Here is a 71,819-nt window from a genome sequence, read left to right as displayed (position 1 = left end):
AATAATAATCAGTCCTCCCTTTGCCTATAAATATGAGGGTTCCTGACATGATAGAGAGATATAACCATATAAAGCCAGACATACCACAAGACTGTCATTTCCTCACTAGAATTCCTTTTCGCGCATTTAGAAGATCTTCTGATATCATCCCTATCTCATCCTTAATGCTACATTTCTTAGCTTCTTTGTGGCACTTTTCACCCTTGCATCCTACTCACTATCTACAGACCTAACACCATCTCTACAGTGTCTAGCCTACAATAGTTGTTCAAATTATATTTTTAGTCCTCATTTAAAAATAAAGTTATTTTAGTCATAAAGAAAAGTCCAACAAGCTCATTCATAATTTTGGTAGTAGTATAGATATAGTTACAAAATAAAGTTCTCTTGAATTCTAATTTAAGAAAACCTTAGATTGGTGTAGTATTTTAAACCTCCATAAATACTTTAAATATAGGCTTTAATGAGAGAAAATGAGAGTTAATATCTTACATAAGACATTAAGACTTAATGGGAGGTAACTGAGTGAATTGAAAAAATACTAGTTTGAATTACATTTTATCCCTTGCAATTTGATAGGGACCAAATGTAAAAATAAAGGTATTTTAATCAAAAAGAAAAGCTCAACAAACTTATTCATACTTTTGATAGTAGTATAGATAAAAATGGATATAGTCACACAATCAAAATTCTCTTGAATTCTACTTTGAGAAAACCTTAGATTGGTGTAGTACTTGCATTTTTTTAAAGATAGTTGTTTTATTAATTGATGCCCATTCATTTTTTATAAGGCATTTATCTGTATTATTTTGATCAAGAGTATTTCCTAACAATTAACCTTTCTATCCATAAAAATTCATTATTATAAGGGGCAATTTTGTTACATAATGTTTTAGCAACTTTCCCTTTATGTGGGAAAGTTACTTACACTCTTGGGAGATGGAATATACCCATGGGATAAGCAATTTGCCATGAGACTCATAGTTACTAAAAAGCAAACACAGGATTGTTGATCAATGGGAACAATCACCCCCCTCCATTGACCCAAAAGAGGGGGGAGGGGCTAAAATGATTTTAAACTTGACTTAGAACTAGCTACTAGAAACTCCTAGAAGTAATTTGGAAACCATATCTTAGCTAGTCATAGCATTTCTGAAACAGTTAGTCGTTCTAAAAAAGGCCGGTATAGTTAAACGACAATTTTTTAGAGCAACAAAATGCAAACGAGACTGTTTTGTTCATGGTTTGTTTTTTGAATGTGTGCTTTGATTATATGATTCTTGTGTGCATGCATCTTCACTATCTTTTCTTTTCTTTTGTATACATATTGGGCATTCATGGGGATTAAGAGGTGGAGACAAAGTAGGGTGCACATGAGGTCCATAGATCATATTATGGAGAGCCCACAATCACACAACCTTGATCTTGTGCCTCCATATTCACATAGACACACTGAGTGGCCATCTCAGCTACTGGGTCATCAGATCACCATCTACTTCCTATCATATCACCATCATCAAATAAATATATTATGAATGGAGCCATGTTACTGTGTGAGACACATCATATAACTATTATGTCATGTTTACATAAGTGAATCATGTTTCTTAGTTGAAAAAAGCTATAAAAAGTTGTATTGAAAAAAAAAATGTCATTTTGGTGGTATTTGGCATCAATGTCGTTTTCTAAGAAAATCATACATCAGAAAAAGTAGTGCTTCGGAAAACGACCTCTTGTTTGGTATCATTTTTCTAGAAAAAAGTGTTACTCCAAACCATGCTTTGGAAATTGGGAAAGTGTGGTATGAAGAAATGTCAAATTCAATGTTTTCTCAAAAAAATTGAAGAAAAAAACATAAATTACAAAAGACAAAGAAAAACTACAAATTACAAAAAGATAAATAAAAATTGTAGAATAAAATAAAAATTCATATCTACTACCATATATAAAAGATGAGAATGATTTACTTAGTGTGGTCAAAAGACCGTAATTTTTCCTACCATTTTTACCCCTTAAAAATTAATGGGCTGAGAAGGTTGGGTTGGGTTAGAATGTATGCAAACACCTTCAAGGCACATTAAGCACCTCCACACATTTGTTTAAGAATAAAACAATCGAATGATTCATAATGTGTTACAATGTTGCATACAACTGAGGACATGAGTTGCAAGTCCTACTTAACAGCCGCACACATGATAACATATAGGCCCTACATCAACCTAAGCCCACCATAACCCAACCCAACCTTGGACCCATTAATTTTTAAGGGGTAGAAATTGTAGGAAAAATTAAGGTCTTTTGACCACATTAACTAAATCATTCTCATTTTTTATATATGGTAGTAGATATGAATTTTTATTTTATTCTACAATTTTTATTCATTGTTTTTTGTAATTTATGTTTTTTTTCCTTCAATTTTTTGAGAAAATATTGAATTTGACATTTCTTCATACCACACTTTCCCAATTTCCAAGGCATGGTCTGGAGCAACACTTTTTTTTTTTGGAAAAATGATACCAAACAAAAATTACAATTTTTGTAATTTGTAGCTCTCCTTGTCGTCGTTGATGGAGGGAAGTTCGGTGGAAGGAGGAAAACTTGCAGGTGAAAAATCTAGCAATATGAGGTTTGGGAGACATTTGATGCACGAATGGGTCATGTTATGGCCGATTCATGCTCGGTTGAACCACCAAACCATATTAACGTGAATTTGACCATTAACATTTGGATGAACGACGTGATCGAAGATGATTGGCGGATTCATACATGCAATGCACCCATGGGTGCACAGAACGCGGATTCAAACTATAAATTGCTAGTTCCAGAACCAACAATAGATTATAAATAATGCCAATTTTCTTCATACACCAAATGAAACACGAATATAACCATTAAATGAACACCTACGAAAGAATTCAATTAGCAACATAGATATTTATTCACTTGGTTTTGTCTTTTTCTGAAATGAAATATGGTTTCCTAGAAAAATCTCCTTTAATATTAAAATAATTTGTTAATTTACAATTTATAGATAAACATGCTTTCTAGGATAAAAAGATAAGGAAATGGATATGGCATTTTTTATTGTCTAAAAGAGACAACAAAAAAAGTATGCATGGACCACCCCTAATAAGTTAAGGCTAATACTCAGACAAAGGAAACCTCTCTGAGGAGGAGGAAAATCGTGGCTACATATGATAAGAGACAATCTTGCCTGTTTTTATTATAAAATATAAAGGGGAAAAAAAGATTCTGGTCCTTTATTCATGGTTCATAATAGCCACATAAAGAAGATTAGAAGAATAGGAAATTTGGAATTGAGAAACGTTTGGATACATGGTCCGCTCTCCATACTTCATCAATCACATGTGGAAATTTTGTGGATCAACATCCAACAACAAAATTTGTACCCAACAATGAGACAATTTGCCTTTTTGAATCCATGGGCCACTTACAATCTTACATTATTAGGGTTTTCTTTGTAAGCTACTTATAATGACTTCCTTGGTTGGCCCGCGTTATGAATGAGAAAGCTGAGGGCAAGATATTGATCAACTTCAAGAAGATGACCCTGTAGGAGTATATTTTTTTACAGGTGTTGACAACATGGGTCTTTCACAGATAGCAGAAATGCTAGTAAACAAACAGTAGGGCCCATAATTTAATGTCTTCTGGTGTGTGTTTTCATATACATCTCACCATGTTCATATGGCAAAGTTTTTCAGAAGTTGAAATTATATACTATATAGTCACACAGATGCATTGAAATAAAAAAAAAGATAGTTTAAAAATAGCTATCACATCTGTTTCCTTGCCTTCTTTTTTATTTTTTATTTTGGCACACAGGGAGAGACACCAAAGAGAGACAAAATTGTGTAGTCATAATCTCTAATCTCTGTTTAGGAAGATTGCAAATATAAATATGTTCAGTGTAAAATCTTGTATACAGATAAAATTTGTATTTCTAAACATTGTATTTGTACTCTTCCCAAATGGAACCTAAATCTATTGTCTCGCATCACTGTTATGTAACCAATTACAAGTTAACACACCAGTATTCTATACACGTAGGGCCTATATGTCACTGTATGGAGCACTGGTGTGCTCACTTTGTGATTGATTACATAGGGGATGTTTGGAATCGTGGCCGTTTTTCAAAAAAAATGGTGCTACATTGAATCCACATAGGCGTTTCAACAAATATTCATGTATCTCATTGTTTAGTTCAGCTGATTATTAAAAATTCGGGTATGCCTCAAAAATCGAGACCCACTGATGCATGAAACACCAAATTTCGTGTTTCATGCATCGATGAACCATTTCCCCCAATGGTTGACTAATGTATATCCTATGTGGTGTTTACCTATCAACACATACGTGAAAAAACGGTGATGAAAATCACCTTACCAAACAGCATAGTATTGTTCACTGCCTAAGTGGCAGAAATGTTTTTTTGTGAAAAATGGGTCTTGAAAGCATAAACGTTTTTTCTTAAAAATAGTTTCAAAAAACGCCCACACTTCCAAACACTATGATAAGTAATACACACAGTGGTGTAAGCAGCAAACCAAGATGCTAATAATACTTTCTTTTTGAAGTTCTCTTCTCAAGGGACACTAGGCTTCCTTCTCTATGCTAAAATAGCAATAAATCTGAAATACTGGATACAAATTAGTGTGGAATCCTGAAATTAACCAAGAGCACTTTATTAAAAAGTAAAAAAGAAAAAAAAAAAAAGGTAGGGGGCTATCGGAGTTGGAATCTCTTACTCACAAATTCTTCCAACATCCCTATACACAGGACACTACACTACATGAGAAAAGTTTGTAGGTAGGAGGTCCTGAGTGGGTTTATCTGCAACTCTCTCTCCCTCATTGTGAACTGCTAATGTGTTGTGAATCAAGTGAAAACCATAAAATAGGGGAAATAAATGACGCAAAGGTATTTTTATTATGGAAAAAAGATATATAGTTGGTTGGGTTTGACTATGATACCAGAAAGATATGATATCCAAAAAACTTTTGACCAATCAATTGATATCATAAACATGGTAGTCAATCAAGTGTCATATATCAAAATTCATGTGTGAGTTTTGATTGGTTAAAACTCTTCTGATACCATATCTTTCTAGCATCATAGATTTTCACTAGTTAGTAAGATTGATTGGTTGATAATTTTGTCCTTAAGGTTGTGTTTGGTTGCAATGCAAATAAATTTGCAATGATGCAAAACTATGGCATCGCAAATGATGTGAGTATAAATTCTGACATATTCTAGTTTAAAATTTTAGCTTATTTTGTTTGATTGTAAAACAAATGAAGTAAATTAAGACATGAAACAGAATAAAGTAAAACACAATACAAAATTAAACTAGAATTTGCATTTTTTTCATTTGTACTTCCATGCATTTGTATTAGTGCAAATAAAATTGCATTGCAACCAAACACAGCCTAAGGATCAGTTTGAAAGGAATACAAATACATAGAAAATAATACAAAATATAAGACTTTGCTCTTTACATATTTGTATTTGTACTCCTTCCAAACAGAGCCTATATACATATCAATGTTGCAATCCTCTTTGTGACCTTTCGCCCTTAAATCCACTTGGTGCCAAATTGGTCGTAAGGCATCCTTTGTATTGATGAGGCATGAGTTCATATCGTAAAAGGCAAGCAGCTCTTCATGTTGTGTGCGAGTGGGCCTCATGTGCAGCTGCATTATTGATACCTAAAAAAACATAACAGTATGAATAAAATTTTGTAATAGGGGGATCTCTAGAGGTGTCAAAAGATCAGTAAATTTAAGAGAATATAAGAAAAATGAGAGGAAGTTGTAGATAAAAAAACAAAAAAGAAAAAAACTCTCATATCTCAACAAATTTCAGCTGGTAGAAGGCCAAAAACATTCCAAAAAATATGATTGCACAAATACCATTTTTTGGAAATAAAAAAGTAACAAAAAAATTACATTAACTTTCAAATTATTAGGAAATAATTTAAAGATTTCATGGTTGTGAATCGAATTTAGGATCCATTTAGTTTGTAGTCGGGATCAGAATCGAAATGGTCCATTCCCATAGTATGTTTGATTCAGACAGGAATGAGAATGAGAATTAGAATCAACATGAATGATATTTCATTCCCAAGGGAAGGGTAAGGAATGGTCATTTCCTCAAATGTGAGAATGTCATTCCAGCAGGAATAGGAATAGGATTCTGATTCTATCCAACCAAATAGTTGAAATTGAAATAATTCTGATTCTAGACTCCTAATCCTGTGAACCAAACGGGGCCTTTAAGGCAATAAAGACTCCATGATTGTGATTCGACCATGCTATATATTGTGCAAAAGTCTTAGGTTTGATTTACAACCATTCTACCTTGGTTTTGCTATTCCCTAATGGCCATGAATAAAATTCAACGAAATTTTTGGTTGAATGATAAAAGTCAGAAGTCTAAGTTTGATTTAAATGGTGCTCTTGGGAGATGATGTTTAATCCTAAGAAAGAAGGGGCCTTGATCTTTGGTCTTAGGAGGAGGCTAAAGAAGTAAAGATGTAAATAAGGCGCTCTTCATGGAAATTCATGAATTTTTCCGAGGCTATCTTGCTTAAATTGCTAAAATGTATAGATCATCATGGATTCCAAATAAAATTTCAGAGACTGTCTTTTCTCTACGGAACTCACTTGGTTCGGCTATTTTTGGTATTGGAAGTCTATAGGATTTAGCTTCTCGAAGCAAGATGAGTTAAATATTCGGAATGTGGCTTTCAAAGAAATATTTGGAATTAGCCTTTATGCCTTATGGTCCTGCTAATAGAGATCAATATATATATTTTTTAGATTTTTTAGGGGTTTTTATGATTCAGTCCACCCCTAGGTGGAGGTAGGATTTCCTAGGGCTGGAATGAATGCTGCCCATAGATTGATGCTAAATTCATGGGTAGGATGTGGTTTATAGAAGGGGGCTACTAATAGACTAGGAGGGGGTTGCAAAAAATATTTCTAAGGGGGATTGCAGTCCAAAAATCCCGTTTTTTTTTATTCTTTTGAAGTCACCCTGAATTTGACTAATGGAGGCCTTGTTTAATGCTGATGTTTTTTTTTTTTTTTTTTTTTTTTTCCGGAGTTGTTATGAATGCTCATATCTTTCAAAACAATGGGGTAATACAATTATGTAGACAGTAGACTCGTTCAAAAAAAAAAAAAGGAAAGTTTATAGTGAAGGAGTTTTGTCAAATGGAATGGTATAAGAGAAATAATCTTGGAAATTGGAATGATCCTGTCATGGTCTTAAAGTTGATATGTTCATTCCATCAGTCTTAAGCCCCATTCGCTTTTGGGTAAGTTATTTATCCAGGTAAATACAATTACCTGAGTAAGTGCATTTACCCATGTTCTATTATTTTTCATATAAATAAGGCAATGACCATTTTAGCCATAAAAATCTATTTAAAAGGGGCATTTTTATCCCATTTAAGTGTTGGCAACTTCCCCCTAGGTGGGAAAGTTATTTACCCACTTAGGAGATGGGTATCAGTTACCCGGGGTAAGTGATACCCAGGAAAATAAACTTTCCCTGGTCCCCACATACATCTGAAAAAAGAACATGGGATTCTTGGTTAATGAGAACCAAAATCCCATTAACCAACTTCCCACCCCCCCCCCCCCTCAAAATCTGAAAAAAGAACACCCCCTTAAGGTTTCTGAAATATTGGTCAAGCATACAACATTTGGTATTGGAGTAGCCTATCACCATGTCACATGTTCGAATCACAAAGAGGACATCTACTTAGGAGAAGCACTACCCAGATTAGAGTGAAAGATGCCATGGAAAGGTCTACCTAGAATAGAATGGAAGTCATTACGGAAAAAGGCTACTTAGAGTAGAGTGAAAGCTGCCAAAGAGAAAGGGCTACTTATTGTGAGAGTGTGAGCCATCATAAAAAGGGCTACCTACTGCTAGAGTGAAGCCGTTGAGACATCGGTTACAAAAGCGTGGAGGTATATTGTGGTCCTAAATGGTTAAAGTACTTGATGCATTCCATCAGTCTTAAGGCTTTTGGCGTATTGGTCAAGCAAACATCAGATCCCCTCCCAATGGAGAGTGGAGACATTGTGAAAGTTATAAAACCCTATTCTTGGTTCATTTGGTGTTGTGGCTAAACCTAAGTCAGGCTATTTTTCTTGTTAATGCAGGTGGTCTTGTACTCATGTTGTAATCTTCTAGAACTTTGCCTTCAAATCAACAACTACCACCCCATTCTCTATCGATGACGTAAGATCCATTTGTTGTTGCTTTGCAAATTTATGACACTAAGATTGTGATGACCAGCAAACAAAACATACTTCAGTTCTTGCTCATCTTCATCTTTATTTAGATAGGGTTTCTAAGGTGTTTGGGATGGATGATGATGTTTTTTATTAAATTTCTCATAAACCATTGATTTATGAGATTATTGGTTTCTTAGAAATTTGAGAAATTATTTGTTTGGTGGCATTGCTTTCATATCAACCAATTTCTTGACTATGAATTTGTTTGTTAGTTATTATTAAGGATGATTTTTCTTTTATAGAAACTATCTCCCTAATCCACTACATGTCGAGGTGGAAAAGAATTGAGCTTTTCATAAGTTATTTGAGCTCGGCTCATGAAGAGTTCAATTCAGCTCAATTTAAACCAAGCTTCAAGCTGAGTTTGAGCCCAATATAATGGCTTCTTTGCTAATTGAGCCGAGCTCAAACTCGAACCTGACAAAGCTTGGCTCATGAGGCTCATAAGCCTAATGTACATACATACATATACATATACATATACATATATATATATATATACTTACACACATATAATTGTTTATTTTTTTAAATCCCCAAACTACCCTTTTCTTATTTATTTCCACAGTGAGAAGACATCACCAACCAAATGGCCATGAATTTTGGTAACCACAATGACAATTGATTGCCAAAAAAGAAAGAAAGAACAAAAAAGAAGATTGAATATTGAAGGAATTCCTAACCAAGAAATGATAAACTTCTTGGTTTTCTAGCTAAGATAGATTAACATTTTCCGACAAGAGAAGCGAGGGACTATGGGGAGGAAAGAAAATAAAGAAAAAAAATGAAAAAAGAAGACTAAAATGTGGGTTTAATTCCCTCAGTGGAAATCAATAGTCACTGTGGCCGATTTTGGTAATTTAACGCATGAAAGTATGTTAGATTATGATTTAAGAGAAAAGGGCAATAAAACGAAAATAAAGAAAGTTCAAATGGGTATTTTAGTAATTTAATGCATTCCATAATGACTTAACGGCTAGGGGGTCTTTGGCTCACAACTAAAGTTTAGGGGGTCTTTGTCACTGACCCATAGTATGGGGGGGGGGGTCTTTGTAATTTATCTAATTTTATTATATGTATAATAATAATAATTATTTTTTATAATTCTTATTTTTTGTATGTAAAACAAAAAATAATTATATGTATTATTTTTTTTATATTCTATATGTATAATAATTTTTCTATATGTATGATAATAAATAATTTTTATGATTCTTAATTTTTGTATGTAAAATAAAAAATAATTTTATTATATGTATAGATTTTACATTTTATGGGAAGATTGGCTTACAATCTAGCTCAAACTGCACTGAACTCAAACGTATAAGCTTTTGAACATAATCTAATTCAAGCTCAAGTCTTTAGCTTGAATCAAGCTTGAACCTAACATTTTTTTAGTGAACCAAACTGGAATAGCAAGATATTTGGCTCAAGTCAGTTGGAATCCACCCCTAACCACAGGTATCAAAATCAACCTGATTTTAATAATCAATTTCTCAGAAATCAAACTAAGAAACAACAAAATAATCATCAATTTTTTAATCGCTGATGTGACTCTGATGTAACATCGATCCAAAACACCACCTAAAATTTTGTCTTGGATCCGTTTAGGAGGGCTGAGCCATTCAACCACGTTGCTTTAAGGCGCTTCAGATAAATTATCAAGAGGCTGAAGCGGAATTGAATTTTCACCGCACGTGGCGTAGAGGCTGTTCTTATAAGGCCCACCTTGGAAAAGCTGGAAGCCATTGCAGTCGAAAAAACTTTGGCTATTGGAGTCCAGGAGCGTATGTTCTTAAGAACAGTTATGGGAATGCCATGTTACCATAGAGTAGGGTATAATAGTAATTGTACCTATTTTTTAACCTGAGCGTGAATTTATGAAAGTGTTCAACCTAAAAATGTTCTCAACAACATAGCCTTGGCTCTCAACAACTAAAATTAACTTGTTACAATATGCATTTGATGTTCTCTTCTCTTGCTTTGAACTAGTTAGAAGTGTCTATCAAGAACAAGCAACTTGTTACTTGGGCTGTCAATGGTATCGGGTCTGGTTCAGGACAGGGTAAAACCATCCCAAACCGACTGTTAAACCAATAGTACTGAAACCAAATCAGACCTGATCGGTTCTATTATTTTAAAACCGATATCAAATGGATGGATAACCGGGACAATTGAGTCTACTCCATTGGACCTGATTAAATAATAAACCATACTTAACCAAAAACGAAGAATTGGCATATCTCTCGTGTCTACAGACCAAACCCCATCTGAAGTGAAGTGTTGGCCGGAGAAAAACCAGAAGATAAGTTTCAGACTTCACCTTCCTTTTCCGAACAAACAAAATGATAATTTGAAGAACAAAAACTGAACAGCTGAAGTGAAGTGTTGGCCGGAATAGAGAGTTTGGAGGTGAACGCCAATCGTCGAACGGTGATTTCTGAGAAAGAAACTTTCTCAGAATGAAAAGAACAAAAGTAACACCGAATATGTGAACTGTGAACACCGAATAGGTGATTTCTGATAAACTTTTGAGAAACTGAGAAAGTGACGAACAAAATGACAAAAGGGTTTGGGGGTTTTAGGTTTTAAACCAAAATTCCGATTTTAGACATGTAAAACTTTTAAATTACCTATATATAAAATACCAAAATTCAAAACCGTAAAATATCTAAAAATAAAATACTAAAATATAAATATAATAGTATATAGATAGATAGATAGATATATAAAATCTGTTCGGGTCTAGTCAGTTCAAGACACCCAAAAACGGTTCTGAACCAATAATTATCGGACACAAAAATTAACACCAGAATCGACCCATCGATTTGAATCACTATTTTCAACCTGGTTGGTCGAATCATTCGAACTATCACCCGGCTAGGATTTCGAGTCCAGTTCAATCAACACCCTCCAGATGGTCAAAAAACGTTGACTTGGTAAATAACCATTTGACCCGATCGGTTCGACCGTTGACTTGTTCGACCTCGTGACGAGGTTGCAGGTTCTACACTCAACGCACACAAACTTTTAGAGGCCATAACTGCACCCCGATGTCCGATTGGCATGATTTTTTTTGGTAACTTTTCGAGATTTATGTGTCACAAGGTGTCATAGGCGCCTTACCCCACTATTTTCATGAAAAAACCCATTTTTATCTTCAATTTATAATTTTTAATATTTTATATAAATAAAAAATTACAAATTGAATTAAAAAGTATAAATTAAATATAAAATAATACATATAATACATCCAAAACATATTTATACATTATATATATAATATATAAAAGTATATAAATATATGTATATATACTTGTATACTTATATTTATATATATACATATATACATATATAAATATATATTTAATACATATATGCACCGATATGGCATGGTCTCAATCGTTCAATCTCACCAATCGCACCGGTGACTCATGAACCGTTGGCAAAAACGGACCGGCCTTCAAATCGTTTTTTAAAATATGAATTCAAATCACAGGACCAAAACTGTTATAAATGGTTAGAATGACTCGAATCTATCGAGTGAACCCAGATTTAGTGGATAGGAAAAGTGAATAGGAAATCGCGTTTGCTATTTTGTAGACCCGACCCATTGACATTGCCCAAACGATTCTTTATATTTGCTTCTATTGGATTATGGTACGGACTACGGGATAAGATGAGTAGGAAAGCCGTTAGATCAAAACCTAATGGTGGCAACGTTGACAACAAATCTAACGGCATAGCGTACGTGTTTTATTTGTGAATGAAGGAAGACCTTTCACATCTGCTTTCATAATTCTCAGGCGTATTCTAAAATCAACCGCTTCGATTTGATTCGAACGTGGACAACTTGTTCTGTTGATGATTCGACTTTGGTGATACTACCACTCTATAAATTACACCATAAATTAAAGACAGAACAAAAAATAAGTAATTCTCCATCAATATCATTCCTCTCTTCTGATTTTGCCGCCTGCATATATTTCCTCGGGGGTCCTTTAGCTGAAGTTCAGAAAATCACCACGCACTGAATTTCCTTAGGTGGACGGCTTTATACAATGGACAGATAGCACATCTAAACAGGCGTTTCGCTGGTAATGGTCACTCGATTCTTCATTCATGATGTTCTTTGCTGTTAATGAATTACTTTTCGTTTCTTTTATTTCTTCTGTTATAAAGCGTTTGAGGACAGATTATCTGGGTATGCGTAATAGATGAGATTTCAACAACCCAGATTTGGTTTTCCTTTCTATTGAAGACTACCTTATTTTTTTCGGGACTCCCCAACTTTCTTTAACCAAAAGAATTTTTTAGTTTTTGTATCCAATTCGAAATTTTTGCAAATTTTGCTGCAATCTAGAGTTGTTCCCTCTGGAATCCGGACGGAAAAGCATTTTTTTTTCCCTTTCACAATTGATGAAAAAAGTCTGGCCTTCTCACTTGCTAGTCCCCCAAAACAAAAAGAACACAGTTTTGGTTTGTAATTTTGTATGAAATTAAGATCTTATGCTGCATGAATTTTCTAATTGTTGTTGGTTTTGGAAATTGACAAAAACCCAACATTTTAAATGATAAGATTTGGTGTTGCATGCAGAAATTGGGGGTTCCAGCAAAGGGCAGTCTTCCGATCCAATGGGGGGATTAAATGCTGCGCAGTATGTCTCTATTGATGAGGAAGCTTCTCCAAGGTTGGAGAAGTTCAGGAAGGTTTCAGTCTTACCTCTTATATTCCTGATCTTCTATGAGGTGTCAGGGGGGCCGTTTGGCGTTGAGGACAGTGTCCAGGCGGCTGGCCCTCTTATAGCCCTGCTTGGATTTCTTGTCTTCCCATTCATATGGAGTATCCCTGAGGCCCTGATAACGGCAGAAATGGGTACCATGTTTCCGGAGAATGGGGGCTACGTTGTCTGGGTTTCATCGGCACTGGGGCCCTTCTGGGGTTTTCAACAAGGTTGGATGAAGTGGCTAAGTGGAGTTATTGACAATGCTTTGTACCCAGTTCTGTTTCTGGACTACCTTAAATCAGCTGTGCCGGTGTTAGGTGGAGGTTGGCCTAGGATTTTAGCCGTGCTGGTCTTGACTATGGTTCTTACATATATGAACTACAGGGGTTTAACGATAGTGGGCTGGATGGCTGTGTTCTTGGGGGTTTTTTCACTCCTCCCTTTTGTGGTTATGGGACTCATTGCAATTCCAAAACTGGAGCCCTCAAGATGGCTAGTGGTAAATGTGGACAAAGTGAATTGGCGTTTGTACTTGAATACTCTGTTTTGGAATTTAAACTACTGGGATTCAATAAGTACTCTTGCAGGAGAAGTTGACAACCCGAAGAGAACCCTCCCTAAGGCCCTTTTTTATGCTGTCTTCTTGGTTGTTCTTGGATATTTTTTCCCTCTTCTGACTGGAACTGGAGCTGTTCCACTTAATCGTGACTTGTGGAGCGATGGTTATTTCTCAGATATTGCAAAAATCGTAGGTGGGGTTTGGCTGAGATCTTGGATCCAAGGGGCTTCTGCATTATCAAATATGGGGATGTTTGTGGCTGAGATGAGCAGTGACTCTTTCCAACTCTTAGGGATGGCTGAGCGTGGGATGCTTCCTGAGTTCTTTAGCAAGAGGTCTCGCTATGGAACCCCTCTAGTTGGGATCTTGTTCTCTGCCTCAGGTGTGATTTTACTATCATGGCTGAGTTTTGAAGAGATTGTAGCTGCAGAGAACTTCCTATACTGTTTTGGAATGATTCTGGAGTTCATAGCATTTGTGAAATTAAGGGTACAAAACCCAACAGCTTCAAGGCCATATAAGATACCTGTTGGAACAGTTGGAGCCATTTTAATGTGTATTCCTCCAACTATATTGATCTGTGTCGTTTTGGCTATTGCTTCTATGAAGGTCATGGGTATAAGCCTTCTTGCTGTGTTGATTGGGTTTTTACTGCATCCTGGTCTCAAGTATGTTGAGAAAAAGAGATGGGTCAAATTCTCCATAAGTTCTGACCTTCCAGATCTTTATACAGCAACTGATCATGAAAATACAGAATCCTTCATGAATTGAACAAGTGGTTGGATTAGCATGTGAAGTTACAGTACCACTTACAATGGTGCAATGAAAAAGATTTTCAATGGTCTACTTTATGTAGAGGGTTCCAAGCCACATCAGTCTGCTAGCTTGGAGTGGCCTCCTGGGGAAATATGGCCAAATCAGTCTGTTCACTTGATGATAACTTTTGTTTCTCCAAACTTTGTTATTAGAAGCTAGGTTATTTTGCCTTGATTCTGAACTTGTAATTAAGCAAAACATCTTTAAGATGTTTATCAATATGCAATTGAGAGCCATATATCTTTCCTTGATCTGGATTAAGGTCAAAAGACAAATTAGATTGGTATTTGAAATTTGAAAAATGCTTCTCAATGGCCACATCAGTCTGCTCACTTGGTGGTAACTTATTAGAAAGAAACTAGGTTGTCTTTCCTTGTTTCTAAAATCTAAACTTTTAACTTAGCAAAAACATCTTGAATGTTTGTCTATATGCAATCCAAGAGCCATATATCTTTTCTTGATTTTGAGTAAGGCCAGAAGGAAAAGAGCATGGTGTTTGGAACTTGAAACATGATTAGGGTTTACTACATAATATATTTGTGTTACTGAATGATCATTTCTGCTGCTTGTATGATTTATTTTTTCATGTCTCACTTATGAGCCTGCAAAAGATGTCACATTGACCTTCTGAACTGAGTAAAAAGAGATGCCTTATTATGGCTTGGCTGTAACTGACAGATAATATAGAAATATCGTCTACCAAGTGAAATTGAATGTTTAGGCATCATTGTGTTTGCCTTTCAAATCTTAGGGCAGAACATAATACAGTTGACAGCAAAAAAAGTAAGATGTATCTATGGCAGATATGGAAATAGCTTCTATAAGTTATTTGGATTCATCAAATGCTATTGAAACTACTGAGAAGTGAGAACCAAGTCAAAAGGTTTTACAGAGCTTGTCGTGCTTATTTGTATCAAGTCTTTGGTACAGGCTATAATAGTTCATCCCAATGTACCTTCAAACTAAGAATTTGTGTATGAGGCATATGAATCATCTATCTACAGATACTTAAAATGGGTGTATTACTGGCATGTTATGTGCAATTTTTTTGTATATTGAAACTTTAAAGACCATTTTAATGTGTTTTATTTATTTATTTATTGTTTTGGAAATATCTGAAACATATATATCTAGACTTCTTGACTTTTAGAGACTGAAAGCTTCAAGAACATTGTCACATTGATGGGAAATTTCAGAAGATTGTTGCTAGGATTGCAAAAATATTTTTTTTTACGACAAATTGCAAAATATAATTGCTCATGCCAAGAAATATTAAATCATCAAGTATCTTCTTGGATGTTTGAAAATGGATGAATCTCTTTTAGGGTCATACCTTAGTTCTTCCCAAAGGGTAAAGAGAAATTTTGGGTTGAGTTCTGAGGACAAAATTGCTCATGCCAAGAATTGTTCATCAGGGATGTTCTTTTGTTGGATTGATGACTTTACATATACAAGCTGTATTTTACATGCAGTCAACAAGATAAAAGGCTAAAAGAAGGTTTTCATGGTTTTCATTTTAGATCTTATCTCCATGTTATGGTTCCAGAAAAAAAAATTGCCTTCAAGGCAAATATCTCTTCACTAAAGAATAATTAATGAAATCAAGTCCTAGATTTGGACATCTTTACTTGGTCAAGACCTAATGTAGTTTTGAGCATTGAACCATCATATATTCATATTTCATGCCTTTCAGTCCTTTCCTCTGTTTCTACATTGTTGCATCATATGCCTATATGCTAATTTTCCTCTTTGCATTTTCAGTATTTTCTAGACAACTCCCAGCTCTCTCATTTCCAAAAAAAAAAAAAAAAAAAATTGTCTTCAAGGCAAATATCTCTTCACTAAAGAATAATTAATGAAATCAAGTCCTAGATTTGGACATCTTTACTTGGTCAAGACCTAATGTAGTTTTGAGCATTGAACCATCATATATTCATATTTCATACCTTTCGGTCCTTTCCTCTGTTTCTACATTGTTACATCATATGCCTATATGCTAATTTTCCTTTTTGCATTTTCAGTATTTTCTAGACAATTCCCAGCTCTCTCATTCTCTTTTTTCCATTTAGAGAAAAAAAAGGTTCTCCCAAGGACTTCATACTCATATTACTTTTTATGGGTAAATGAACTAAGGATGTTTTGACTACTGACTGCAGGGGTTTTACTTATGTAGAAAATTACTTTTTCTAAAATTGGTTTACATGAAAAGTTTCTCCATGAATCATTTTGTTTGAATGCTGGATTTAGAGAAGTGTGTAATAAGAAAATTGAATTGTTGAATATTGTTTACAACATAAAATTCTCCTTGGGAAGAATATTACTTAAAAGACGGTTTCCAAAACCTCATACCTTCCAACCCTAGTGAAGGCAGGATTAAATCCCTGGCCTCTGATACAATCAACATGAGACTTTACCAGTGCTAGCTGGCACCTTCACTTCCAGGACTGTCCAAGTGGTAATGTGGTATTACTATTACAAGACCACAAACTGTTCTGATGGCATTGCCAATGTCACTTGTTTATTTGTTATTGGCAGATTTAACATCTGCCTTATTTATATTATTATGCTATAAATATCTTAATTCGTTATATTTTTCCAATTATCACGGAAAAAATAACTACATGATGAATAATTTTTTTTGACCAATTTATATGACGAATAATGTTTATGCTAAAGAATCCTTATTGTCATTCCTTGGTTGGATTTAGATCGACCTTTGACCTTTCAGAAAATGACTGTTACGCTTTATTTATTCACTCGCTCACTAAGTCACTATATTCTCTTTGAACATACATTTTGTGCAGGAATTACAACAGTAAATTATTAACTACTCTGCAATTCCACACAACACCCTCCCCCACACCTTAACCCCTTAAAAGTCCATCATCTATTGGTTGTTGAGATGATACAATATGCCATGATCGCCTGATTGGACTCTTTGATTTCCTTTCACACTAGGACATAGGTTCTTCATTGACTGGGTGAGTTGGGGGGCTGGCCATTCCACTGTATGTCTCATAGAAATTCTTCAGATTGGTTGGGTAGACAGATCCCTTCCCATGTAGTAGGAGGTCCACATGGAGAGGTTAATCTAAAGGGTGTTCTTTTTGTGGTTAAAAAAAAAAAAAAACAAGGGTGGTTGTGTTTCAGAACCATACCACCTTTTCTTGAAAATGAAAATATTAGTTTTGATCCATCATAGGCATTCTGCTATGTATGGTTGTGGTTGTGTTCTGAATCACATAGAACCACAACCACTGTTCTGTTCGTGGTTTGATAACTGTAGAACAACCAACCTCTAGAAAAGTAATGCAAGGACTAATTCCATGTAGATTATTCTAGTTAGTTTCACTGAAAAGTTGGAGATTGTTGTTAATGTCCTTTGCATTTCTTGTGGGGGGACTGGTAAGGTGGTCCCATAGTGGGTCATGCTCGTTCAATCAGATGACGAATTGGAGAACCCAAAACCCAATCTCTTATAAGAACCCTGAATGCACGGCTTATAGACCGTTGTCATATGGTCTGGACAAAGTGTGAAGGGATTCAATCATCCAAATAAATTGCCAGCCAGTTTGACATAGATATCTCCATTTGGATGACCATGAGATCAGAGAATAGGTGCATATTGAGGATCTTTGGAGGAATGTACAAGTGTATTTGTGCTGGTGAGACAGTGACCACTGACCAATTGATCCACTGATGCAAGATATATTCCTGAATTGTGGGTTGGGAATCTCTGCGTAGTGCGTACACCATGTGTTTTGGTAATTAGGGAACCAAGTCATTGAAACTTGAAAGGTCGCACAAATAGAAAGAGGAGAGTTGGGAGAAAAACTAATATCAAAAGCACACAAGGACTTACAGATAACAAAGAAAAATTGTTTTTCTACTTGTAGTAGATGAGACTCATGGCAAGAATGCATCTATGGGTGCAAAGCAAAGTTGATTGATAAGATATATATTAGATGTTTCTTGCTCCAAGACCAGGTACAACCGAGAGAGAGAGAGAGAGAGAGAGAAAATTCCAATTTCAAAGTGGTAAAGAAAACATGTGGGCAAGGTTCAAAGTATCGAACATATCGACCCGTATTGGCTGATACATATTGTTTTGTGACCCCTCTGATATGCCCCTATAGTGGGTGTATCAGGGTTTTGACCGGTTCAGGGGGTGGAGGAATCCTAAACCGCCCCCCTTGAACTGATTTTGAAATAAAATAAAAAAAAAAAGTAAAAAAAAGGTATCAAAACACCCGACATGCCCCTACCGGCGTATCAGGCGTATCGATATTTTGAACCTTGCATGTGAGTAGCATTTTGGTTGTTATAAAAATGATCTCTTGTGATTATTATAAGTAATAGAGGAATGGCCCATGCGTTGCATGTGTATTTGATATTGATGGTGATGTTTGACTATGCTTTTACATCTCACGAATAGATGAAAGTTATATTGTTGGTTGACTATGGTGATGGTGATGTTTGACTATGCTTTTACATGCGCCTACCGGCCTAAGACGATTATATAATACATAAAAAAGACTATTCTCACAAAATGCCAATATCTGAATTTTATAATATGCATATAATGTTGGTTGCAAATGCATCAAATTGAAACATTAGTATACTAAATCAAATGATAAAATTACATTCAACAACATTATATTCAGATACAGTTCATCCCAATGAAACACAAAATTTATGGGGAATTGGAGATGCCACTCGAAAATAATTACTATTAATGGTTAGAAGTAAATTAAGTTATTATGTTAATTTATTCTAGTAACTACATAGCAGCAGTCATTATCTAAGATGACTATTAAATAATTTACATTTAAACCTAACAACATATTTTTAGGCCTCGTTCGCTTTTCGGTAAATTATTTACCCAGGTAAATGTAATTACCTAGGTAAGTTTTTTCCTGGGAAACACTTACCTAGGTAAGTTTATTTAGCCATGTTCTTTCATTTTTCAGATAAATAAGGCATTGACCATTTTAGCCATAGAAATCCATTATTAAAAGGGGTATTTTTGTCCCATTCAAGTGTTGGCAACTTTCCCCTTATGTGGGAAAGTTATTTACCCACCTAGGAGATGAGTATCACTTTCCTAGGTAAGTGATACCCAAGAAAATAAACTTTTCCTAATGCCCATAATAAGCTGGAAAAAAAAAACATGGGATTCTTGGTCAATGGGAACCAAAATCCCATTGACCAACTTTCCCCCCTCTTCAATTCCAAAAAAAAGAATGCCCCCTTAATTTTTAACTAAGAGGAAATAAAGAAATTAGTTGGAAGCAAAATTTATCAACCAACCACTAAAGTAATATGTATGCAAACACCTTCAAGGCACGCTGAACACCTCCACACATTTGTCTAAAAATAAAACAATCGAATAATTCATAATGTGTTACAGTGTTGCATACAACTGAAGACATGAGTTGCATGTCCTACTTAACAACTGCACACATGATAGCATATAGGCCCTACATCAACCCAAGCCCACCCTAACCCAACCCAAGCTTCCCAACCCATTAATTTTTAAGGGGTAGAAATGGTAGGAAAAATTAAGGTCTTTTGACCACACTAACTAAATCTTTCTCATCTTTTATATATGGTAGTAGATATGAATTTTTATTTTATTCTACAATTTTTGTTCATTTTTTTGTAATTTGTAGTTTTTCTTTGTCTTTTGTAATTTATGTTTTTTTCTTCAATTTTTATGATTTTCTATATTTTTTGTAAATTTTCTCAACGTTTCTTTGTTTTTTTTTTTGTAATTTATATATATATATATTTTTTCATTTTATGTGTTTTTTCACAATTATTTTGCAATGACAATATATGCAATTGGAAAAAAATAGAAAGTTAAGGGTAAAGTTGGAAAGTAAAATCAAGGTCTTTCGACTAAACCAATTGCAACATTCTTAATTTTCAATATGGTATAGATATAGATATAGATTTGTAATTTAAGTTATTTTTCTTCAATTTTTGTGATTTTCTATATTTTTTTGGAAATTTTCTTTGTATTTCTTTATTTTTTTTGTAATTTATATTATTTTCTTCATTTTATGTTTTTAACAATTATTTTGCAATGACATATGTACAATGGGAAGAATAGAAAGTTAAGGGTAAAGTTAGAAAGTAAAATCAGGGTGTTTTGACCAAACCAATTGCAATGACATATGTACAATGGTATAGAATGTTTTATGATTTTCTATATTTTTTTTTTGTAAATTTTCTGTGTATTTCTTTGTTTTTTTTTTTTGTAATTTATATTATTTTTTCATAATTATTTTGCAATGACAATATATACAATGGGAAAAATAGAAAGTTGAAGGTAAAGTTGGAAAATAAAAATAGGGTGTTTGGACCAAACCAATTGTTCATTTCTTTAGTATGGTATAGAAATTTATATGGAAGGAACCAATGAGGTGGATTTTCATCAAATTCCTGTAGGGTTGTGATAGGTCAAAACCTTTTAGGTATCATTTCTTTCTAGCATCATGGATTTTCCCTTTTATCCTGATTGGTTATTATTATGATGTTGGTTGATTGGTTGTTTCCCATATCCTAGTCAAACCCAAAGGTAGAGGGAAGTTTTAATAAGTGTTAGATAGTTGTGAGGTAGTTCAAAAGTAAATTTATATTTATGTTTCTTTTCTTCATCATCACTATCTAAACCTTATTCCAAAATTTACATTTATGTTTCTTTCTTTCATCATCACCATCTAAACCTTATTCCAACTACATGAGATTAGCTACATGAAGTCTATTTTGATGTTTCGTTCTCTAAATGACATATCCATTTTTAAATTATGAACACTTAAATAATTTTTTATTACTTAAACCTATGTCATTTTTTTTTTCTGTTCTAAGCTCTTTTAGCCCCTTTCAACTTGTAATAGGTTAGTTCTTATGGGTGTTGTTAATGATTTTTTATGCATGTGATGTGATGCAATTTGATACGAGGTGTTTCAAAACAAGAACGTAGTTAAATAATCCTACCAATTAAACGAAGTCGTGCACTAGAATCTATAATCAAGAAGAATGGTCAGATGCCTAAGGAGTTATTCCCTAAGTAGGCACTCTGACGCTCAAATCACTTGAACGGAGTGATAGGTGGTCGGGCCGAGCAGGTAAGGATAGTGTTGGTCCGAACAAAAGAAGTAGAGCAGAGGTATTCAAAGTCCAAATGTCCTTTACTTTGAGTGGAGGTTACTTATTTATAGTCAGACGTTTGTGTTCTGATTGGATAAGGCTTTTAGAGTTGTCGAGATGAGGTTATTCGTCGAGATCTTCAAAATGCCTTCTTTCCAACAAAGTTAACTTTCTCATCCGTGCAGGGCACTCCCTCTTTCGGATGTGGCTATCCATCATACTGGTACCAACATGGTTAGAGAGAGAGAGGATGGCCGTAGAGGCTGCCATGTGACACTCTTGGCCAGTTCAACCATGACCCAATCATGATAAAATCATAATAGCTAATTTTGAAATTTATTGGAGCTGCTTTCTTTTATATATTTCCATTTATTGCTCTGAGCTGCTAGCTTTTGATTTTAAAATTTTACCCCCACAATAAGAACTGCACATAATCCCAGCTGCGGGAGAGAGGAAAACAAACGGATAAAAATTCTGGAATGATGGTTATTTTGACGTGAGAACATCAATCTGAAGATAAAAACACCAGAGCCACCAGGTTCAAAAACTGTTAACCCGTTTTTTCAACAAAAGAAAGAGAAGTCATAACGGAGGTAGGTCATTTGTCGAATGGGAAGTTTGACGGTCCACAATATGCTGCGGGGGCGGATTAGAAGGAGACAAAAACATATAACCGTGATAGGTAATTCAGCCGGTGTTGGTGAATACTAGACCCCACAGCCATACATCGGTGGGTTTTCTTTGAGAGACAGAAACTTTATGGGCAAGGAACAGCTTTATTGAGGTTGGAATTGTCAGTATTTCAAATTTCGTATTTTGGTTTTATGTTCAAAGCCAACACGCAAGACCAAAAAGTCTGGGATGATTCTTATTTAAACAATAATGATAAAGGTCATATTTGGGAGTGTTTATGTTAAAAATAAGCGTTTATTTGTATAAGCATTCATTTGTATTAGGTATTCAGCTTTTTCAAGTATTTATTTTAAATATTTTATATTGGGTGTTTGGTGGTTTTTTTTCTTCAATAAGCAATTGTGATTCTTTTGTCATTTCATTTTTTTTTCACATTTTCAAAATATCCAATCCAAAGTGAATGAATGAAAGTACTTTGATATAAGTGCTTTCTAAAAAGTGATTGTATAAATGTATTTTCGTAAAAGTTCTTTCATAAAAGTATTTTAATAACAAAGTACTTTTCTTAAGTGTTTTTATAATAGCACTTTTGTAAAAGTACTTCTATGAAAGTGTTTTTGTAAAAGTAATTTTATAAAAGTGCTTTCGTAAAAGTGCTCTTATAAAAGTATTTCTGTAAATAAAAATGTTTTCATGAAAGTGCTTTCGTAAAAGTACTTTCATAAGAGTGTTTTCATAAAAGTACTTTCATAAAAGTGCTTTCATAGAAGTACTTTGTTTACATAAAAGTATTTTATTTTCCTAAAAGTAACAATATTGAAAGGGTATAATTGGTATTCTAAAAATTTAATGGGGACACTTCTAAGAGAAAAAAAAATTGAATAAGTGCTTATTGTATGAGCACTTAAAAAAGAACTAGAATTATGATCTTAAAAAATAAGCCCTTATTTTTAAAATAAGTATTTATTTCAAGCGTATTTCCCAAACACCAATAAGTGCTTAATGGTGTGGTCTCAGTCCAAGTAAGCAACTGGAGTAATTGAAGCCAACACATTAACCAGTTCTCTAAAATCTCCATTTATCTCAAAATACTATTATCAACATGTTAGTGAAATATCAGACCAATTAGTTAGTTAAGGGCATACTGATTACATAATGCCTTTGTTAGATGAAAATTAGGTTCTATTTATATATTTTGGTAAGTCATTTATGTAAGTGCATTACTTGTGTTGTTTTGATCAAAGTTGTTTTTTAAGTAAATTAAACAATTGACCATTTTTATCTATAAAATACTATTATTAAAATGGACAATTTTGTCTTATAATATTTTAGAAAATTTGTACCACTAGTCAAGGTTCAAAGTATCAACACATATCGGCCGATACGTATCATTCTAGGACCCCTTCAATACGCTCCTATAGTGGATGTATCAGAGGTTTAACTGATTCAGGGGATAGAGGAGACCTCAACCAGCCTCCCTGAACTAGTTGCCAAAAAAGTAAAAAGAAAAACAGGACCAAAATGTGTATCAATTTGCCTGATACACCCCTACTGACGTATCGAGCGTATCAATATTTTGAACCTTTTCACTAATTAGCAGCCGGTTGGACAGTTTTGATTCTTCGGCTTTTGGTTTTCTATATTAATAATATATGTTTTAAATAAATATATTGTATATTATATATTATAAATAAATAATTATATACGTGATGAAGATCAAAAGTGGCAGGTGACCTCGGGGCAGCTTAATCCTTTGAGCTGTCCTGAGGTCATCTGCGACTTGAAAATATTGAATTGATATCCTCTGAGCCTGGAATATCAAACCGGTCTTTGGTTTTTCAAAAATACTAAATATAAATTGAGTCAACCGATTCGATTAAACAAAAATTTGTTATTCCATTTTTCAATACTTCGGTTTTTTACGAACACCCTATGATATAACTACGTTGGAATATGGATGATTAAGCCAAGTACCAGATGGTTGCCCTAATCCGCCACCAAGGTCCCTCTACTACTACCAATCGGTGGCCCAAAACAAGACAAAATAACAGAGGAAGAGTGTAGTAAAGTAGTAATAGCAGTTCTTTTACTTTTTAGATATTCATCCACTCTATGGTGTGTTGGAGAGAGAGCCACAAACGAGTAGAACACATTCAGGTTGTGTTTGATTTGAACGAAAAAATAGGAAAAGGAAGGGAAATGTAGAGAAACTTTTACAAATCTTGTTAGAGGTGTAAAGTGGGTCATGCCGTGTTGGTCCGACATGGCCCGTGGGTGGCTCATGTAAAAGGTGGGTCGTGCCGCCCTCCCCAATGGAAATTTTGGGGGTTAGTTCGACACGACTCACGACTTAGGCCCGTCCAGGCCCGTGTTGTGTTACGGGCTTGGGCCAGGCCGAGTTGTAGGTTATGCCATGGGCTTGGGTCGTGCTGGTCTAGGCCACAGGGCAGGCCTTGGGCCTTGGTTGAACCGGGCTAGATTGTTTTTTTTTTTTACTTTTTTTGTTTTTTTTTATAAATTTTGATTTCTTTTCTAAGTAAAAGTGTAAAATTGAGATATTTAACTTTCCTTTGAACTTTGGCATTGGGAACTGATGTAACTATTTTCGGCCACGTACCAATGTTTTGTGATGTAAAATTTTTTGGCAAAGTACCCCGTTATTCGACCCGGTGGTGGCGTACCTTAGTGACGAGCTACTTGGTGGCGAACTGCCTGGTGGCGAACTCCCTGGTGGCGAACTACCTGGGGGCGAACTGCCTTGGTGGCGAACTGCCTTGGTGGTGAACAGCTTGGGGGCGAACTGCCTTGGTGGTGAACTGCTTGGGGGCGAACTGCCTTGGTGACGAACTGCCTGGGGGCGAACTGCCTGGTGGCGAACTCCCTGGTGGCAAAATGCTTGGGGGCGAACTGCCTGGTGGCGAACTGCCTGGTGGCGAACTCCCTGGTGGCGAACTGCCTGGGGGCGAACTGCCTGGTGGTGAACTCCCTGGTGGCGAACTGCCTGGGGGCGAAATGCCTGGTGGCAAACTCCCTGGTGGCGAACTGCCTGGGGGTGAACTGCTTGGTGGCGAACTCCCTGGTGGCGAACTGCCTGGGGGCGAACTGCCTTGGTGGCGAACTGCCTGGGGGCGAACCGCCTGGTGGCGAACTTCCTAGTGGCGAACTGATTGGGGGCGAACTGCCTAGGGGCGAACTGCCTTGGAGGCTAACTCCCTGGTGGCGAGCTGCCTGGGGGCAAACTGCCTTGGAGGCTAACTCCCTGGTGGCAAGCTGCCTGGGGGCAAACTGCCTTGGTGGCGAACTCCCTACTAGGCGGTCGATGCCTTAGAGAATGTTGGAGCTCCCTGGTGCAGCACAATCGACTGCCCTCAGCATGAGGCGGTCTTCTTTCCTTTGTAGGCTGCGGGAGATGAGGGACCTGTGAGAACTTCATCTTTTCCTCCTCTTTGTAGGTGGCGGGAGCTGAGAGACCTGCGAGAACTCCATCTTTTCCTCCTCTTTGTAGGTGGTGGGAGCTAAGGGACCTCCGAGAACTCCATCTTTTCCTCCTCCTTGTAGGTGGCGGGAGTTGAGGGACCTCCGAGAACTCCATCTCTTCCTCCTTGTAGGTGGGGGGAGCTGAGGAACTTCCGAGAATTGCATCTTTTCCTCCTCTTCGTAGGCGGCGGGAGCTGAAGGACCTGCGAGAACTGAATCAGAGGTCCCGGGGGTACTTTCCCGGTGGGGGCTCTCCGATGCTTAAGTTAGCACTCTTATTGTAGAGAGCTTTAAAGATAACATGAGAGAGCTAGAGAGCAGGGTTACTTCCCTTTCTTTTCCATCCCCTTCCCCTTTGGGGGGTGAGGTCTTTATATACCGGAGTCTTCGCAGGTTAGGTGGGTGAAAAGCCTCTAAACGGTAAGACTCGTCGCATCCGGTCAAAACCGGGGTACGGTGGTGAACTCCTCGAGGTCGTCAGGCTGGCGCTTGTGTCAGGCGGCCAGGTCGGCGCCTGGGCCGGGTTGTCAGAGGGGTGCCTGCGTCAGTCGGCGGGTCAGTGTTTAGGCCAGGTCGTCAGGTCGGCGCCTATGTCAGTCGGTGGGTCAGTGTCTAGATCAGGTCGTCAAGCTGACGCCTTGGCCGGATCATGCGCTAGGCTGGTCCAGGTCGGCCAGGTCGCGCAGGCCGTGCACAGTTCGCGCAGGCCGCGCGCGCGCCGTGCAGTTCGTGCACGCCGCGCGTGTCAGGCCACACGCAGGTCGCGCCAGGCCGGTCAGACAGGTGCCCGGGTGGGTCACCAACTTCGTAAGTTTGTTGGCTGGGTGTTTTCCTAGTTGTCATGAGGTGCCACGTGTCACAATTTTACTGGAGGGCCAAATCTGCCCTCATCAGGAACAATTTAAAAATTTAATAAATGAGAAATCTAAGTTATCTAACACATAAATGGAAAAAAAAATACTTAACCAAATTGAAATAAGAATGATGGAATAACGAATTGGAAGAAAAATAGGAATTTTAATTCATTTAAATTTGAATGATACAAATTACAAATTAATAAAATATAAAAAATACAATATAGTGAAAATACAAAATTACATTGTTAAAACATAAAAAAATATATATCAAATAAATTAAATAAAATTAAAAAAAAATTACAATAAATTGAAAAGAAAAATAAAAATTCTATACAGCTAGTCAATTTCATGAATCATGACTTTCGTCATCTGCTTCAAATGAAATATCTAGTGTAGTATCATGCCCTCCTTTGTCTTATAATTTATCTTCTGCATCTATCAAATCCTTGAAGCAGATGCACATCTCTATGCTTTCATCGTTCAACACCCTGGTACCTGCACTAAAACAAGACTCCGATAGAATTGTAGACATCGGAGGGGTTAGTAGATCACGTGTCATGGCGGCGAGAACTGGATAATTTTTCAAATGTTCACTCCATCAGGCTAAAATATGAAAATTATTTGATCCTTCACCTAAATTAGAAAAAATTTCTTGTAAATAAAAATTAAGTTCAGTAAATGAACTTGTTGTAAAAGTAGTAGATCCCTACCTTCTACTTATTAAATAAAAAAGTTTTTCTCTTCTACCATTGGGCTCAAGGTCAGAAGTAGAAGATGTTGTACAAGTTGTAGGAATATTTCCTACAATCTCAAATTCATATAAATTGTACATTTCAAATAACAAATTATTAATTTCTTCATTTTTATTTCCTATATCAATAATCATATTTTCACAATAAGATCCAAGTAAAATATCTAAACCATATTTCCTAATCCTAAGGTCTAATATTGTAGATAAACAATAAAGGGGAGAAATGTTCTCTCAATATTTTTTAAATTTATTTTCCATTATTTCAACAATACATTGAAATTGTGGATTATTTCTATATTTTGCAAAACAATCACCAACTACCATTTTGATAAGGTAAATTACAACTAGTTCAGTAATAAATTCCTCATAATTCATTAGTTGCATAATAAAAATGTTTTAATAAATCTTTTATATAAACTGCCATTTCCCAATCTTCCTCAAATATCATATCATTAGGCATTTTTGAATTATAAAAATCAGTAAGAATTTGTTTATGAGAAATACAACTTTCTAAAATAGCATAGGTAGAATTCCACCCATGTTTTACATCTAATATAAAATGTTTATATTTTAAACCATAATTTTGACATAAATATTTAAATTCTTGTTTTATTGCCCTTGAACTTTTAATATATATAATATAATTTCTAATTGTAGAAATACGAGTAGAAATAATATTCAAGGCATCTTAAATACATAAATTTAAGATGTGATATGCATGTCTAATATGAAATAATTTACCATTTAAACATGGTCTTAATTGAAATTTTAAAATATTTATTGTTGAACCATTATTGTTGGCATTATCAAAGCGAATAGAAAATAATCATAAGCATGCAAAGTATTTAAAATACTTATAGCAATAGCTGAGTCAGTATGTGGCCATTGCAAGCCTAGTAAAATGTAAAATTCTTTTATTCAAAAACCAATTTTCAACAATGAAATGACCGGTAACACAAATATAACTTATATTAAATTTAGATGTCCAAACATTTGAAGTAATTGCAACTTTAGAATTAAGATTTGATAACAAAGAAATTGAATTTTGTTTATATGAATAAAAATTTTTTAAAGCATTTGACCTAGTAGTATTCCTAGAAACTTTTTTATATTGTGTGTTCACAAAATTATGCAACCATTTTTCAAGCTTTGGATCTCCAACTAATATAAATGGTTATTCTTCATGTACAATATGCTTAGTTAATTCTTGTCTCATTTTTTCTTGTGAATATTTAAAATTACCCAAACTACTCCCCCTCACAATTTGTGTTTGAGTTATTTCTCTCCCTTCATCTTCTTCCTTCTCATGTGTGAGCATATGTCTATTCAAATGACCCGTACCACCCTTGCTACAATAACTAAAATCTTTCTTACATTTTGACAAATTGCCCTTTCTCCCTTCCCCTCAATATCCTTTACTTTAAAAATTTTCCAAACCGGGCTACTCAACTTAGATACCCTCATTTTCCCCTTAGTATCAATACTGGGGGTCAAAGTTCCACTTCCATCAATATCAATCGCATCAGTGCTAACACTATCATGATGCGATTGAATATCATCAATGGCGAACATATTGGGGAATCGGTTTTTGAAAGAGTCAACCATTTTTTTAATTCTAAAAAGATAAAAATTAATCTAATTCGACTTACCCAGATTGGCGATTCAAAACCCCAACTTGATTTCAATGGTTGAAGCCTTTCAATGTTTAAGCCTCCCAAATTGAGATACTTGAGTTGGTTGAGCAAGCCTTATTCTTGTTGAAAGTTGAAACATCAATAAACTTGAGACTTGAGAATTGGAGAATGGAGAATCAGACAATCAACTAATTAGAACTACTCAGATTGTAAAAAATTGAGAATGTATGAGTATGAGAGAGAGAGAGAGAGAGAGAGAGAAGAGATTAAGATAATTGTTGAATTGGTATGATGAGATTGGTGGAGGATAGGGCTATTTATAGGAATTGAACATAATTCAATTACCCAAAAACTAGTTGTTATTTAGTTGTTGAGAGGGGTATTTTGGTCATTGTGAAGTTATTTATAACTTTACCTAAAAAGCCCCCCAAAACTAGTTGTTATATAGCTGTTGGGGGGGGGGGGGGGGGAGGGGGGGCAACGACTATATTTTACGGGTCGTGCCGTGCCGGCCAGTGGACCTCGAACCCCTAGCCCAGCATGGCTTGGACCTTCGTATCGGGCCACAGGCGGCCCGACCCGATTTACACCTCTAAATCTTGTATAGATTTTCCTATGTTTCTCTTCCTTTCTCTACCTTTTCCTTCAAACCAAACATAGTCTCAATGTCTCTTTTTGTGAAGTCCATGCCCGATTTACACCTCTAAATCTTGTATAGATTTTCTTACATTTCTCTTCCTTTCTCTACCTTTTCCTTCAAACCAAGCATAGTCTCAAGGTCTCTTTTTGTGAAGTCCAACTAACTTTTCTTTCTATGTTTGGAAAATAAGGAATACATTCTTGATGTTATGTATTTTCTTTTCATTCATACATTGTACATTTGCAATTTTGTTAAGTTGACATCTTAAGTGATATTTGGCATCGATGTAGGTGTCACATCAAAGAAAGCGGTGCTACAAACAATACCCTCTTGTTTGGTATGATTTTTTCAGAAAAAAAATTGCTCCAAACCATGCCTTAGAAAATCGGAAAAGCATGGCTTGGAGTAGTGCCGAATTCAATGTTTTCTAAGAAAACAATATATTGATGCCAACGACACAGTGATGTGACATCATTTTGGATATTGGATAATATAGATTAATATTAAAAACGTTGCTGCCAATATTGATACCGAACAAAACTGATATTGTTGTTTTCATAAAATACTTATATAGCAGCAAAGTAAACATCGTTTTCACGGTATGGTATTCCCAGCACGGATGCCAAACACTTACTTACATTTATGATTGCTCTGAGTCCTCCGACTTCAAATCCTGAAATTTTATTAATTTTTTGGATTATATTTATTAACACCTCCACCTACGATTCACTATTCCTAAAAAAATTGCAAAGATAAAAAAATGGAATAAAGAAAACAAAATAAAATGATTATACAGAAACAGAAGGACTAGGGATCTTCCATTGCAACATATAATTATAAACAAAAAGAATTATACAGAAACATAAGACCTCCTTTGGACGGGATCCATTTGTACACAGCCATTTTTAACGGTTGACAACACGAAACCCTAGTTCTCTGATATGCCGGTTCAATACATTGATCGCCGTTGCAGTTTCGTTCTTATGTTTTGGCGGGAACAGAAGTGAAGAAGCAAGCAGCTACTCACCTCACTCTGCAAATAGTTACAAGCATTGATTGTAGATGAGCTATATACTCTAAGAGCCATGGAATCTGAACCGTCCAACTAGAGATTGATGACTGATCCGAACCATCCATTGCTATCTTGGCTGATCTAAATCTAATCGGCCTGGCCTAAACGAAAACTAAACCCGACCGTTGCCAAAGCAGTGGACAAATAGAGGGCTTTGTTTCCTCGAGTCTCTGTAGACTGTAGTCCGAGCTGGGAAGAATGGGAAATCCTCGGAAGGATTCAAATTCAGGTGAAGATCTTCATACCGCCGCAAGATCCGGAGACCTGCACGCCGTTCAATCCATCTGCTGTTCTAACCCTTTAGCCATCAATTCAAGAGATAAGCATTCGAGAACTCCGTATCCTTACTTCTATGCATCTGGAGTTTCATCTCTCCGGAGAATCTCGCATTTTTTATTTTTCTTTTTTCTTTCGTTTTCTGGGTTGGAGCCTACGTTGGATTGCTTGGCTTTTTGTGGTGACTCTGCTTTGTTAAAATGATAATATCTGTTATTTCTAGAAAAATTGGCACCTAGGTTTTTCTGGTTTTCTGCCCAAGTTGAAGGATTGGCTTCTTTCCGTCATTTACTCAACTGCCTGAAATTCAAGATTGGATTTCATTTGAGTTCAGTCGATTATTTCTTGTTTTCTTGAGGTGGACGTCAGGATGACCATTCTGGAAAAGAATTGTTGCTTGTGGTTGTTATTGTTTTTCGATGTCAGTTTCTAGGTCACAACGAAGTTGCAGCTGTGTCCTACAGGAAACCTCTACAGAGTTTTTTTTTTGTTGAAAGTATGTTTGATTCTTTGTAGGATATTAATTCGTTTATTACTCATGCCCGTAGTTCACTTCTTGGGTTTTGAGTGATCAATTGTCTTATGTTTAAACCATTCATACTTGTTCGGTGTCATGTTTCTTCATTATAAAGGAAAGCTGTAATTTTTAAATCAGCTTGACCTTTAAAACTGATGGTTGGTACTGCTCTCTAAGCTTGCAGTAATTCACTGTGTCCCATAGGGCTGGTAGCTAGTGCTACCTATTTTCTATCTAAATGTTTTGGGACATGAATGTGTGACCATATCTATTGTATGATTACTTTGAAGAATTTGATGTTTTCCCTAATATGAATCTCAAACTAATTCTCTTTTATTATTTTGAAATCCCAACAAGTTTTCCTGTTCTAAATGATTTAATACTGCTAAAATTGAAACTCTGGACTTAGGTTAGTAATGGAAAGTTTTATCAAGGCATTATGGAAGGAATTTTCACTGTTAATCTGCTTAATCTGCGCATTGTAGAAGATTGAAGTAATTGTCATTCATTTTCATTAGGAGTAGATGTCTCTTGGCATTAGGTTAGGACATATAGAAAAATGCACTACATTATCGCATGCTATAAACATTCCATCTAAACTTGAGAAATATACATATATAGTTGTATCATGGTTACACATATCACAGGTAGACCAAATTTAATGAGATATACACAGTATGTATAAAGGATATGCACACAGTTACCAATGTTGGATTACCCATGGCCTTGTTCTCAAGGAGAGATTCTTTAGATTATGCTGATACAATAGGTTTTCTGTATCATCTTTACCTATCAAGAAAGAAAAAGAAGCATATTTTTCTCAACCTTTTTACTTAATTCTTACTCTGCTCTACCCAGCCTTAGATGGTTTAGTGCTTAATCTAGTAATAATTATTTATACATACAATGAACAAAACTGAGATCGCCTGTTGGTTTCTACCATGCCATCCACCTATTTGTCTAAGTTACCATGTAAATAGAAATGCTTGATTTGTAGAAAGCTGTCATGTCTACCGGACAAATTCAGAAACCCTGATAAGCATGCCCCATTTTGAAAAGGTCACCATTTATGATAACCTTGTATCCATGTTTTTTATCATTGATACCTTGCATCAAAACCGTTTTTTTTTTAAGTAAGTTTAATCTAGTAACAACTTTTCATAGTTCATCATCTTAACAATCTGCTGACCAGTGTCATTTCCATCATATTCTATCAGAACTATCTGTCTTTCCTACCAAAGCATATCCATAAGTGTCTTCCTAAACTCAATCTATTGCTAAGTGAGACGATCTGAAAATTATTGAGATAAAAAACATCAGTTCAACATTTAGAGAAAAAAGGCCATTACACAATGTGGGGTAGCTCATCCCCCAACCCAGGTGCAGGCGGGATTTGATCCCAAGTCTCTGCTACGACCAGTAGGAGACCTTACCAACCAGCTGGTTGGCACCTTGCCTTGTCAGCCTGAGATGTTATCATTACACCTAGTAATGACCCCTTCAACAATTAGAAACTGTAACTGAAATAACTAGAAGTTCAGTGATAATTTGACCTTAACATATGATAGTACATATTAATTTATTTATTTATCAATAAAAGTACATATTAATTTCTCATGCTGATAATTTAAATAAAAATAGTGCATGGCTAAGTTGTAAACCAGAATTAACTGACATCAGAATAAACAAAGCTTTATAAAAAATTCACCAATTGACTTTCTATCTTTAGCCAAGAGTCACCTATAGCTTATCAAAGTTAGGTAAACTACCTAACTTGGAGATAGAAGTAAGCTGTTCTATATTCTAAAGTAAGTTAGTTTAATCTACTATCCAAGGAACTTGGGGCCTGTTCGTTTGCTCTGAAATCTGACATCTGAAAGTGCAATAATTACATTAAGAGGTATATTGGTATTGGTAAACTTTTCTTTCCTCTGAACTCTGAATGCAAAGAATGTTGTTCTGAACTCTGAATTCTGAATTCTGAAAATGATCAAATATCTATTTTGACCCCATATATTAGAGTTTTTGTTTGTCTTTTTGAGGGTATCATTGGAAAACAAAAATTTGTATGATTGCACTTTAAGAGATAAGAGATAAGAGGAAACGGACAATCATTTTTCTCTTAAATTTAAAAGATTCCTGTTAAGAGATAAGAGTTAAGAGGAAACAAACAGGCCCTTGGATTAAAAGCCATCCTAATCCTACATATGACAACCATGGTTAATCCAGCTATTAAGGATGCAATTATCTTTAATGAAGTTACCATTTCTGATAAAAAAAAAGAATGGTTTTGATTCAAGTGTTGCAGTTAAAAACATGGATATGGTGTGACCTTGAAAAAATTCAATGCGGGGCATGCTTATCAGGGTTTCTGAATTTGACCAGTAGACATGACAGATTTCAACAAATTAAGCATTTCTTTTTACATGGTAACCTAGACAAATAGGTGGGTGGCATGGTAGAAACCAACAGGCAATCTCAGTTTTCTTCATTGTATGTATAAATAATTATTAAAGACAAAAGGAAGGGATGAAAAGAGAAAAACAACCAGAAAGAAAGGATGGTAAGAGAAAGAACTAGGTTAACATAAATAATTAAATATCGATCATCTGAATTTATATTGAAGATTGGTGGTGATTTAAAACTCTAAATGTAGTGTTGCCTCCATTGTTGGTTTTCAAAACTCTGCATTGAATTTATTGATAATAGATGCAATCTTCATAGCTAAAGCACTCCTCAGCAGACAGAAAGAATTCCTTTTCACACTACTTGTCATTTGACCAGTAGAATGGTCATGATAATATCCCCCACACCTGGGTCTCTTGAATGGGATTGGAGCCTTGGATGAATGGCAGAGAGGAAAGAATCAAGGAAATTTGAAACTCATTTGTTTTCAATACACTCTTAGATCGTTAGATGGATATTTGTGATAGTACTGACCTAGAACTTCCTTTTTGTCATTATTGTTTCCTTGACAATGGTGATTTCTATCCAAGACTGCATTTAGCTGCATGGTCTGGGCAGACAGAGGTGGTGAGTTATCTCTGCAAGCACAAGGCTGATGTTGGTGCTGCAGCCATGGATGACATGGGTGCAATTCACTTTGCTGCTCAAAAGGGTCATCTGGAAGTGGTCCGAGTGCTTCTCTCATCAGGGATTTCTATCAAAGCTTCCAACCGCAAGGGTCTGACACCCCTTCATTATGCAGTTCAGGGATCTCACATGGAACTTGTCAAATATTTGGCAAGGAAAGGTGCAAGTCTGAGTGCTAAGACAAAAGCAGGGAAAACCCCTATTGATCTTGCAAACACAGAGGAAATACGCTTATTTCTGGCAGAATGTGAAGAATTGTCAAAGAAAGGTAAGGATCTGACAGAAAAAGGGAAAGCTGAACAATCTACCTCAAAGGGATCAATAAAAGATGAGGTGGTAGGTTCTGACAGTGAAGCTAAAGCCAAGCATGACAACGAAGACAGCAAGGACAAGAAGGAGGCACGAAACTCTGAAGAAGCTGAGATTGAAGAAAATGCATCAAAAACGAAAAAGCCAAGAATTGCACTTAATCATCTTTTGGCCACAGATGACACGGAAGAAGAGAACCAGTGAGCAAGGACTATAGAGTAAAAGATTTTTACTGCTGTTTCAGAAAGTTTCTGAAGCAATTTCTGTTTTGACAGGTTTCTGAAGCTGTTCATTGTATGTTATTTTGATAACATGTTTGAGGACAATTAGCAACTGTTAAAGAGAAGTTGTATAAGAAAAGAAATTGTTACAGGAAACGATCAGCTTCTGTTAACTTGGGCCTAGTGTTTTTGGTGATTATCATAATATATTCTTCCTTTTTATAGAATCTCATCCAACAAACGAATTCTTCATTTTACCTTTTTAGGATGTGTTTGGTTGCGCATAGAATGAATGTTCTCCTTGGGAAATCAATTTTCCATAGCAAAATGAATCATATCCCTTGTATTTGAGAAATATACAATTACTGCAAGATATGAATCAAGAGGATCAATCTCTGTTTGGAAAATGATTTGAGAAAACTACAAGTCAATTTCCTAAATGGCTATAGCTAGTACTTCCTTTCTAAGAAATGTTTTCCACAGCCATTTTTCACATGCAAACAGACTTTGTAAAATAGCAACTTCAATTTTTCAGGAAATCATTTATTTTCCTTCATTTTAATGCAGGTAGATAGAGCCCTAGGGATTTGAAACATGGTTTTCAAAGCAGGACCGGATCAGACGGTCGGACCTGAAAAACTGGGAACAGGTTAGGTGACTGATTTCGGTTTTCCCCAAAACCAGATTTTCTTCAAAAACCGTTGATTTTGGTCAGCAAATCGCTGACCCAGGTGGTTAACTGTTTGAATCGTTCAAACGGTTTTGATCATTTTTTTATTTTTTTGTCAGAATGGACCAACCGTTCGGTTCAAATGGTCGGACCGTTCGACCCGGTAACCGGGCCCCTGACCGGTTTGGTCTCCGGATCGGCTTTAAAAACCATGATTTGTAATAGATTTATTAAATGATAAGGCTGAAGTTTAACATCCACTATGATGCCTTAGATTAGAATATCTCTAATGTCCCTTCACTAGAATGATTAAAAACTCTTCCCTCATCTCAATATTAATCTCCATCTGTGAGAACTTTTGACATTTCTTTCCTTACGTACTCAAACAAATTTTGCCATTTCTTTCTTTCTATACGTTGGCAAAATGTGTTAAATCCACAAAGCATGTACTAACTGATTACTGATGTAGTGTGGGTTACAACTCAGGTACATGTATTTAGGGGGTTGTCTTTGTTTTTGGTTTTGAAAATGAAACTCCAAATCTTTAATGTAACCAAAGCAAAGAAAAGAAAAGGAAGAAAAAAAAACTGTCTTTCTATTGGGGTTTTGGGTTTTAGGTTTTAAGTAGGAACAAATTTTATAAGAAGAAAAAAAAAAAAAAACGAAAAGCATCTATTATCGGGGAGGGTACTCTCTTGAAAAGAACACGCTCTGCAGAGAGTGGCATTATTGAGAATGAAGCTTCTTTTTTGTTTTCGGGATGATTCGTGATTCGATGATTCCTAGTTTCCTACACTCTTGGCATTATTACCATATTATTATTATCATCTTTGTGGACTTATTAGTTGAATCATGTGAATCTTATTTATTTATTTATTTTTGCTTTCATTCTTTGTATCTATTTCTATATTTTTATGTCATCAGATTTACACCCCTATGATCCAGTTTATGCTCAAAACATGATCTTCTCTTGGGCTCTTGGCCTCTCGAGGTAGGCAAAGATTTTTGTTTGTCATAAGGGATCAAAGATATAGTTTAGGTCTAAGAAAGGTTTTCCATTTCCATGGAGACTGGCATGCGGCAGGGGTGGAATGGTGTTGGTGCTCATCCATTCAAAACATGCCAATTGGTATTGTTGTATCACATTGTAGAGTTTTGGCTATGATATCGGAAAAATTTATAACCAATATCTTAAAAGTGGAAACTAAGAAATCAAATTTTATTTGATCCCTATTATAAAATATAAATTTATTCATAAGTTCCATAAGTATATAATGTTTTTTTTTTTTAAACTCAATGGGGTAATTGTCCGGCTTTGACCACATTAAATATTGAACAAAACAGGTTGAGGGAAGAATAAAAACTGATGGCTCTAGTTGAGAGTCTTTTGAGTATTTACATTTGAGTTACATGTGTACAGCTGTAACTTATTTACTGTCAATAGAATACTGGATGAAATAAACTATGTACAAGATATGGAAGAGAAGCGGTTAGGATAACAGAGTGTTTGGATTCTTGATGACACTTTGGTGCACAACCTTATCTGTAGCAGTGCCATTATCCTTATCTCTATCATCCCCCCGCAAGTTGACTGGGGGTAATATAGTTAACTTGGACTGAAGAACAAAAAAAGGAGTAAGACCAAGAGCTTGGTTAGGATGTCAGCATTTTGATCACTTAAGGAGATAAACTTGACTTCAAGAAGCTTCTGAGCCACTTGTTCTCATACGAAATGAAAATCTATTTCTATGTGTCTCATACGTGCATGGAAGATTGGATTGGAAGTAAGAAACGTTGCACCCAAGTTGTCACACCATAGAACATGTGGAGAGACAAGAGAAACTCCAATCTCGCATAGAAAAGAACATAGCCAAATTAGTTCAGAGGTAGCTAATGCAAGGCTCATATGCTCAAATTTGATGCTAGACCGTCATATAGTAGATTGCTTGCGAGATGACCAGGAGATCAAGTTTGGTCCCATATATATACAAAAGCCACCCTGCAAACGCCGACCATTAGGGTATCCAACCCAATCTGCATCAGAAAATGCGTGCAGACGCAAGGAAGAGGAATGGAGTAGCAAGCCATGTGATGGAGTGCCTTTGAGATAGTACAGTATGTGCTTCATAGTTGCCCATGAACATCAATTGGAGAGTGAAGAAATTAGCACATTTTATTTACTGCAAAGGCTATATCAGGCCTAGTAAAGGTAAGATACTATAGTGCTCCTACAACACTTTGGTAGAGAGAGGGATCAGAGAGAGTGTGACCGTCTTGCTGAGTTTACTTGATGATGCCATGGGTGTAGAGGTTAATTTAGCATCAATCATACCAGAAAGAAACACGCCCTTGGGAGTGTGACACACCTCTAGGCCAAGGAAGAAATGAAGAGGCCCCAAATCTTTGACAGAAAATGTAGAGCTCATTTTTAGAACAAGATCATCTAACAAAGATGGATGGGAGCTTGTGAGGATGATGTCATCTACATAGACGAGAGCATAGAGCATGATACTCCCTTGTAGAAAAATAAAGAGAGATGAATCAGACTTTGAAGCCATAAAGCCATTTTCAAGGAGGAAACCATATAACTTGGAGTACCATGCACGTGGTGCTTGCTTTAAGCCATAGAGTGACTTCTTGAGATGACAAACATGGGTAGGGTTGGTGGAGTCAATGAAGCCGGGTGGTTGAGACATAAACACATCATCTTCAAGAGACCCATGCAAAAATGCATTTTGGACATCTAGTTGACGAATACACCAACCCTTAGAGAAAACAAGGAAGAGAATAACTTGGATAGTGGTAGGTTTAACCAATGGGCTGAATGTTTCTTCATAGTCAAGTCTTTCACGTTGACTGTATCCTTTGGCAACAACCAACAAGACGTGCCTTGTGCCTTGCGATGGAGCCATCAGGATTGTACTTGAGACGAAATACTCATTTGCAACCAATTATGTTCATATGAGATTGTCGGGGAACTAAAACCCAAGTATTGTACATTGCAATGCCTCAAATTCATCTTGCATAGCTGCCTTCCATTTGGGATCTTGTAGAGCCTTGCGGAAGCAACTCGGTTCTGCATCCATGGGAAGAGGGTGGGAAGTGGAGGTAGTATAGGTCTTTGGCTTAAAGATTCTTGCTTTGCTTTTGTTTACCATTGGATGGACATTAAGTGTGGAGGTCGTGACAACTGTTGTTGGAGGTGTGGAAGCACTGGAGGAGAGTTATGCTGATTTATGATGGGTTTAGATTCAACTATACGATTTGATGCATCAGCAGTGTGAGTGGATCCAGTTGAATTTATAACTAGAATGGGAACCATAGTGGGTAGTGGTCTAATATAGCTTGAAGTAGGAGCTAACTGTTATATCATTGCATTGTCTTTACACACATTATTCACTATGAATGGAAAGGAACTTTCATTGAATATGACATGGCGAGAAATATAAGTTTGACCTGAAGCAAGATTAGGACATTTATAGCTACGATAGGAATCATAATAACCCAGAAAAACACAACTTACAGAGCGGTATTGAAGCTTGTGACCATTGTATGGTCGAACTAAAGGAAAACATTCACACCCAAATATTTTTTAATTCTTTGTAATTTGACATGGCGAGAAATATAAGTTTGACCTGAAGCAAGATTAGGACATTTATAGCTACGATAGGAATCATAATAACCCAGAAAAACACAACTTACAGAGCGGTATTGAAGCTTGTGACCATTGTATGGTCGAACTAAAGGAAAACATTCACACCCAAATATTTTTTAATTCTTTGTAATTTGGTGTAATTCCAAACAAAACTTTCATCGGACTTTTCATCTGAAGAAGCTTGGTAGGCAAGCGATTAGCAAGATACACAACTAAGTGGAAAGCTTCCCACCAGTACTTAGTAGGTACCGAGGCATGAGCAAGTAATGTTAGACCAGTCTCAACAATTTGATGATGTCTATGTTCTGCAAAACCATTTTGCTCCTCTGTGTGTGGGCATGACACACGTTGAATGATACCGTACTTATCAATGAGAGGCTTAAATACTTTGAATTCTCATCCACCATCAGTTTGAAATTGTTTGATGGCAGTGTTAAACAAATTCTCCACTTTTGCTTTAAATAGCAGGAAGGCATTCAAGGCATCAGATTTCTTATAGAGAGGAAAGATCCATTGAAAATGACTGAATGCATCAGTAAAAACAATATAATATTTATATCCATGTACTAAAGAAATTGGGGCAAGTCCCCATAAGTCTGAATAGATTTAGTCCAGTGGAGCAGAATATGTGCTCCTACTAGAAGCAAAAGGTAACTTATGTGCCTTCCAAGTGGACAAGATGAACAAAAATCAAAATGACAAGAAGAGACTGGAAGTTGAAATCTGTGCATGATGTATCTAACGATTGGTGTTGCAGGATACCTGAGCCGAGCATGCCAATTATTTGATGAAGTTCGTTCACATAAAAATGTTGAACCAAAGCTATTATCATTTACTACTCCCTTGGAATGAACTTGCAATTTATAGGTTCCTTCCTCAACTGGTCCTTTCAGAAGTATGTTCTTTGTTTGTAGATCCTTCACAATAAAACCAAAGGGATAGAATTCAAAGTAGCAGTTATTATCCCTTGCAAGCTTGGCAACAAATAATGGATTTTTATCGATTTCAGGGACATGTAAGATATTATGAAGAGAAAATTTTCTAGAGAATGAAAATAATGTAGAAGAACCAATGTGTTTAATGCCCAAACCTGCTCCATTACCAATCTTAATCTAATTGGGACCATCATATTCAGAGTGCAGAGATAGGTTCTCAAGGTTAGATGTTATGTGATGGCTGGCACCTAAGTCAGGGTATCAACTACTGTCAATGAATGATGTAGTGCTTGTAGTGTAGGCTGAGCCATTACCACCAGCATAGTTGCCTTATGACCTCTCCTATTTGGAATTTTTATCAAAATGTGCTTTGCATTTGTAGGCAATATGATTTGGTTTGAGACAAATTTGACACTTGACTCCTTGGTAGGGATTCAGCTTATGTTCTCTATTAGTTTTGTTCTTGTTCTTGTCAACAACAGTTTTAGGAGTAGGAGACCTATAAAGAGTAGATCAAGAAGCTTTGATTGCTCCATTCGAAGTTCATGATTAGAGAGAAGAGCTTGAATTTCATCACATGTGTAGTCTTCAAGTCTTAGAACAAGACTGGTTAGAAGAGATTCATAATCTAGACCCAATCCTCCTAAAACATATTGAATCAATTCCGAATCTATAATGAACTCACCAATAGCCGCCAAGTTGTCAGAAAGTATCTTGGCTTTCTGAAGATAATCTGCCATGCTTGCAGTTCCTTTCTAGAGATGCATGAGTTCAAATCTGAGCTGCATAATGCGAGCCCTAGAGTGAGAGCCTCGATAAAGCTTCCCATACTCCTCTAGCGGTGGTATGGCCAATAACTTGAGGAAGTACGCCCTCAATGAGAGATGATAAAATCCAACTTAGAATCAGTTGGTCTTGTTGCTCCTAGAGTATGTATTCTAGATTTAGATCAGTTGAATCACCGGATCCAGTTGAGTTGAGAAACTTGGTTGGTGCTTTGGTTTTCCCATCAACATACCCGAGAGCCTTAAATCCCTTCAATGTTGCAGTGAACAGTGACTACCACAAAAAGATAGTTTGTACAATATAGGTTAACAGAGATTAGGTGTGCAACTATTGCTGGGAGACTGAGATTAGCAATAGTGGTGTTAGAAGTTTGAGAGGTAGCAGAGGAAGTCATGGCCGTAGATGGCTCTAATACCATGAAGAACAAAACAGATTGAGGGAAGAATAAAAATTGATGACTCTAGTTGAGAGTCTTTTGAGTATTTATATTTGAGTTACATGTGTACAGCTGTAAGTTATTTACTGTCAATAGAATACAGGATGAAATAAACTATTTACAAGATATGGAAGAGAAGCGATTAGGATAACAAAGTGTTTGGATTCTTGACAACTCTTTGGTGCATGGCCTTATCTATAGCAGTGCCGTTATCCTTATCTCTATCACATATATTTTGAAAAAAAGAATAAAAGATAATAGAAGTATAGGCATAAAATGGCTGGGCTGCTCCAGCATGGCTTACGATTTGCAATGATGTGCTGTGCACCCCAACAATTAAGCCAAGTTGGGCCCGAGGGGTAAAGCCCACATGACAGTACTACCCATAGGTAGACCTGTTCACGGGCCGGGCTTCGGCCCCAATTTTACACTGTATTGGACTCAGGCTTTGGGCTTCGGGCCAGACCCATTAGAATTTTGACAAAATCTAAGCCCGAGCCAGGCCTATTTTTATTTTAATTTCATTTTATTATTTCGTAAATGAGCAATTTTATACAAGGTTTCCACCAATTTCTGAGTTAATGGTTCAACCATCTGAATCGAAAGCTTCAAGTAGTTTCACAAATTTAACATTTACATTGAAGATATGAGAAAAGTGTTTGTCCATTGAGAAAGAAATGAAGAAGATGATATTCATTGACGATAGCAATGATATAATGACAATGGCGGCAGCAACAAAAATGACAACGACAACATTTCTTCCCTAACCCTTTCAGATCTCTCTCTCGTCAAAGTGATTTCAGATATGAGATCTCACCTTAATGTCTCCCCCATCTCTCAAACTCCACTTCTCTGCTAATGCTTCCTTTAAAAAAATTGAATAAACTTTTTATTAAATCACGAACCATTGTCCAACTCGAACAATTTAGCAATTCAACTATCTGGGTCAGAAATTCTCTAACCATTTCAATAATTTTTGCCTAAATGGCTATGACCAATTTTTAGTTCAAACGGTTTGACCATCCAGATCAATGGCTGTTCAAAAACCTTGATACTATACATTTAAAATCATAAATTAAAATTTTAAGATTATTTTTAATTTATTGTTTAATATATATATTTTAATTTTCATCATTTTTTTCTTTCAATCTTTACTTCATAAAAAAGGGATAATTTCTTATCAGTACCCTAAAGTTTAGGGATTGTCTCAAGTCAGTCCCCAAACTTTAAAATGTGTCTCTACAGTACCCCAAACTTTCAAAATGTGTCTAATAGGTCCCTATCATTAACAGTCCGTCAGTTAAATTTTGGAAAAATCAAAATTACCCTTTGATAGAAGACAATACAATTTTCATTGTCTTCTACCTTGAGACTGAAGGCACTATTCATTATCTCCCACTTCTACGCTTTAAACTAACTCAACTCTTTTGTTCCGAGAGATACTAAGCCCATCGGGACTTCAACTTTCGATTGCGATTTGGAAAGACACAACACAAGAAGGCGAACAACAGAATTAAGAAATCTGAATGTTCCAAGAAATCACAAAGATGATGTCTCCAAGGCCGATCTCTGAACACTGGGGAACTTCTCATTTTGATTTGTTCAGGCATACTCCATTGCAGATAATCCACATTATTGGAGACTTAATGAGAATATGGTCAGTTTACTCCATGTACCACTATTTATCTGAGCATGGAGCTTCAGTTGTGGCTATGCAAAGTAGAGATGGAAAATTTCCCCATCCCCGACGGGGACCCGACTTCCCCGATCCGATGGAGTCGGGGATGGGGATTGTTTTGGCGGGGCGGGAATGGAGATTAATAGGAATCTCTGATTGGGGTCGGGGATGGGGATTGAGGTCCTTGCCTCACCCCGACCCTAATTGTATATATTAGTATATTATTTCTATATATCAAAATATATTTAAAACATTATTTATAATTAAATTTTTTTTATTTATTTTAAATAAATTTATTTTTCAAAAAAACACTGTTATTTAAAAAAAATCAAGGATTCGGGTCTCCGTAGGGAACCCATCCCCATCGAGGATCAGGGATGGAGGACAAATTTTATCCTCGATGGGGATTGGGGACAAGAATGGGAGTTAATTTCATAATCGGGGTTGGGGACGGGGAATATGATCCTCGCCCCGAACCCACCCCATTGCCATTCCTATTGCAAAGGCCTTGGGAAGAGAAGGCCTCTGGCCAATACACAGGTGATGCCTTCTATAATCAATGGTGGCATAACAACATTATATTTTGTAATGTGGGGGAAGGGCCAGTCATGTGGACCTCTTAGAGCCACAATGGCTTAGTATGCTGGTGTTGTTCTTAGAGTACCATTCTCTACATGGGCTTATTTGAGCACCATTCTCTTTAAAGTTGTCTTAATATTCTATGTTGACAATGTTGTTGATAGGCCTGTCATCGTATCGAATTCATCTAAATCCGAGTTCAATTCAATATGTTGTTGGCTGCGTCCGACTTTGATCCGAAATCCGATCGGATTATTTATAGGAAATTCGAGTTCGAATCTGACGGGATTTTTTAGATTTTGGATTTTAATCTGACTCCGACTGAAGCTACCTATTTCAGCAGTTGAATGGTCACAATTGCTGAATGTAATATCATTAAAACAAAATCTATAATCAATAATTTTTACTCAAAAGTTTTGAAGCAATTCTGTCTTTTGTAAAATTTAAATTTTTATTTCAAAAAATTTGAAATAATCTATAATTTATTCAAAACAAATAAAAACCTATGGTCAAGAAGAAAACAATACATGAGAGCTCTATGGTCAAGAAGAAAACCTAGGCGAGAAAAGAATGACGATGGCTAGAAAAAAAAAACAATGACAACTTGGTTGTTGTAGAAAGTGAGAGTTGAGAGAGGAGAGAACGACAACAACTTGGTAAATGGCAAGGCGAGTTAGGCGACAAAAAGAGAAGAGAAGTGAGAAGAAAATGTCAATTGTTGAAATGTTGAGAGAGGGTTTAGGATAGGGCTGGCAATGGGTTGGGTCAGACCTGATAGACCCAGTGGAGTCGGACCGATTGGGGTGGTTTTGGTTCCAAAACTTGTCCTGATGGGTCGATTCCGGTTCTTAAAAAAAAATCGATTATTATCGGGTCAGAACCAGGTCTGCCTTGTCCCGAACTGATTTGGACCTCACCCAACCCCTATATATACTATATACATCGATACAGTTATTATTGTTTTTTATCAGTTTCCTTTTTAGTAGGGTTTTTGTTGCATTTTAGGTTTTTATAGGGTTTTTATTGCATTTTTTAGTAGGGGTATTATTAGCTTACATATCAAAATTGGGTCGGGTTGGACCCAATTGTCCAAAGAACCGATCAGTTTGGTTCTTGGTCTAGAATTACAAACCCTATAGGGTCTGGATTGGTTCCGGGTCCATGAGTTCTCCTATCGGTTCCAGGTCCGGTTCTACCTGATTCCAACTCAAAACCAACCCGTTGACAGCCTTAGTTTAGGATTTTAGGGCTGGCCAACTAGGGGTTTGAGGAACAGATTTTCTCATTTACCCCTAAAAGATTTTATCTATGTAATTAATGTATAAAAGTATATAATATAAAATATATTTATATTTATAAATATAATCGGGTTCTACTTCTGCCATCCGAATTAAATCCGATATTTACCTCATCCAAATCCGAGATTATCGGATCGGGTCGTCGGTTTACGAGTATCATTGAAAGGCCTGGTTGATGAAGAGAGATTGCATATGGTCTTCTCATCTCCGAGGCACTTAATGGTAGCTGGAGAAAGGATAATCACCATGAAGATTGTGTACAAATGGACTTTTCATTACCGGGATTCTTGATTTGCTTTAGGATTTGGAATCTTTGAAGCCACTTCTTTGGAACGTATCAGAAAGGTTCTGTTCAGCCATCAGATATACCAAATGGAAATTTAGAAAATGAAATGCATATGTCGCCACTTGCAACTTGAATGGGAGGACTAAAAATAGGAGCACAACCGTCAAAAAAACACTTCCCCGTCGTTTATCCTTTGGTTTTATTAAGACTGGGAGCTGAGCTAGTATCTTTTCTTGTTAGGTTTTAAAACATTGATCGGCGTTCCTTTGTTCTTTCAATTTCACAATTAAAGGGAACCATGGCCCATGGATTGGTGTTTTGTGACTTTGTCAACTTTCCATGCGGAGGAGGACGAAATTCCGAGGATGGTCCTGCTGGAGCCATGGATTGGTATTTTATTAGGACTGACTTTGTCAACTTTCCAAGCGGAGGAGAACGAAATTCCATGGATGGTCCTGCTGAAGTAGTTGCGAACCCAAATAGCTACAGACTCTCCAGGTTGTTGTAGTTGTAGATGCCTCCACCGCTTCAAGGACTGGGGCAGCCACTCTAATCAGATTGTCTTGCCATCAAAGAACAGTACTCCAACAGTTGTGGTGGACAACACAACCCATGATCCCAACAACAAAGGGTCCAATCTTTCAGATACAAAGGTGTAGTCCCTCAATCCAACGGCCGTTGGGATGCTCAAATCTATGAGAATCAGCACTACCATGTCATCATGTGACCAGATAACTGTCGAACTGTTAACAGCCAGGACCTATTAGACACATTTTTGAAAGTTTCAAATACTGCAAAGGCACGTTTTAAAGTCTGGGGACTGACTCGAGACAACCCCAAAAGCTCAGCGTACTGATTAGGAATTTTCATCGTGTTGGCCAACAGGACCCGAGCCTCCTCCCCTCGCTAGCCCTAGCATGTCATGCCTGGCAAGGCAGAAGTCATGCAAGCGGCACGACAAAAGTGGTCGTAGAAGGAAAATCGTGGCTTGAACTGAAAAATGAAAAATCCTTGACAATATAAAGAAAAGGGACCAGAAACGTGTAAACTAAATAATCCTTGACAAAATTTTGGTGTTTTGGAATAAATCGTTGGCTTGAACTCAAAAGAAGGAAAATCTAATAAAAGTCGATGCACCAAAAATTATATCTTGATTCTTGAGTCGCATTACGCAATCATGAATCACACTCGATTCAAGAGACAGCTCTACTCATTAAGCAACCTCAACTTCCCTGGTCACGACAGGCTTGATAAGCTCCTCTTCCTCTTTCGGGGTGTGGATGGTGACGAGATCCGGCAATGGGGTTGTCGGGCCCTGCTTCCCCTTGGGATCCCAATCCAACATGATCTTCACCTTTATCCCCAGAACTCCCTGCAATTGCATTACCCAAAGGTTGACATCAATGCGTATGCACAGAACCATTTCTTACTAACACCTTGTTAACAAGTGAACAAAATTTATGTACATCTTCGCGTTTATGGCTTTGGCCTAATAAAATGGGCGAATAGAGATGCGATGGATGGAACTAAAGAACTATATTCAACTGACCTGTCTAAGTAAAACATGTCTTACGGCTGAGTCTATGTATTCTTTAACTGGCTGCCCAGAAGAGATCATATAACCATCCTTGAATTTCATTGATTTGGCACGTTGTGCACGGAGCTTCCCACTCACTATGACCTAAAAACAAAAGAAACTCCCATTCAAGCCTTGTATGGTTGAGACACAACCCCTGGTTTGGAGTACCTCAAAAGCAGCATTTAAATAAGACACTGATTTCATTTAGTTTCAACAATTTATTAGTGAAAAAACCAATAGAACATTATAACATTTACTGCCACCAATGAACTTACCTCACATCCCTTTGCACCGCTTTCCATGATGAAGCGCAAGACACCATAGCAAGCCCTAAAATGAGAGAATAAATACCCAATCAATTAGACCACAAAATAACACACTTAAGATTTGAGGCAATCAAGCAAGCCAAACAAGCAATGTTGAATGGACATTGGACATGGGAATCAGATTCTGAAATTAACCAGTAATAATAACTTTTATAATAATATATTATATATTGTATATCATAATATTTTAATACTACATTTAAAATTCATATATCTGTACAAATAATAATAACTTTAATAGTTAAGAAGCTACAATCTACAGTGGCAAGTTAAACTCACAGCCTTTGTCTGCGCCCTATTTCCCAAATTGACATCTCTAGTTATTTTTTATTGTTTTCCTAATATCAATGTTAATTGGAAAAGATCCAATAAATAATGGGTAATAAATTAAATGCAATTTGGGAAATACAAATACTAGAGTCCTCTATTGGACAGTTTAAATGGTTGAATCACTGTTACATAGAAAGCATTTATAAGTGAGGATTCATAATTTTGTGGAGTTGATGTATTGCAAACTTTCGTAAATCCGCTAGATTTGCACGTAGTTGAGTCTAACACATATTTTGGAGTTCAATGGCATCAACTTGCAAGACCCTCCAAAGATGCAGTATCCATGCGCCACTGTAAATAAGTCACATTATTAAAAACCTGCCATCTCTTTTCTCCACAAAATTTCCCTTTTACATATAATAAAAAAGAAACTTATTTTTATGTTTTTTGCAAAGTTTCTTTGCTTTGATCTTCTCAATACCTTGCTCACAAGTTTCTTTCATTAATGATTCTTCCACAGGCCTCCTCATCACCCAGGTCTTTTACCCTTCTCCATGGTTTAAAATGTCCCAACTTCCCTAATATTTCCACATGTTTCCATTCCCATGGGTAGTGGCACGAAATTTTAGAATCGACATTTCCCCAATGAAAACTACTAGACCTACGTGGAGTACAAGAGATAGTATCCATGACTATTTCCATTTCCACTTCCATGGCTAGCAACATGAAAATTTACTAGAACCGACATATTCCCTAGTGAACACTAGAAGTACTATGTTGAGTACAAGAGAGTATTATAACATAAGTTGGTGACAATATCATAGATATGTGAATTAACAAGTTATTGTCCACCTAACTTACATGATTACAACTTTGAGCTAGTTCAATATTCATTTCAAAAATGAAGTTAAATAATAGTTTTTGTTTCTGTAGTAGATTATTGGTTGACCTATTTCAACCATTTACAGTTTCTATGAGTTTAGATTTGCTTTAACTAATTCTATCATGAAGCTCTGAATCTTAAGGTTTACAGGGAAACTTCAGAACATATTCTTTTGTCTATAACCTTGATATCTTAGCTTTGTTTATAATTTGAAACAAGATAATAATTTAAAAAGGTGTGCCTATGTTTCTTTTATCATTTCATAAAATACCATTCTATATTTTGCATATTTTTACAATATTTCCACCATGTCTATAATTTTTACAATATTTCTGACATTTCTGGCATGTTTCTTATATTTGCATGACCGATATTTCCACCGGCATTGACATTTTAAACATTGGCCTTCTCACCATCATCCTCATTAACCAAAAATGTTGTCACTTGGACACATCCTCACAATAAAGGGTGTCCTTGCCATCCACTCCTTTATTTGATATCCTATGTAGTACCTTTGTAACCAAATACTAAGATCAACCTGACCATGGGATATTAGGCAATCAACCTGACCAAGGCAAGGCACAAGGAAGGATTGCCTCGCCGAAGCACTTAGTTGTTTTCTGTAAAAAGGTGCCATATAATATAGGGAGGATTGCCCCTATATTTTCTTAGTATTCATTTCCTTCTTTTCTTTTAATGAATATGTTGTTTTACTATGTTTTAAATTTATACTTATTTGATGAAAATTATTGGTAATTATTAGTGAAAGATGATGGCTGGTTGCATTGAAACCTAGGAAATTACCATAGGATTTAGGCTTTTATGTCAAAAAAAAAACATAGCCTATTTCACCTTGGCACCTTGAGTGGTGCACCAATCCATTCACCTGTGGATTTATCTCTAAATAGACAGAATTCGTTTTAAAGGATTAAGTAGGTTTGTGATTTTCTAGTTTTGTAACACATGTGAGTTCATAATGTTTGATCCCCAAGGGGAAGAATACTCCAACGTATGTAAGCTATCCATCAAAATAGCTCTTGTAATTAAGCCCCAGCCCTTTTTCTTTCAGTAAAGCTTCTGTTTCCCATATTTTCATCAATAAAGATCATGTCATTGTTTAGAAAACAGAATACTGGAACTGTGAGATGAAATCGGTAGACGAGTGACATTTGAGCCATTCACCTGTGGATCCATCTCTATGGTTGTCTGGCCACTCCTGATAGAACAGCTTTTACTTTATGCACCCTAGCTCATGGCAAAAACTATTGGAGTTAAGAGAGGCCTATGATACACGTGCAGAGTATGGCCAAATGCAAGTACAAGTGAGTGGAAGCAAAAAGTTTTAGTACTCCAGATAATTTTTTTTTGAGTAGTAACAATTACATAAACTTTTTTACTAAAATAACACAGAATAAATACAGCAGATAAACTCCCAAGTCCCAAGAAAGGGTTGAAAAAAATACACTAGAACATGCTGACACTGTCAACCCCCATACATGATACACCCGAAGGAACCATACTCTGGAAGGACCATGCCCCAGTATAAATCTTGTCCATGAATATCATTCCTTTAAATAGTACTGGTCATTTGATACTAGAAAATTAAAGAAAGGAAGAAGGCTCTTCAAAAAATTATTAATTGGGGGTTTATGCAAATTGCGTTTATTATCAGCAGATCCATGCCTAGCACATAGACCACTGACCACCTACTACTACCACCTTGCTCTTATCCATGCATTGTTTTTATTAAGCTCTTGATTTGCTTCACAAATCATGTAGCACATTGACAGAAAAATCATAAAACAATTTACCGTTTGGGACTTTTCTCAAAAAATGCGAAAATTAAATTCTTTTGATAACAACAAAAGAAGAATACGCAAGAACAAATCAAACGACAAATATGGTAGTTATACAGAATAAAGGCAGATACCATGGTTAGTGTATGCAACCATTAAGTGCAAAACAATCCGTACAGTAGAATACAACTTTAGATAACCAACAAAAGGAAACAAAGCCGCATTTGTTTAGAGTGCAAATAAAACAGCATAAAATATGAAGCAAAAATAACCACAGTTTATACTCTTCTCATTTGCACTCCCATGCATTTGTACTACTGCGAATGAATTTTCACTGCAAACAGAAGGACCATTAAGGATCAAACGGAAAAGAAGTGGAATACCTTCGAACAGCAAGACCGCCAAGTAGCTTGTATCGTAGGGACTCTGCCTGAGCAATAGCACAAAGGCCTCTATTGTTGACCTTCTCAGCATAGAGTTCTACACTGTTCTCAGGAAACTTGAACCTTTTCTGAACAACAGATGTCAACTCCCTAATTCTTCTCCCCTTCTCGCCTGAAAAATGAACAAAAACGTATTAAAAAGATAAATACTATATGCTTTAAATATCAATCAAAAAACATAAAAATAACAAAACTAAATCAAAATTGAAGATACAAATCCATCAAATTAAATTGAGAAAAAATAATACCAAGAACGTTCTGTGTTCTAGTAGCTCGAATGATGATCTCAGTGCGCATTGGAGTTACACGAACCTCAACGCCCGAGTACCCATCCTCAGCGAGCTCTCGCGTAAGAACCTCGTTGAGTTCCGCAAAGAAAACTCCATCTGCAACGAACTGCAAAATGACAGAAAAGTAAATACAAGAACGGAGATGAAATAAGGCCGCATCAAGGCCTCAGGATCCAAAGTTTCTAATAAATGAGGGGCAATTCAGAGAAAACTGTAATCAAATGGACATCGATCGCATAAAGGAACGGATTTTTCTGAAACTAGGATTAGGATTAATGCTTCATTCTAACCTTTCTCTTTTTGCTCATTTGGGTCGCCATGACTGGAGCTGATAGGGGGCGGAGCAGCGGATGCTCCGATGTGATAGCGAAAGCTTAAACCTGAGAAAACCCTAGCGAGATGTACCAGAATGGTATGAAAAGAACCATGTAAGATACCGTGTGAAATCTTATAGTCGATGCCCCAACCTAACCCAACTATGGGTTGGGTTAGGGTTGACCTCAACCCGGTCTAGCCCGGCCCGACTTGTACCCCTACCCGCTAAACCCCCGGGGCAAAAAGCAGCTCAACCTCTGTCACTCTCACCGCGTCATCCATTCACTCTATCTCTCTCTCTCTCTCTCTCGCCATGAATTCCCTTTCCATTTCCATGTCTACATTCCTGAGACCTTCACCTTCTCTTTTATCATATACCTCCTCCACATCTCATAAAACGAGCACCTTTCGCTGTAAATCCCCTTCTTTAGCAATCCAAGCTCGCATTTCTTCATCATCTTTGGCGAACTCCCGCCTAAAAGTTCTAACTGACGTCGAAACATCGGGGTTGGGTTTTGAGCTTGAACCCTCTTATCCTCTCTACCCATCTTTTACTGCTCCTCAGACGCAGGAGACTGCCATGAGAGGCGCCGCGTCAGATGTAATGGGGTTGTTGCTGAAGGAGAGGATTGTATTCTTAGGCAATAACATAGATGATTTCGTTGCCGATGCAATTATAAGCCAGCTGCTGCTGTTGGATGCTCAAGATCCTACCAAGGATATTCGGCTCTTCATTAATTCGCCCGGCGGATCTCTGAGGTATCATCTCAGGTTTCCTTTTGGTCGTGAAAGATTAGCTTCTTCTAGTTTGACTTGAGAAGGAATAAACCTATGGATTTATTAGTTAGAAGATTCGTTCTTATTAGTGAAAGATTGGACCACTCTATAATTTGATGTAAAAATGGTCATGTATGTAATCCATGAAAGATTGGCTTTGTTTTGCTTTTGATTCTAAAGAAGCAGTTAATAAGTGAGAAAGGAACTGAGATATTTGATGGATGCTATTTTGTTCGCATGGAACCAGCCTTTTCAGACATTACTCTCTGAATCTGAAGTAGGGGTCCTTTGATAACGGCTGAAATGCTGAACTGAATATCTTATTGCTTTATTTTTAGTGGCTTAAGTAGTCAAATAATAAACCCAACTTTAGCATCACTTCAACCATTACGGAGATTACAACCTCCTGAATAACTTACTCAAAGGAATAAGTTATCCAGTTCATCCATTTCAGCTATTATCAAATAGCTTGGGTTTGTAAACCAAGATTACTTTAGTGTCTTGCATATTTTCATTGATTGATTTGGGATCAAGAGAGCCGGAGCTAAGATTTACATGTAAAAAGCAAAAATCAGCACTTTCAGTGACTGCATTTCTTTTTTTGTTTTGATTGATGGCATAAATTTATGCAAATTGACATGTTCTTTAGGCTCAGTTTGGAAGGACTACAAATACAAATATGTTGAGTGTAAAACCTTGCATTCTGTATTATTTTGTATGTATTTGTACTGTACACATTTGTATTTGTACTTTTTCCAAACTGAGCTTACCTTAAGGTCAAATGGAAATCTGAATGGATATACAGTTCAAATTTATAAACAAAACCATCATATGCAACCAAGAGTTAAAACAAAAAAAACAAAAAACAAAAACTTGAACCTTCTGACATTGAGGAAAAAAACCAACACATGCTATAGTTGCATGAAGTTGCAATGCTGTGAAACTCTTGTAAGTGGGTCAAGAGAGATGCAAATGCTTTTGCTGATACACTTGCTAAACAAGGGGTGGGAAGGAACAGTTTATTTTGGGCTGTAATGTAATTCATTTGGGGAGGGGCTAAGAGAGTTTATCCCTTCCCCCTTCACTCTCTTCTTGTACTTAATATCCTTTTTTATTAATATTATTGCCTTTGTTATTGATAAAAAAAATTGCAATAAACACCAATATTTTATCTACTTGTTAAATCACACAATCATCTACATGTATTATCCCAAGTTCTCAACTAACTAGTGAATGCATATTCCTTAGAGGTAAACCCAAGAGATGGTAATGTCATTTTTTTATGAGTAATTGTAAAATTTTATTAATTCAAAAACTGATTTAGAGTTGTGATTTCATACAACATCCCAAGGAGAGGTGCGAGCTTCAACCCCTCCTAGAAGCTTACAAGAAACTAGGAAAAAAATACAGGAATCACAGCTGAGCCCAAAACAATTCTGCCCTATTTACCCCTTTCTTGGCTAACAACATCGGACAAAGTATTTGCTGATTTCCCCACCCACTGTAAAGAGGCCAACATATTCCTTGTCAACCAACTAAAGTTCTTCATTTCGTTCTTGTAGCACCATATAGCATCTTCAGGATTTTTTAACCAGCCCACCACCACCTGGGAATCCCCTTCAATTGTCAGATGTTGTACCCCCAGCTGGTTTGCAAATTGCACCCCTTGTATAGCAGCTAATAGCACTGCTGACTTCTGACTTCTGACTTCTGACACGTTTCTCCAAAGGTCATTAAAAGAGAATTAATGAAAGATTTCCAAAGTCTTCAGCCAAAGTATTGCCCTATGCAACACATAGTCTTTCAATTCCTGACTGCTCCTTTCCTTTTCTTGAAAAATTCTAGCATTCCTTTCTTCCCAAAGAGTTCAAATTAGAGCAGCACGAGCACATCTCCACATAAGTCTCCCTCCTTTTGTAGGCCAAGAGAAAGTAGAATGGTCAAAGATCATGTGAACTTCTACTAGTAAGCTTCAACCATTCCCAAACAATGTAAGTAGCCAAGCCCAAAGGTTTGCAGAAAATGGACAAGATATTAGTAGATGGTAACAATTCTCCCCGTGAGCTCTGCAGAGGATACACTAGTTGGGAGAAATATAGAGGAAAGGTCTTCTCTTTTAGATGTTATCTGGAGTGTTTACTTTTCCATAGAATACTTCCCAAGTCCCAACAAAACACAACAATCTTTAGGGGAATTGGCCTACACCAAATTTCCTTTGATGGAAAGGGTTGTTGAGCAGAAGACTGAGAGATGGACTTGAAATAAGAAGCATAAGTAAAGGTCCCTTTCGGTCTAGGAGCCCACATCCTTTTATCTGGCTTGGATGGATCCAAGCAAACTTGATTAAGGCAACATAGCAAGTCAGAGGCAGATTCAATTTCATCATCCTTAGTCCCCTACGAAACCCAAAATCCCAATTAGGAGCCAAGGGTGTTCCTGAGAGAGACAAATTTTGAGACCACATCTCTTTTATACAAAGAAATAGAAAATAACAAAGGGAAAAGGCAGCTGCAATGTGGAAGCCTCCGCCTGAAGGTTGGGCAAAGCTGAATTTTGATGGTAGCAGCCAAGGAAACCCAGGCCCTTTGAGGATAGGAGGGGTGCTGAGAGATAGAGAGAGCAACATTTTAGCTTTGTTTTCAGGCCCTGTGGGAACAGGAGACTCAAATAGAGCAGAGATTTTAGCGGTTGTACAAGGCATCTAGATTGCTGAACAGTTAGGAGATCAACACTTGATAGTTGAAGGAGACTCTAAAATTGTTGTGGGATGGCTGACAAAGCCAGCTTCAGCTATGTGGCGATATAGAGATTTATCGAGGAAAGTCAATTGGCTCACAAGAAATATGACAATTACCACTCTTTGGGTGGAAAGATCAGCAAATTCCTTAGCAGATGGACTAGCTAAGCAAGGGTTTCAAGGGATCATTTGTTTTGGGCTGCTATGTAATTTTAGTTCTGTTTATTTCTGCTTATCCGGTTCTTAATTGATTTTATACTTTGTTAGAAGAGGTAACAGCTCATGCCTCTTCATGTGTTTCCTGTATTGCCTTAATTTCTGGATTAGTAAATTATTTTCATTCATCAAAAAGAAAAATAACAAAGGGAAAAGGTCCTTTAGAGGGGTGTCTCCTATCAAGATATCCTCCCAAAAGTGAACACCATTGCCAAAACAAACTTCATATCATACTCGATAAAATTGAGAAGTTAGGGAAGCATGTTGTGAATGGCCTTCCAAGGTGCTGTCAAGTTAGCCTGCCTTGATACACAAGCATCCCATCCATTCTCTGAGCTCCCATGAATGCTTCCCACCACCTTATGCCACAACCTCTCACTTTCCAATGGCCATCGCCACAACCATTTCCCTAACAAAGCTTGATTTTTTTTCAAACCCCCTCCCCAGTCCCAAATCCCCCTCTTCTTTACTTCTACAAAAAAATTTCCATTTAACCAAATGATCATTTTTTCTTGTTCCGGCTCCCACAGGAAGTCTTTCATCAACTTCTCCAGCTTCCTAGCTTCCTTAGGTGGTATCCTAAAAGCAGACAAAAAGTAAGTAGGTAAGTTAGCTAAAGCAGCTCTTATTAAGGTGATTCTCCCTCCCAAAGAAATGTAATTCTTCTTGCATGAAGCAAATCCCTAGGATTTTCCCCTAAAGGAAGCCCTAAGTAGGACATAGGCCAAGAAGAGATGGAACACTCAAGACACTCTACAATAACCTCAATCTCCCCAACCTCCAAGTTTATACCCACTATGCAACTCTTCTCCAAATTTATTTTCAGATTAGAAACCCTTTTAAATCCTCTAGTTAGCTCCTTTAGGTTTGTACCTTCTTGTTAAATCCTCCTTTCACAAAAGATCATTAGATCATTTGCAAACTGAAGGTGGGTGACTGGGATTTGGTGTCTCCCTATTCTCCAACCCCTAATGGCATGTTCTCTATCGGCCTTAGTAATTACTAATCACATCAGCTACTAAGATAAAAAGGAAGGAAGAGAGTGGATCCCCTTGCCTGACACCCCTATAAGCTGGAAAAAAAATTCCTTCACCACACCATTTACCTGAATAGAGTAGTTACAGGTACTAGTACACCCAGTCCACCAGTTTCTCATCATGTCTGATAAAAACTCCCAGTCCACCAAATCATAGGCCTTTTCAAGATTCAATTTACAAACGAAACCTCTTTCCTAGACCTTTTTCATTTCCTCCACACACTCATTTGCAATTAGAATCTAATTTGTGATTTGTCACCCTTGAAAGAAAGCCTCTTGAATTTTGGTAGAAGGGAGAACTGTTTTGATCCTCAAAGAAAGCACTTTAGCCAGAATTTTATAGATACTTGTCACCAAACTAATAGGCCTAAAATCTTTTGGATGGTTGGCATCAATCTTCTTAGGGATCAAGGTCAAAAAAGTGGCATTGATTCCAGGGCTTAATGGCTTATTACATGATTGTCTGCAAATTCCTTAAAGCTATGTTTGGTTTGAAGGAAAAGGTAGGGAAAGAAAGGGAAAGGCAGGCCTAAAATCACTTGCACAGAAGACTTTTGATAGCACCCATAAGAAGTGGTCTGTTGCAAGTTGAAGGGGCTAGAAGAGGTAGGGGACTAGGGGTAAACCAAAAAGGATATGGGTTAAAGTAGTAAGAAATGATTTAACGATAATAAGGCTTGGATGATGATGATGATGTTACTAAGTTATTATAAAAATATTTTTTGATTGGCAGATATTATAACCTTATTCACACCAAATCTTAGCTTTCACTTTGTCAAGGTATTGTGAATTTATCATGTTCCATTGGGAAAATACCTTGCTTTGTGTCTTATCAAAAAAAAATTGCTTTGTGAGTTTTGTGTATAACCAACAATGTAGTAATCAATATTCCTTCAGGTTGAAACAAAATGGAAGTTGATGAGATGTTTGATCAAGAAAGTTGTGTTTAATATAGCCATATAATCTCTAATACAAATTTTATAGTACCTGAAGTTTTTGAGTCTTAGCTTTCATTTCATTGTGGGTCACCATAGCTCTAAGAAAATGGCTTGGAGTTCTTCGTTCTGTTAGTTGTTTGATGGTCCCTGTTCAGTGTCATTTTAATGTCTTTGCAGTTGTACTTTTCCAAGTTTTAAATGCTTTGTTATATACAGATTTTTTTCTTGACATTGCTCTTAGGATTTTTCTTTTTTCTCTTTTTGCTATTGCTGCTTCATTTCATATGTTCAGTGCAACAATGGCTATTTACGACGTGGTGCAGCTTGTGAGAGCAGATGTTTCCACCGTTGCACTTGGAATTGCAGCATCAACAGCATCAATCATCCTAGGTGGTGGCACAAAAGGAAAACGTCTTGCAATGCCTAACACAAGGATAATGCTTCATCAACCTCTTGGAGGTGCTAGTGGGCAAGCGATAGATGTGGAGATTCAAGCCCGGGAAATAATGCATAATAAGAACAATGTCACCAGAATTATTTCTGGTTTCACCGGTTGGACTTTTGAACAAGTCCAGAAAGATATTGATAGAGATCGTTACATGTCTCCAGTTGAAGCCGTTGAATATGGAATTATTGATGGGGTTATTGATAGGGATAGCATTATTCCACTTGTGCCAGTACCAGAAAAGGTAAAATCAAGACTGAACTATGAAGAAATAAGCAAAGACCCAAAAAAGTTTTTGACACCAGATATTCCTGATGATGAGATATACTAGACTGAGGACATCTAATGCAGGTATATCATTGCTTCCTTGCTGTTTCTTGCCCATCTTTATAATAACTACAATTTTAAATTGGCTGCTAGCTTGCAAATGGAAGACAGAATGGTTACACATTTGAATATGAAACCTGTGGAACTTTTGATGATATAATTCATTATCCTGTGGTTAGTTATGAATCGTTTTCCAAGTAGGTGAATTATCCATCTGCCAGGTCACAGACTTGGTAGAGTGAATATGCGAAGAATCTTCCTCTATTGCCTTGCAACTTCACATACTTTTTAACCTTCTTTTATCATCAACAGTAAATAAATGTATTAATATGTGAAATAAAGTAAAAGAAAGTACATAGAGAAAAAAAATAGACAACAAAATATTATGCTTATTGTTCTGTTAGTTTCTCCATATACACATCAGAAATGACTCTAGCCTTAAGTAGGCTAGAAAGCTAATGCAAATCACTCCACATAACCCCTCCCCTAGCAAGTGAGTCAGCTAAATCATTGGCAGATATTCTAATATAGCAGAGTGAGATGTTCATTTTGGCAACAAATGCTCTAGGCTCTCTAATTCATTGGCAGCGCATGTGAGGTCAAAAATCTAATACAAATCTTGTATATGCTTAAGAAAAGGCTGCTAGGGGGAAAATCTTTAATTTCCATACCTTTGGTACTAGTTTAATAAATGCTAATGTTGAGATGGATGAATGAGAAAACAAGGATAGGATCTGAAATGATCTTATTGGAAAGAATCTTGGGGGTAGCTCCAATAGGTGATAAAATGAGGGAAATTAGATTAAAATGGTTTGGGAACATGTGGAGAATTTTGTAGATTGTCTTCTCCCCCTAAAGGATCTCTATTCTATGCACAGCTAATAATGTCTTAGGAGTGAGCTACACTAGTTAAGCCTTTGATTGGGAAGCCTGTTCTGGAACCTTCATTAGGAGCTTAGAATTTTGTAGTGTGACCACCTTTAAGTTTCACTTTTTCATCATCTTTGGCAATTGTGATCTATTACCGCGCTTTATACCTAATGTAGGGGCCGGTAGATAAAAGATAAGCTAGGGGGAGCTTTAGACCTTCTATCACTGTTTTTTAGACTCTTTCATCATCTATGGCAACAAAGTATGCTCTGAATTTAGGAGAAGATTTAGAGAATAACTGCTGCTTTTCTTTTTAGTAGCAGAGAACTGTAAGAAAGTAACAAGAGAAAATAAAAAACCATGAAGCAAAATGAGAAATAGGAAAGAAATAACAACAGTAATAATACCAGGACAATATCAATCAATGTTTTAAAATGCGGAGACACGTTCCACCACCTGGAAGTGTGAGTTCAGAAAGTAAGGAAGGTGTAAGCCTCCAAAAGACGAGGAAGAAGATGAAGGGAATCTGTTGATCACCTGAGGTGTACACCCAAGAGGAATCAACCCTCTAGCATGTGCCTCAAGGCATTTTGGGGCGCTGCCTCCCACGCCTTTTAAAATATTGATACCAATAATATTGTGAGTCAAAGAATATTGATATTGTTCTTACCTATTTATGCATATCTATATCTATATTAAAATGCAATGTGCCAAACTGGCACTTTCATGTTCTATGGTTTATGCTGAAAGCCACTTATCTCTTTTCTAGTTTCCTCTCAAAGGCACCTACCTTTTTTTTTTTTTTTTTGAATTTTTTAATTTTAAAATTGAACAAAATAACTCAAGTGACCTATCACCTTTAAGAGTTTTAACATTCCTCATTAAAACACCACTCTCTCTCTCTAACACTTTTAATAATCTTTCATCATTATTTATCAAAAAAAAAAAATCTTTCCTCACTAATTATGCCATTAACTCTCTCCTTCAAATACTCATGCCACTAATGTTCTCTTATTTCCATTACTCTATCAAATTGCATAAAATTCATTAACTTTATCTAAAGATTAATTATATCAAAATTGAGATATTCTAGGGTATATTGTTGCACTAAATAATCTACTTCTATTTAAATTATGATCCATTTATATTCCATTTGAAAATAATAGAAATTAATTAACCATAATAAAAATAATTTAGTAAGTTAAATAAAATAAAAATAATTACTAATTATTGTTATTGATAAAAATATTTTTATTAATATAATAAAAGGAATAAGATAAATTAAAAAAAAACAAATATCAATTTAAAATTAATATAAAACTAATAAAAATTATCTAACAATTATTAGTTTTATAATTAAATTTTATTAAATTAAAACCAACTTAAGTTCCATTAAAAAATAAAAAACCATATAGTTAATTAAATTTCATAAGGAACTTAAATTTGGGGATTGCCCACCCCTAACAAGGAATGGGTGCCTCACCCCGAACTTGCCTTGCCAATGGGGTCAGGGCAGGGATGGAGAGTACGGTATCTTGACTTAAGGGGGCGAAGGACAAAGAGGGTGCCCCATCTCGTGCATCGCATGGGCCCACGCTAGTTATATTATTAGCTCTCTCTCTCTCTCTCTCTCTCTCTCTCTCTCTCTCTCTCTCTCTCTCTCTCTCTCTCTCATGTTCCCAATTGCTTAACCAACCCTCTCTTAAGATTTCTCTTAAAGTATCTCTCCCACCCATAATTCATCCTAAAATAGTAAAACACCTCTTAGTCTATATTACATGTCCAATAACCATCTAAAAAACAATAAACTTGGTTACTTAAAATTCCTCTTAAAACCTTTTAATCTATATTATATGCCTAATAAAACATCTAAAAACCAAAAACTTGGTTAAATTAATTTGTGAAATACTATTGATATTTTCAATAATTACTAATATTATTAAATATTATTCAATAAACATCAACACATAAACTACAATTTTTTGTAATTTTGGTAAATTGGAAATTTAATTACTACAATTACTTGTTGAAAATTACTGATTTTCGTAGTTTAATTTTAGAAACTTTTGAAATTAATTGTTGAAATCAATAATTACTAAAAATTAATAAGTAATTAAAATATTAATAAATATAAATTTAGTGGTAATGGCAATGGACAATGGATTTGGGGTGGGTATCATACTCTCTGTCCTAACCTCAAGTTTTAAATTAAGTTCCATCTCTGACCTTGATCCCCATCACGAAAAAATTTAGTCAGCATCCTTGATCCCCGATGGAGATGGGTTCCCCATCAGGGACCTGAATCCCTGAATTTTTAAATTAAAAGTTTACTTTCATAAAGATATTTATTTAAAATAAAGGAAATTTTAAAATGTAAATAATATTTTAAATAATATATTTTGATATATATATAAAATCAGGGTCGAGGTGGGACTTCACTCCCCCTCCCCTTCCCTAACCATGATTGGGTATTCTTATTAACCCCACCCCCACCCTATTTCCACTAAGGCAATCTTCATCTCCTTGGCTGGTTGGGGAGGCTAGGTATTTGACAAGGATGGGAAAATTGTCATCTCCACCCCAAGGTTGTGTAGTCTCATAAAACAATAAGTTTTAAGTCCAATAAACCCTAACATCTTTTTTTCATACATCACACGGGGCCTGCTAGTAAATATTATATACATCAATAATATTAATTTTTAAAGCTCCAAATTCATCATAGTCCAACCCATTTTATTTTGGAACCCACCTTCTGTGACAACCGATGATTGCCTTTCCGTCCAACTCTTCCATTTGAAAGCCTTTGGATTTGGATGGATTCAAACTCAGAAATATGACTTCCCATCCACTTTTTCTATTTGAAAACCCTTTTGATGGATTTTTTTTCGGGGTAAAAAAGGATTTATTCAAACTTGGAAACATGTTTATCTTCTGAAAAAAGCAATTAGCAATAGAACCCTACCCATGTTAATCGCATCCACCCATGGAAAACATCTCATCCTCTCCATAATACTATGCAGGGGGAAGATGTTCCCAATTCACAGGGGGTAGTTTATTGTGGGTAAGCGTGGGCAGGGTTCTCGTGTGCAGGAGATCCGGAGTCACCATGTCTTGGAGTTGAGGCAATTTTTCACCTTTTCCAAGAAATGACTGCTCATGTTCAAACTATCACACACTTGTCTGTATAGATATAGTATGTGTTTGGTTTAATTTCCGTTTATTTACTAAACGTTTGTATTTGATTTGTTTGCAAAATCGAGAAAATAAAAAATAAAACTGTTTATTGACAACCAGGCACCCATCAACAAAACAGTAAATAAATACTTACCATTAGGGAAGCACTAAAATGAAACTTCCCTCAACGATGGACATATATATAAATTAAGCCTACATTTGCAAGTCTCTATATATAGGGTTCAGCATAATGGGCTAAATACTGAAATAGTGCCTATGTGGCAGCATTTATTGAATAAACGGCGAGGGTTCCAAATAGGGTGATATTTGAGACCAAAATCATTTACTTTCCAAGAGAGGGGCCGAGACACGCATCTCAAGGAAACCTTCCACGTTTCAAAGGGCATACAAGTAGAAAAAACTTGAAAGAAATTTAGGGTTCGGAAGTCCAAAAGGTTAAACGAGTGGATTCCAAGAGGGGATACTTTTTTTATAGAGAAGACTGAGGAAGAAAAAAAGGATAGAATTCTGTGATCTTGAATGTTTCCTGCTTTCTCGTCACTGCCTGGGAAGTTACGGTTAATTGTGTAGGATCAATGAGAAGAAGATCCCTTTAATCGTATGCCATGAAATGGCTGACAAATGCATAGGACTACATAACACCACCACAACTGGCAATCCTTTATTCGTATTCTCTTACTGTTTTTCTCTTCCTAAAGTGCCCTGACCAGCAACGCACTACACCATGATATCAGTTTTTCATACGAAAATTACATAAATGTATCAAATAACAATGGTTTGTAAATTAGAAACATACATTTGCAGACGAAGCGGGCCGAGCTGCAGCTGCCTTGAGTGAAAGGGGGTCCCATATCATCCTCTCATCACCACAGTGTCCAACTTTAATGTCACCAACCTGACTTTGCATCGATTCACCAACTGCACCTGTATTACTTTCCATCTGTTTTTCCGAACCTTCCCTTTCAGCTTTTACTTGCAGACGAATCCTCTCGGCTCTGGAGCCTATAACCTGTCCAAGAACTGATGCTGCAATTGTGATAGCCATGGCTGTCTTTGGCATCAGAACAGACTTCCGAAGCATGGCTATGAAGGGCACAGCAGCATGCACTGCCACAAACCAGGATGGTGAGAACTTCCGTGTATGCTCTCTCCATATTCCCAAGGGTACATTGGCTGCCATTCCCAAGACAGCAATCACCAGCATCTTTTCGGGTAGGGGCTGTGGCCGGAGAGTTTTTACAAGAGCAGTCCGAGCCAGGGCCGCTCGTGCAGCAACTACTGCGGGTGGACACTTAAGCTTCATACCTGGTGGGGGCTGGAAAACCTTGGCAACAAGCGGCAGGACATGACTTACAGCTCTGTATGACTTTGCAATTGGGCAGTTCCCTGTCTCCAGCCACTCATTACTCATTGCCTCATGCTTTGCTGAATCTCCTCCCTGAAAGATGAAAACAAATTACTGCGTCAGAAGGTGGGGTAGAAGTAAGATTAGTTTGGCATCTGTAATTTTTGCAGAACAAAGCAGTATTGTTATTGATTGCAAGTAGTAATAGAGTTTCATCTACCTCTGAAGAATTTCCCTTGTTGTTTGATGACTTGGATCTTTTTTGCTGCTTCTTCCATTTATCAGAGAAGAAATCAAAGCTGAAGGGCCCTCCTGGCCCAAATGATGAGAAACTGATAGTGGCTGCTTTGGCTGCTAAGGGATTAAACTGGGGTCCAGGCTCAGGCTTCAGATTTTCAGAATATGAATACGAGTTCCCTGAGAGTGGGACAACCCCATCCCGCCCATGAAAAAGCCTAAATGCCATATCAAAGTTGGGACCATCTTCAAATATAGGACCTTTGGCTCCTCGTACCTAATGAAAGGATGCAACAAACAAGGGACATATTTGTATCACAAATTTGCAAATGACTTCATCAAATTGGAAATGAGAGAAAAATGAAGAAGCATAAGACTAAAATTACGTGTTTCATAGCTTAACAATATAAAATAGAAATGAAAACACAAATGGATAAGGCTTATGAAGAAATGTAGAGAAGGAAGCTAAAAAGACAAAACTCACAGGAATGGGGAAATTCCCAGGCGAGGAGAAGGAAAAGCTTGTAGGTTTATTGATGTTTCTCAGGAAAGGACATCTTTGAATATCCTGTTGATCAAATAGTCTTTCAGTTGGCAATGACTCCTCGCTTATCCCTCTAAAGAAAAAATCCATACTTCCTTTCTTGGAGCAGCTTTATCTGTTAAGGAACAAAGTGTTAAATAGAAACATCATTGCAATAGACTATTTATCAGATGCTAGAAATTTAATGACATACTAACATTGGGTAATGGACCTTTGGAATTTAATAACAAATTTTAAAAAGGACAAGATATGTAAGGTGCTACAAAGATTTGTAGCAACCATGAATAGAAATGAAGAATGAAATTACAGGACATTGCACAAATAATATACCCCAATATCCCCATTAGCATGGGAATTCAATTATCTGGAGAAGAACCACTTTGCCTAAAGTTAATTTTAAGGAGAAGTCAATAATAAACCAAGGAAAACCACTTAATCTTCTTCCTTTTACTCATTGGTTCCATATCCATTGCAAAGATCATAAGAGAAGATTATGCGTTCATACATGCAGAGAAGACAACAAAATTCTACCCCTCTATAACAAAATGCTGAAATAATTTTTCAGCTTCTCATTTTCCTCGTGATCTAGTAGATTTTGTAAGGAAATATGCCATGCAAACTGTTCTTCATTATGTACTTGTACATTTTATGTTAGTTCATCTACCTTATATTTACCCATCAAAAAAAACAGTTTCCTTTTCCTTTTCGTTCAGTAAAAAATTCCATTAACGAAGGTACCTCCATAATAGTAATGGCCGGCCATACTGCAAAACTAGTAAAAGAAGGAAAATATCTGATTGAGTCATGACAAAAACATTACAGTCCTATAATCAATAAACAAGATGGGCTTGTAGACCTCAGGTGGCCAAGTTTTAGAGGGGAAACAATATATCTGTGTTTCAATATCCTCAAAAAATGTAATGCCATCACTCATGATCTAACGAACACCTTGATCTTGCCTGTGATGGATGCAGAAGTTAGGCATTCATTTCTAGAACATTGTGTCCACCGTGGACACCATTAGGAGGAAATTTTGATGGTGCAAGGAACTACACAGGTTTCTAGGGGAGAAGCAAGAAAAACTCTCACAACCTTACCATGAAAAAAAAAAATTTGATGCGTCATTGAGAATTTATTAGGTCAACTTGAAATTTTATATCTGATTTCAAAATTTCAAGCAAGCCAAATCACTTTAGAAGGTAATGAATTGAAAGTTTCCTACTCAAATGCTCACTACTGATGAAAGCACTTTTCTGAGAGTTTTTTTTTTTTAAGTAAATTCCTGCCCACTTCTGCTGCTAAGTACCTGCATTGTTGATAAGAAATTCCTAGGTATAAGATTTAGTGGTCTCATCAGAACCTGTATTAAATACCCAAAAAAAAAAAAAAAAATCAGAACCTGCACTGTCCAGCAGCAGCAGTACATATTTCTACATTTTTTTCTTTTTTTCTTTTTTGTTTCTTGATCAGTAACAGATCTGTTTTTATTAATTAAATCATAAATGGGGCTAGCAAATACTACCGAACTCTAACATCAGTTGTCTTGTTTCATACAAGCTTCCCTCTTGGGAAGTCACGCCCAATACAATTGGCTTCTGCTTACACCTTGTCTAGCCATTGCATCATACATACTGTTTGCAGATCTTGGAGTTCGATTAAAAGTTACCCTTAATTTCACAGCCATCCTTTTTACTTCCCTTATAATATGTTTATACATCCAAGGTCCTGTACATATTTCTATGACGTTTATTTGTCTAATTTCTAAGGACTTGATTCCATTAACAAGACATCAGTTTTTCTCCAGTAGATCCACCATGACAGTGACCAGGTTTAAGAAGGGAACATTCCATAGCCATGCACTATTGGTACACGGCAAGGGATAAGACAATTTTAATTTGAGCGTTCTACAAATTTATATTTTCAGATAAGAGAGGTTTTCCATCCTTCTATGAGAAAGACTCGTTTCTGCATTTTGCATCTAAGGAAGAATCCTGGAAGGAAGCAAAAACAATTGAAACCTAATATTGTAGCTTCATCAAAGAGGTTTCACTCTCCACAGAAAATTTCACTAACATCATTGATTAAATAAAAGAAGAACTAGAAAAGAAAAGTCACAAGCCAGGCAAATTCGACAATCTGATAGCAAGAAACCGCAGCGTTTACTTTACGCACAAGATATCTAGCCAACAACAACCTCGATTACCTCCAATTTCCTGAAAATTTTCAAACCTCGAGCATTTCGTAAAATCTAAGCTCATATTTCATAATTTTCCATGAAATCAAAGTCTTATTCAATTATCTTATAATTGAAAAAAAATAAAAATAAATAATAAGATCAAAACAAAGAGAAATAAAAGCAATCTCTTACAAGATTAAGTGAAAAAACCAACAAATTTGGGGAAAAAGATGCCTGAAATATATAAGAATGAAGAAACTCTCCCGCAAAATAGTCCTCTCTCTCGCTTCGCCGGCAAAATCCCAACCTGAAAAAGTCGTGTGGACGGCACAGACGGGAGACGGCTTCCCTAAAATTTGGTCCGCGTTAATACCACAGTACCACACCACGACGGCAACCGGCTGAACCCGTAAAGCTCCCACTACTCACCTTTGGACCACATCGGCACACCCGATGCCTATCTACCGTCGGATTGTCACCTAACAATTATGAGCCATTATATATTATCACGTGTGTAATTTAAATAAATCAATCTTATTTGGTGCCATCAAGTGTCCCGAATTCTAGAATCACTCTCTAAAAAATTAAATTGATCGTGTCTTCGTCCAACTGGACCGAAATGGTGGAGTCGTTGGATCGTGTTTGACTTGATGAGATAAATAAAAAATGAGAAAAATTTTAACCATTTGATTAATGGGGAGGATGTAAATGATCGTTGACCACAATTTTGGGAGTTGGTGACTGGTGAAGGTTTGAAGAAGGCATGATCCGCCGGCAAACTGCAAAGAGACAAGACCTGAGTCGCGAACTCGTGAAATCCGTAGGCCGAGACCTAATGTCCATACATTTGTCAATATGCAATACCTAAACTACCCCTCTTCTTGATCGTGTCTGTGGAGAGGAGTTGATGGGTTCTGGTTGGGTATAACAGGGGCGGAGCCAAGTATCTTGGTGGGGTCCTCCCCCACCCCCCCCCCAAAAAAAAAGTAGTCCTTTTTTGTGGAAAGTATCTTGTTGGATATAGCAGGGGTGGTTTGAAGGAAAAAGAAGATGAACAGTATTTTTAATTTTTTTATAATTTAAAAAAAAATATTTTATTTCAAAAATTATGTTAAAATTTTAATTTTTATTGATAATAAGACTCAAAAGTTATTTTTAATAACTATAATACTTATGATAAATCATAAATTTATCATTTTCCAAACATTTTTCACATGGACGACAGTCACATGTGTTTGTTATTTTAAATTAGCATGGTAAGATTCGCAAGATGCAAGTATCATGATTCTGTGAAGTGTATTTTTTTTTTTCATTTCTTAGAATCTTGCCTCCGGAACCGGTTTATCATCCGATTTCGAATGAGAAACACTTCATGGTTGTGCCTTAAGCATGTTTTCCGTCCTAATAATAATAATGGGAAATGATTCTTTGGAGTGATGCTAAATGGGGCCTAAGTAACTCAATTGACAAGTGGGATCATAGCCTTTATAACCATGAATATATTTATGTATTCAAATCTTCACATCCTCAAAAGTATTTTGGGTTTTATTTCAAGGTATGTTTGATTCCAAGACTAGTTCGTTGAGTCAGTTCAGGTAAGGTAAACCCTTAGACATTGAAACCATTTGGGTGGGGGTCATTTTCAAGAATTTGGAACCAAACTCTACCCTATAATAGATTGGGTAGGATTTGGTTCAAGGCTGATTTAAAGTTGGTTCTATTCAATTTCAAGTAGAACCTATCTATTTATTCACCCCTAATTTCAACCATCCCATGGTGAGGCCTAGTAATAGAAATGTTTCACATTTATTGAGCCATAGGACTGAATAACCCATATAATTGCAACTATTAAGACATGTAGGGTTTCAAATGGGTTAGATCAGATTGGGTATACTTAGATCAAATTTTGATTCATTAATATTCAGATTTGAATCTAATCTTATCTGTATGGGATTGAATTAGGGTTATAGTCGAATATTGAATGCCATTAATAATTTAAAATAAAAAATAATTAAAATAATATGTATTTTAATTGAAAATATGGGGCTGTTTGGTAGTGTGGTTCCTTTGAACTCATTTCATTCCAATCCATACTAGGATGCCAAAAAGCGTTCTTTTGAGGCATAGTTCAATTTGGTCTTACATTCAATCAAAAAAAAAAATTGGTCTTACATTATAGTATGGATTGAATTGGACCAGTCCATGTCACAATAGATGCAATTATTTATGTAAAGTCTTGCAATTAATTTATGGTACTTTCAAGAAATTCTTGTTTGACAAAGAATCTACATTGTCCATATAACAGTAAGGGTGAGCAACAAAATTTGAAAAACCGAATCAAACCAATGAAACCTAACCGAAAATTTTGATTAACCAACCTGTATACATATATTCCTATGTTTTATGTGTATTATATATTTTATATTATTCATATATTACAAATATATTTTATATATTTATTTATAATATATAATATAAATATATAAAGCTGAAAACTGATAATTAACCAAACTGATCAACTGATTAACCGATTAGCTTGAATTCAGTTTTAATTATCAATTTTTCAAAAATCGGTATTACTAGTCCTGATTTCAAAAATAAGCCACAGTTCGATTAACCCCTACGTAACAGTGACGTCTTCACAGAATATGGTGTGCTTCTGGCTTCAGCCATGTGGGCCCCATTCCCCTATAATCATGACAGTCACACACCTACGGTTTCAAATGCGTTGGATTGAATTGGATATATTTAGATCAAATTTTGATTAGTAAATATAGTTGAATAGTGAATATTGGATGCCATTAATAATTTAAAATAAAAAACAATTAAAACATTATATAAAATACTTGCCTTGCTTTTATCGCAAGTCATAAAAAAGTTAAATTCAATTATATAGCATCAACTTGTATCTTTATCATTTACTTGAATAATGCATAACACATGCCCTTACACAAATTATTAATAAAATGAATTAGAAATGACCGACAATAGGTTAATCATTTAGAATAAGCAACAGAATATGGAAAAAATGTTTGTTAGAAAATGCAAATACTAAGACGAACGAGTGAAAAAAAAAAAAAAAAACAGAAGGCAGGATCAGAAATAAATCTATTCAAAGGAACATGATATAAGAACTTTGACCAATCAAAATCCCCAATGAATATCACCTGATTGGTTATAAATTTTTTTGATATCATAGTTGAATCCTTAATATATGAGTTCAGATCTACACCCCACAATGCCTCACAGTATATCCCAACCTTGTATTGAGAATATCTTTCGATGATAAGTATAGAAAATAATAAGACATCATCAGAAGATGTTCCCAATTTAAAGTTGGAATGTACTGTGGGGTATTGTGGGGCGCAGATGTGATCTCTTAATATATATAGAAGAGATCATGCTCAAGCAAATTCTAAAATAACATCAAAAAAGAAAAAGAGAAAAAGAAGCAACAAACATAAGTGGTATGGTTATCTATGAGCTTGGCAATACCATAGCCCATGGGCTTAGAAAGTTTGGGCATGTAATGTCTATTCTTGCCTTAGCTTCACATTCACATCGAGACCATTATGTGAAAAATCTAATCCAATGACATTTGTCTACCTCCCTTCATTCTCATTATTTTTAGCACATCCCCTCCCTTTTCCCAAGAAAAAAAAAGAAAGAAAGAAAGAAAGAAAATAAGTGGTCTCCTGAATTTGGATTTATAATTATTGATGTGATTCATGTTTTTGATCAATACGGTTCAAATCAAGCCCTGTTGAAGACACCGCACTGGCTTCCGAAACAGATAGATTTTTTGTTCCTTTATATGAAAAATATAAGCAAATAGATTTCCTATTATCCATATAGGTAGGGTCATCGTTTCTGGTCGGGCCTAAAATTTTGGGCCCCCACCTGGATTTTCTGCCCAAGCCCAATTCAGCCCGGACTTGCACCTAGCCCGGGTCTCAAATTTCTAACCATGGTTTTTAAAAACGAATTGGTGATCGAACCGGTTAGGGGTCCGGTTATCGGTTTAAATGGTCTGACTGTTTGATTTGAACGGTCGATCCGTTCTAACAAAAAAAATTAAAGAATTGGAAAACAGTCAAAACCATTTGAACGGTTAACCGGCCGGTTCAGTGGTTTGCTGAACAAAATCAATGGTTTTGAGAGAAAAAGTGATTTTAGAGGAAAACCAGTTCCTGGTTTTTCTGGTCTGACCGCCCGGTCTAGTTCGGTTTTGAAACGGTGCTTCTAACCTATTTGATTTATGTCTATCTCTTCTTCTTTGAGGCGCATTGACTCCTTATAAAAGACACGCCACATGTATCTCACAGAACATCCCAACCGTGCATTAGTAATATCTCCCCAGTGTGAGGCGCACTATATTGAATTATGGGGAGCCAATCTGAACTCCTCCTTTGAGACCAGGACCATGGACCTACCAACTCTGATTCAAGTTGTAATCCATTAGAACTTGATATTTTATTTTCTTTCCAAAGTTCTGTACTCAAAATTACTTGAATGAATCAAATGCTTCTGTCCGACCATGGTAGGACCGAGTTAATCCCTCCATCCAATCACATGAATTAACTGAATGACGTCGCATGACTTCAACAAATTTTCATAAAATCAGAGATGCCCCTACCATTCCAAATCTAGGGGTATGTTTGGCTCATAGTTGGGATCAAAATGGAAATCAAAATCCTTTAAAATCATAATAAAAATGATATATTCTTATGGTCTGTTTGATTCATATAGAAATCCCAAAGGAGGAGGGAATGACCATTCCCTCAAATGTGAGAATGTCATTCTAGCAGGAATGAAAATGAGATTCAGATTTTTCCCAACCAAACAGTTGGAAACTTGAAATCAGAATGGCCTTTTCCGATTCTAGACCCTTATTACGACGAACCAAATGGGCCCTACATTTATCTTACTCGGCAGAGTCAATAGCAAAATATCACTTCTCCTCTCCTTTTTCCGGTTAGGTTTTCTTAATGGTTATAAATTGTTATTAGACTTGGACTGGATAAATAACCATTTTGGTGAGTGGGTCAAGGGACGAATGGTTTGACAACCTGCTTCAACTATCCCATTGATTCAAAAACAGAAATTGAAAAATTAAAAAACTAAAAATTGAAAATGGTTCTAGATTTTCTTTTAAAGCTATTTTAAATAAAAATAATAAATATTAGAAGGTATAGCACATAGTAAATGAGGCATGTTTAACAAAGTACACATTTATAAGATATGAGCCAACGAATAGTCATTTTGTGTGCTGATTCCCAATCCTGGCAGTTCTATTATTTTTTTCTTTTTTATTTATCCTTTCTTTTGGTCCAACCATCTGTAGTCTGGTTTGGTTAGAGGTTATGTTTGGTAATTAAGTGGTTGTTAAAATAAGTATTTGTACAACAATTGCTTATATTAAGTGCTTATTTTAACAATCACTTAAGGCAATTTGGTGACTCACTTGCCAAATCATTTATTGTGTTTTTAAACACTTATTAGGGTGGGGGATGTTTGGTGATTTACTTTCCCCACAAGTACTTATATTGGCATAAATGACACTTTTAGCCCTCACTTCACTCATATATATAAACAATGTTTTTCACATAATTAATAAAAAACACCTAAACTAATGAGAATTAAAAAAATAAAATAGGATAATACATATTGATGATAATGCA

At 36.2% G+C, this 71,819-nt stretch overlaps 5 protein-coding genes and 1 non-coding gene across 10 annotated transcripts; 3 read left to right on the top strand and 3 right to left on the bottom strand.

The window, feature by feature from the left end:
• The first annotated feature begins 12,091 nt into the window (after positions 1 to 12,091).
• Positions 12,092 to 14,753, top strand: LOC148864635 (putative polyamine transporter At1g31830). Its single transcript, XM_088977520.1, has 2 exons — positions 12,092 to 12,430; positions 12,931 to 14,753. Exon 2 carries the CDS (start codon positions 12,969 to 12,971, stop codon positions 14,388 to 14,390), a length of 1,422 nt encoding a protein of 473 aa, XP_088833646.1. The 5' UTR covers positions 12,092 to 12,430; positions 12,931 to 12,968; the 3' UTR covers positions 14,391 to 14,753.
• A 15,685-nt stretch (positions 14,754 to 30,438) lies between these two features.
• Positions 30,439 to 35,297, top strand: LOC148864634 (Ankyrin repeat family protein). The gene is made up of 2 exons (XM_088981347.1): positions 30,439 to 30,992; positions 34,444 to 35,297. The coding sequence occupies exons 1-2, from the start codon at positions 30,853 to 30,855 to the stop codon at positions 35,051 to 35,053; spliced, it is 750 nt and encodes a 249-aa protein (XP_088837473.1). The 5' UTR covers positions 30,439 to 30,852; the 3' UTR covers positions 35,054 to 35,297.
• Positions 35,298 to 46,435: 11,138 nt separating this feature from the next.
• LOC148864632 (small ribosomal subunit protein uS3x) lies at positions 46,436 to 51,425 on the bottom strand. The gene is made up of 6 exons (XM_088977519.1): positions 51,271 to 51,425; positions 50,939 to 51,086; positions 50,631 to 50,802; positions 47,248 to 47,302; positions 46,943 to 47,074; positions 46,436 to 46,765 (listed from the first exon to the last, which is right to left on the bottom strand). Exons 1-6 carry the CDS (start codon positions 51,298 to 51,300, stop codon positions 46,607 to 46,609), a joined length of 696 nt encoding a protein of 231 aa, XP_088833645.1. The 5' UTR covers positions 51,301 to 51,425; the 3' UTR covers positions 46,436 to 46,606.
• On the bottom strand, positions 49,588 to 49,750 carry LOC148864633 (small nucleolar RNA snoR143). Its single transcript, XR_016111755.1, has one exon. It is a non-coding gene; the product is annotated as a small nucleolar RNA snoR143 (small nucleolar RNA).
• Positions 51,426 to 51,535: 110 nt separating the features above from the next.
• LOC148864631 (ATP-dependent Clp protease proteolytic subunit 4, chloroplastic-like) lies at positions 51,536 to 57,957 on the top strand. The gene is made up of 2 exons (XM_088977518.1): positions 51,536 to 52,054; positions 57,292 to 57,957. The coding sequence occupies exons 1-2, from the start codon at positions 51,609 to 51,611 to the stop codon at positions 57,773 to 57,775; spliced, it is 930 nt and encodes a 309-aa protein (XP_088833644.1). The 5' UTR covers positions 51,536 to 51,608; the 3' UTR covers positions 57,776 to 57,957.
• Positions 57,958 to 62,464: 4,507 nt separating this feature from the next.
• On the bottom strand, positions 62,465 to 66,765 carry LOC148864630 (uncharacterized). 5 transcript variants are annotated; one of them, XM_088977514.1, is made up of 5 exons: positions 66,331 to 66,458; positions 66,135 to 66,175; positions 63,903 to 64,077; positions 63,402 to 63,695; positions 62,465 to 63,274 (listed from the first exon to the last, which is right to left on the bottom strand). In XM_088977514.1, exons 3-5 carry the CDS (start codon positions 64,050 to 64,052, stop codon positions 62,621 to 62,623), a joined length of 1,098 nt encoding a protein of 365 aa, XP_088833640.1. In that variant the 5' UTR covers positions 64,053 to 64,077; positions 66,135 to 66,175; positions 66,331 to 66,458; the 3' UTR covers positions 62,465 to 62,620. The 5 variants fall into 5 exon arrangements, with proteins under 5 accessions (XP_088833640.1, XP_088833639.1, XP_088833638.1 ...); XM_088977513.1 differs by lacking the exon at positions 66,135 to 66,175 and having other exon boundaries at positions 66,373 to 66,765; XM_088977512.1 differs by lacking the exon at positions 66,135 to 66,175 and having other exon boundaries at positions 66,331 to 66,547.
• Between the last annotated feature and the right edge of the window lie 5,054 nt (positions 66,766 to 71,819).

This window comes from Nelumbo lutea, chromosome 3, assembly GCF_056320005.1.
Source record: "Nelumbo lutea isolate HS-2025 chromosome 3, American lotus-T2T, whole genome shotgun sequence".
Classification (NCBI taxonomy): domain Eukaryota; kingdom Viridiplantae; phylum Streptophyta; class Magnoliopsida; order Proteales; family Nelumbonaceae; genus Nelumbo; species Nelumbo lutea.
This window is presented reverse-complemented; position numbering and strand designations above follow the sequence as displayed.

Bases quoted from the DNA above. Each gene is read 5' to 3' on its own strand.
- LOC148864635 (XM_088977520.1), top strand. From the start codon at position 12,969: ATGGGGGGATTAAATGCTGCGCAGTATGTCTCTATTGATGAGGAAGCT.
- LOC148864634 (XM_088981347.1), top strand. From the start codon at position 30,853: ATGGGAAATCCTCGGAAGGATTCAAATTCAGGTGAAGATCTTCATACC. The intron at 30,993-34,443 runs GTATCCTTACTT...TTTCTATCCAAG, and splicing joins GATAAGCATTCGAGAACTCC to ACTGCATTTAGCTGCATGGT.
- LOC148864632 (XM_088977519.1), bottom strand. From the start codon at position 51,300: ATGGCGACCCAAATGAGCAAAAAGAGAAAG. The intron at 50,803-50,938 runs GTATTATTTTTT...TTCATTTTTCAG, and splicing joins TAGAACACAGAACGTTCTTG to GCGAGAAGGGGAGAAGAATT. The intron at 47,075-47,247 runs GTAAGTTCATTG...TTTTGTTTTTAG, and splicing joins GCGGTGCAAAGGGATGTGAG to GTCATAGTGAGTGGGAAGCT.
- LOC148864631 (XM_088977518.1), top strand. From the start codon at position 51,609: ATGAATTCCCTTTCCATTTCCATGTCTACATTCCTGAGACCTTCACCT. The intron at 52,055-57,291 runs GTATCATCTCAG...TCATATGTTCAG, and splicing joins TCGCCCGGCGGATCTCTGAG to TGCAACAATGGCTATTTACG.
- LOC148864630 (XM_088977513.1), bottom strand. From the start codon at position 64,052: ATGGATTTTTTCTTTAGAGGGATAAGCGAGGAGTCATTGCCAACTGAA. The intron at 63,696-63,902 runs GTGAGTTTTGTC...TCCTTTCATTAG, and splicing joins CTGGGAATTTCCCCATTCCT to GTACGAGGAGCCAAAGGTCC. The intron at 63,275-63,401 runs GTAGATGAAACT...TTCATCTTTCAG, and splicing joins ACAAGGGAAATTCTTCAGAG to GGAGGAGATTCAGCAAAGCA.